General features: G+C 37.1%; 6 protein-coding genes and 3 pseudogenes across 6 annotated transcripts; 4 read left to right on the top strand and 5 right to left on the bottom strand.

Moving 5' to 3' along the window:
• Positions 1-10,689: 10,689 nt before the first annotated feature.
• Positions 10,690-13,180, top strand: LOC18011071 (4-substituted benzoates-glutamate ligase GH3.12). Its single transcript, XM_006393312.2, has 4 exons — positions 10,690-10,973; positions 11,075-11,176; positions 11,602-12,374; positions 12,455-13,180. Exons 1-4 carry the CDS (start codon positions 10,705-10,707, stop codon positions 13,012-13,014), a joined length of 1,704 nt encoding a protein of 567 aa, XP_006393374.1. The 5' UTR covers positions 10,690-10,704; the 3' UTR covers positions 13,015-13,180.
• Positions 13,181-18,666: 5,486 nt separating this feature from the next.
• On the bottom strand, positions 18,667-19,158 carry LOC112082957. The gene has a single exon (XM_024150679.1). It carries the CDS (start codon positions 19,156-19,158, stop codon positions 18,667-18,669), a length of 492 nt encoding a protein of 163 aa, XP_024006447.1.
• A 4,343-nt stretch (positions 19,159-23,501) lies between these two features.
• Positions 23,502-24,836, top strand: LOC112082956 (annotated as a pseudogene).
• An 8,658-nt stretch (positions 24,837-33,494) lies between these two features.
• Positions 33,495-34,257, bottom strand: LOC112083145 (DExH-box ATP-dependent RNA helicase DExH3-like). Its single transcript, XM_024150884.1, has 3 exons — positions 34,130-34,257; positions 33,933-34,032; positions 33,495-33,847 (listed from the first exon to the last, which is right to left on the bottom strand). Exons 2-3 carry the CDS (start codon positions 34,029-34,031, stop codon positions 33,527-33,529), a joined length of 420 nt encoding a protein of 139 aa, XP_024006652.1. The 5' UTR covers position 34,032; positions 34,130-34,257; the 3' UTR covers positions 33,495-33,526.
• Positions 34,258-35,042: 785 nt separating this feature from the next.
• Positions 35,043-37,428, top strand: LOC18011143 (jacalin-related lectin 13). Its single transcript, XM_024150552.1, has 4 exons — positions 35,043-35,282; positions 35,390-35,833; positions 36,555-37,019; positions 37,111-37,428. The coding sequence occupies exons 1-4, from the start codon at positions 35,046-35,048 to the stop codon at positions 37,426-37,428; spliced, it is 1,464 nt and encodes a 487-aa protein (XP_024006320.1). The 5' UTR covers positions 35,043-35,045.
• A 6,750-nt stretch (positions 37,429-44,178) lies between these two features.
• LOC112082955 lies at positions 44,179-46,612 on the bottom strand. The gene is made up of 2 exons (XM_024150678.1): positions 46,084-46,612; positions 44,179-45,953 (listed from the first exon to the last, which is right to left on the bottom strand). Exons 1-2 carry the CDS (start codon positions 46,610-46,612, stop codon positions 44,179-44,181), a joined length of 2,304 nt encoding a protein of 767 aa, XP_024006446.1.
• A 5,231-nt stretch (positions 46,613-51,843) lies between these two features.
• Positions 51,844-53,056, top strand: LOC112082954 (annotated as a pseudogene).
• A 319-nt stretch (positions 53,057-53,375) lies between these two features.
• On the bottom strand, positions 53,376-59,313 carry LOC18011146 (DExH-box ATP-dependent RNA helicase DExH3). The gene is made up of 19 exons (XM_006393310.2): positions 58,930-59,313; positions 58,688-58,842; positions 58,497-58,584; positions 58,092-58,322; positions 57,909-58,004; positions 57,625-57,813; positions 57,282-57,441; positions 57,066-57,196; positions 56,792-56,962; positions 56,434-56,706; positions 56,112-56,306; positions 55,808-56,011; positions 55,646-55,715; positions 55,417-55,565; positions 54,980-55,285; positions 54,830-54,889; positions 54,583-54,735; positions 54,375-54,485; positions 53,376-54,289 (listed from the first exon to the last, which is right to left on the bottom strand). The coding sequence occupies exons 1-19, from the start codon at positions 59,311-59,313 to the stop codon at positions 53,816-53,818; spliced, it is 3,600 nt and encodes a 1,199-aa protein (XP_006393372.1). The 3' UTR covers positions 53,376-53,815.
• Positions 59,314-60,010: 697 nt separating this feature from the next.
• On the bottom strand, positions 60,011-64,010 carry LOC18011181 (annotated as a pseudogene).
• Between the last annotated feature and the right edge of the window lie 7,764 nt (positions 64,011-71,774).

Genomic DNA, 71,774 nt, shown 5'->3' with positions numbered 1-71,774 from the left:
AAAAAATTACAAATAAAATTAAGCAAAAACGATTGGTGTTGACCGACACCATTAGTGTTGTCGCTCGACACTAATAAAACTTAGTCGAAACTCAAGAACTAAAGTCTAATGGTGAAAATCAAGTCCCCGGCAACGGCGCCAAAACTTGATCTGCTCAAAGTTTAATCCCTAGAGCTACTCTGCAAGAGCACATTGTAGTATGTAGGGGTCGAACCATAGAGACGAGAGATTCGCTCAATAAACTAAATAGACTTGAATTAAGCTAAGAAGAAATAATGAAATTGAAAGCAGCAACGAAATAAACAGTTGTAAACTCGATTGGAAAATGATAGGTTCAGGGTATTTCTCAAAAAATCAGAGAATACAGACAAACCGATTAGTCAGGATTCAGGTTTAAGCGTGGTTCTTGAATTCAAATCCCGAAATTATAATTAACCAACTTTCGTGCGAGAATTATCTAAGTCTATATCCCAGAATTCCAAATTTTTTTGCAAATCCTAAAGACTAAACAAGCATTAAGTGCAGGTTCGATATTTTCACAAAGTATCTAAACCAAATTTCTTTGCGGATAGCTACTTTGCTCATCCTAGGTTTTGTCAGATTATTCAATTAAACTTTCATGTCAATCAATTAACCTAATATCTAAGTTCTATGTGGCCAGTCCAGAATTAGCTTTAAGAACGTGACAAACTAATCAGATGATGAATCCTAACCAATCAATTTATCTAACATTCAAAGAAATCTTTTATGAGAGACTTCGTTTAGTCTTTAAATTTGTTTCTTTTAGTTTATCCTGTTAGAATCACCAAACTCTTTTTTTATCTAGTATATTTTGTTCTTCTCTTATTAGATCCAAATAATAAATTCAAGCATTGGCAAAAGAAAATACTGAATAAATACAAGTTGGATTCAATTACTTCAAAATGTCTATCTTTTGAATTTAAACTGAAATTACTATTCAACATAACCAAATTGGCGGAGATGACTTTTTTGGTTGTTTTACATAGGAAAGACTTCATTTAGTCCTTATGCAGAATGTAAAGACTTCATTTACATGTTTGTTTTACATATGACTTTTTTGTTTGTTTGTTTTCTTTTAGTTTATCCTATTAGAATCACCAAACTCTTTCTTTTATCAAGTCTATTTTTTTCTTCTTTTACTAAATCCAAAAAATAAATACAAGCATTGACCAAATAAATTACTAGATAAATGCATGTAGAATTTATTATTCAAAATGTGTACCGTACAAATTTTGAAATGAATTTACATTCTGCATAACAATTTGGCAGGGATGATTTTATTATGTTCGTTTTACATGGGGAAGACTTCATTTAGTCTTTAAATATGTTTTCTTTTAGTTTGTCCTGTTAGAATCACCAGACTCATTCTTTTCTCTCGTATATTTTTTTCTTTCTTTTATTAGATCTAAAAAATAAATACAAGCATTGACAAAAGACAGTAATGAATAAATGCAAGTAGGATTTAATTATTTCAAAATGTCTACCTTCAAAATTTTGAACGGAAATTACAATTCCGCATAACAAAGTTGGTGGGGATGACTTTTTTTTTCTACATGGGGAAGACTCCATTTAGTCTTTAAATATGTTTTCTTTGATTTTATCATGTTAGAATCACCAAACCCTTTCTTTTATGTAATATGTTATGTTCTTCTCTTATTAGATCAAAAAAATAAATTCAAGCATTGACAAAAGAAAATATTGAATAAATGCAAGTAGGATTCAATTATTTCAAAATATGTAACTTTTAAATTTTGAACTGAAATTACAATTCTGCATTACAAACATGGTGGGGATGACTTTTTTTTTTTACATTGGGAATACTTCATTTAGACTCTAAATTTGTTTTCTTTTAGTTTATCCTGTTAGAATCACCAAAATCTTTCTTTTATCTAGTATAGTTTGTTCTTCTCTTATTAGATCCAAAATAATAAATACAAGCATTGACAAAAGAAAATACTGAATAAATGCAAGTAGGATTTAAATATTTCAAAATGTTTAACTTTTAAGTTTTGAACTGAATTTCAATTCCGCATAACAAAATTGGCTGGGATGACTTTTTTTTGTTTGTTTTACATGGGGAAGACTTCAATAAGTTTTTAAATATGTTTCTTTTAATTTATCCTATTAGAATCACCAAACTTGTTCCTTTATCTAGCATATTAATTTCTTCTCTTATTAGATCCAAAAAATTAATACAAACATTGACAAAAGAAAATATTGAATGAATGCAAGTTGGATTTAATTATTTCAAAATGTCTACCTTTCAAATATTAAACTGAAATTACAATTCTGCATAACAAAATTGGCAGGGATGACCTTTTTTTTATTGTTTTACATGGGGATGGGGAAGACTCCATTTAGTCTTTAAATATGTTTTCTTTTAGTTTCTCTTTTTAGAATCACCAAACTCGTTCTTTTATCTAGTAAATTTTGTTCTTCTTTTCTTAGATCCAAAACATAAATACAAGCATTGATGAAAGAAAATACTGAATAAATGCAAGTAGGATTTAATTATTTCAAAATGTTTACATTTTAAGTTTTGAACTGAATTTACAATTCCACATAACAAATTAGTGGGGATGACTTTTTTTGTTTTTTTTACAGGGGGAAAACTTCATTTAGTCACTACGACGTCACCTTGAAACGGGTCTCCTTTAATCTTATTTCCTATTATTATAATAATATTTTACCTGATACATGATCACCTTTTTCTTCTTCCGACGAACATTCCATCAGGTTTTTAACTTTTACACGACATTCTCTGACCTTAAAGTACTACTTTCACTTTTCTTTTACACAACTTTTTCGCTCTTGCTTCTCCTCCCCAATTCACAATTATTTGTGTTCGACAACAAATGTCTGTACTAAACATTATAACTAGAGCGTAGTTATACCAAGTTTTCCTGACCAAAACTAAACATTTACATTGTTGATACACTTAAAAGCAACACATCATTTTATTTTATTTTTTAGCATTGTTTACAAATTGTCTAATAGAAAATAAATAGGTATAAGTAACAACAAACACTTCGATTTTCCATTGAACTTCTGAGAACAACGATTTGAGAGAGAGAACAATAGATATGCCACTCCTTCGCGAACCTCGTAATCATTTGACTGGATTTTGCCACCTGCATTGTCCAGTAGCAAGTATCGCACATATTGGGGGGTTCCTCCATGGATCCGTATATAACAAGATTGGATCCTTTGAGATTTCGTTAAAATCCCTAAGGGCCACTTTAGCAGAACAGTAATCTTGTACGCAATTACTGATTATCTTCTTTAGTATTTCAGTTTTCAGATACTTCTTGGGTCTATGTTAGATAAAAGAGGGCACAACTCCCTAAAAACTCTTGCAGTCGCCGTTGGAAAATAGTAAAACATCACATTTCCAAATACAATAGTCTACTGTAGTTGTACCAAGTAATCCCGAGTAAAACATCACATCTCCAATTAAAGGAGTTCAGAATAACTAAACCATGTTATAACCTGCAGTACTTTCAGAGGCACCTGCAGCATTTTCAGCTCCAGTATTTTTACCTGCAGTAAAATAGGAATAAATTCCATAAGATTCAGGGCGATGCTTATTACTCATCTTCACCTTCTTAGACTTCAGTCGATGCTCTCCAACGGATGGATGCTTTTTCTGCTGTTTTGCCCCCCTCTTTTTCTCGTGTTCCAGGGGTAAAGCACTCAATTGCTTTATATCATCGGGGACAACCCAGTGTGACTTGTGTGGGACTGATAAATCGTTCGGTTAAATAATACTTCGAACACAAGTCCTCTACGTATATACCCTCTTCTCTGTCTGGTCGCTTCATGTAATGCTCAAGTGCGGCTAAGGCATGCACACAAGGATACTTGTCTATATCAAACCACTTGCACGAGCAAGTTTTACTTTTCAAGTTCACCGTGTAATTCATCCCATCGTTTCCGATTATACTGTATTCAATCTGACTGATGTTTAGGTGACAGTTAGCCTCTTCCCTTCAGCACATCTACTGTGAAATATATTCTCAACAAAAGCCACCAGTTTACGTCCTGGTGGCGTAGAAGCAGTCTCGTTCCTGTGCTTGTTAAACTACTCACACAACTACGCAACAATCTTATCCACCATAGGTAATAAGCATAGCCTCCTTGCATCCTTAAATACACTATTCAAAGATACCACAACGTTACTAATCTCTAGGTTGTACCTATATCCTGGAAAATAGCACCTGGCCCGTTTCGGTACTTCTACACGCCTTTCTAGATACTCGGTCACTTTAGGATACTTTAATGCCATACTCGTATAATGATCAAGAAACTCGGCCTCTGTATACTGTCTTGCGCACTCCATGAATATCTCGGCAACTATTTCTCTATCCCTTGAAACTTGCAATTTCACATTCTGGCTCAGATGCCAGATGCAAATACCCATGTTTAGCTTCCGGGTAAACCTCAGCTACTGCATTGATGAGGCTTACATTTCTGTCAGAAACAATAACCAATTCAGGACTATCGGGTATAACAGTTTTCAACTCCCTGAAAAACCAGCCATTACTGTCATTTTTTTCTGCATCAATTACTCCAAAAGCAATCGGATAATTGTGACGATTACCATCCTGACAAGCAGCAAAGACTAGCTGACAACCCATTCTGGCTTTAAAAAAAGTTGCATCAACAGTTACCACTTTCTTCATTGCTACAAACCCGTCAATGCAAGTTCCCAAAGCGACAAATAAGAACTTGAATCTTTGTTGTCCGTCCAGTAACACATTGTGTTTTGTACCTGGATTCACCTGCTCTAGCATGTACAAATACGAGTACAGATCTCTGTAGCTGTCTTCAGGATAACCACGACTCAGAGATTTAGCTTTTTGTATTCCTCTCCATGCGGTAGAGTATGACACACTCACAGAAGCATTATTTTTAACTATAACCATGACATCGTGAGGAGTTGGTGTATCTAATCGACCTGGATAGGCTTCCTTAACAACAGATGCTACTAATCCTGGTGTTCATTTCCTTTGTTTGCTGTTTGTACTCGCACTGGCCCGAGAACAACTATGCATCTTCCAGTATATTGTAACAGAAAAACAGGGTGTATTCGCATCTTTCCAAGCTCGTAAATACAATTTACACCCCGTTTCACTGTATTTCACCACGTATTGCTTCTTATCTGAATTCTTTATATTCAGACCAAAACAATTCTGATGTGAAGCTCTATACAATAAATCTATCAAATCTTGTTTACATGCAAATGGTTGCCCTACTCTCAGATTCATACCATCATCTCATTCAAAATATTGTGTTTCTACTTCAGCACGGGGACCATCATCAAAATCAAACCGTCTGTATTCTTCCTCCTCGTTATCAAACTTCGCTTTATCATCATCTACTCCATTGCCATCATCTTCTCCATTGTCACATGATACATCATCACCACCTTCTCCATTGTCACGTGTTACATCATCACCATCTTTTCCCTCGTCAACATCATCATCATCAGCTTCCTCTATCACCGCGACATTCTGTTGATGTTGTTCTGCTGAACAGTTGCCTGTGTAAATAGGAAGTACACCATTATTTAATCCACCATTACCTAAACGCGACCCCCCCCCCCGTAATTGATATCAACTGAACTTACCCTCTCAACTCTTGAAAATTCCTCTCCAACTTCAACACCTTTGATGACCTCTACATGAATAATACTTATGCGTCCCTCTTTATCCAATGAGGGCAGGAACACAGCTAGGTCATCGTCATCCGAAATATAGAATTTTTTCTGAGTTTGCACTAGTACCGAAATGTAACTCAGTTTCAGCTTACTCGAAGATTCGACAATCCCAACCTTCGTGCATATCTTATCCACTAAATCAGAATAAGTAATCTCCTCCAAAGTTGATGACTTAAACATTACACCATACATGGAAGCTGGTGTTGAAATCCATTTATCCTTCGAAGTTGAATAATATTCCCCGTAATCAAAAAATAAGTTCATAATCATTATCACCTGGAAAAATAACACATACACCATACTCAATTGCATAAAAATTGGACTTTCCAGTTGTACGCAAGTGATACCATGTTTCCAGTTGTTTCCAGTTGTACGCAAGTTATACCAATTGTTACTCTCTCTCTCTCGTCCTCCTCTCACTCCAGGAAAATACTCTAATCTAACTCCCATTTACTGCAGTATAACATCTAAACCTGCAATCCACTAATTTCCATAGTCTACAATTCCCTATTCAATAATCGAATTTAATCCCCAATAGTGTTCTAGGGAAACGACTTCCTAAAATCAAAACGAGATAATATAATCCAACCACAGAAATGTCAATTACCTCGATTAGACTTCAATGTCGGATCAGTGCAGCAAAATGTCAAGAAGGACTCGATGATCTCTCGTTCTCTCTGTCGGGATCGCTGGGAGAGGAAGCTGGTCAAAGATGGTTTAAAGATGGTCCACAAAGCCTGTTTCCCCTGAGCTCTTCCTGATTGGATAAATTTTTAGCGCCTAATATTCGTCTACACCCTCCTGATTGGTCAATTTTCTAGACGCTCGTTTCTGATTGGCTAGTTGTGCTTATATCTCATTGGCTGAAATTTGGTAAACCGCTCTTCATTGGTTCATCAACGCTTAATTATCATTGGCCGAATTTCTATTTCTAATTTTCTTCTATAGAAAATTACAAGGACTACTTCGACATTTCCAAGCTCATTAAAAGGTGAGGGGCCCGCAAGGGGTACGAGAGAATAAAGAGGTATACGTCTGAATAAATAATTCCTCAAAGGAGTGTTTCAGGTTATTCCTCGATAAGAAGATTAAAAGATATGTAAGAGGAAGAAGAACAAGAAGTCAAAGAAGAAGAAGTAGAAGTAGAAGTCAAAGACGATAAAGAAGAAGAATGAAAAAACGAGGAAGAAGAAACCCCAAAAGATGAATAAGAGGAAGAAATGAACTTGATAGAAAAGAGAAAGAAGAAAAATGCATTGAAATAGGATAAGGAAGTAGAATACGAGTAAAAACCAGAAAAAAAAAAGACGGGAGAATAATGGATCAAACACAATTAAAAAGAATAAAGAAAATATGAAGAAGAAAAAGCTGAAAGATAAAGATTATGAAGAAGAATTAAACAAAGAAGGAGAAAACGAGGAAGAAGACAAATCAGAAGAGAAAGAAGAAGTAGAAATCGAATCAATGAAGAAGAGAAAGAAAATATGAGGAATAAGAAAACCAAAAGATTAATAAGAGTAAAAAGAAGAAAAGGCAAAGACGATCAAAAAGAAATTTTATTTTTATACATGATTCTGTAAGAAATAAATTCTTCCCTATAATATGGTCTTATATTCATCTATTTTCTATTGGAATATTATTAAATGTAATTGGTGTCTAAATATATTGGAAATAAAGGAGTAATTCCTAAATATCTTTACTTTGATGGATGGTTGAGATTAAATCTATGGAAACCCTAATGAGGAATTAGGTCTTCTCTCCACCTATAAATACTTGTCATTAGACCATCATATATGCAAGATTTAATTAAGAGAAACAACACCTAAAAGTTCTAGGCAAGGGGAGAGAAATTTAATCACCTAGCTTAACCATTTCATCTTCCATCCAAGACTTCATCCAAGGAGGATCCTTTTCTCTTTACAACTATGAATGCAGGTAATTCTATAAACCTTCTTATGAATCTATTATGTGATCATCTAGTTGTTTAAAGATCTTGGGGTTCATGTAAAGTTTTCACTTACAGATTCTTCTTATTGTTAATACGTAACGTAATTGTCTTAGCTTTTAGTTATAACTGTTGTTGGTTTTTGTTGTCTTACAGTGCATAGGTGTTTCCTGTCTTCCCTTGTATATTTTGAACGTGATTATCGTATCATCTCTACGTAGGTGTTAGAATATTGATACTTACGATCTATCTACACCGATATTAGATGGTTGGAAGACAATGAAAAAGAATAAAAAAAAGATGATAAAAAAAAAACAACCAAAAGATAAAAAAAAGGAAAAAAACGAATAGCTATTATGTGGAAATAAAGAATTTGTGTTTGTCTTAATTCAATTGATTTGTGTATTTCATACACTTATTTAATATTGCATTTTGGGTGTTTTATTTTATAGGTTTATTTTGTTTGATCATAATTGTTCTAATTCTTTTAATTCATATATAATATAATAATATAAAGTTTTGTTTTACAAGTTTAAACCTTTTGGGGATGCGCATAAGGCGCCTAGTTAGTGATACTACAAAATAAAAGAGACTAAAGCTTAAAAAACCCTCAACTATTTAATATTTGCCAGTTTTCTACTTTAACTTTTTGTGTTGCTAGAAACCTACATAAACTAATTTTTTGGATAAAAAAACTACCTGAAATATTTTATAGTTCCAGTTTTCATTCCACGATTTCACAGCCGTTAACGGTCAAACGGAATTAGTAAACTCCGTTATTTTTCAAAACAAGAAAAAGCTGAAAAAATCTTCAACTATTTAATCTTTGTCAAAAAAATACCTGAACTTTTTACGTTATCAGAAATCCACATTAGCTAATTTTGGTTTTTGTTTTTTAACATTAAATGACACTTAAAAGCCAACATATCAAAGAGTTTACAACAACTAAAAAAAAAAAGTTATCACCAATAGAATTCGAAATAAATTACGACATATTTTTTTTGAAATTACGATATATTTATGACTAAAGATTCTGTAGATGTGTGTTTCATTTTTGTTTTTGGGCTGATTTAATCTCCACTAAGATGATCTTCGTAGATGATTAAAAATATCTATCATACTTTATTTCAGTTGATCACCTACTAATTTATATTTATTACTCTATTATGAGCCACTGAGATCACTGTTCAAAGAGTCGATTAGTTAAGAGTTTATATTCAAATCGCCTTTCAGAATAAATGTGGTCTACGATGAGAAATAAACCAATACCAAATGAATAACCATCAGCGAATGAATCTGGGGAGAACTATTAATGGATGTGAAGTAGTGGGGTAGAAGCTGGAACCATATAATATTTCAGGTTTTTTGACATTGAAAAATTAGTTTGTGTGGGTTTTTGGCAACATTAAAAATTCAGGTATTTTTTGGCAAAGATTAAATAGTTGAAGATTGTTTTTAGTTTTTTCTTGTTTTGGAAAATAACGGAATTTACTAATTCCGTTTGATCGTTAACGACCGTGAAATCGTATTGTGAAAAATGAAACTATAAAATATTTCAGGTAATTTTTTATACCAAAAAATTAGTTTGAGTAAGTTTCTGACAACGCAAAAAGTTATTAACAAATATTAAATAATTGAGGCTTTTTTAAATTTTTTTCCCCAAAATAAAACGTACATCTAGAGAGAATGAGAGTAGATGACAAGTGAATAAACGTAAGACATGTGAGAAGAGGCCATGTTTTGCGGCAATTATCACGAGGGTCACTTTGTGACTTTCTAATCTCGATGTCTTTGTGTCGATCTTTACCAGGTCCTATTATTCTGTCATTATAGGTTATTATTATTATACTAAACAAATCAGATCATTTTCTACCTGCCTGGGATTCAGCTATCATTTTCTTTATATAATAAACCCTCTTGATTTGATTTAATTTAATGACAGCTTAGTCAAGATTAAGATATTTCCTAATCCATTCGGAACTACTTTTGAAGATTAGGTCTCTATATTATTATTTTTAAGATATTACATAATCATTTATTTAAATTAACATTTATTTATTAGATATTACATAAATAAATCATACAAATACAGAAAATTCAATTAAATATAGAATAGTTAGGAAAAAATATTTTCTCCGCAATATAATAGATAATTACATAGATTTTATTTGAATATATATGGATATAAATCAAAAGTGTATATAATTTCTTTACTTATTAAAATATTAGAATATATTCTATTATTTTAAATAATAATTAATCTATATATTAAAAAAATCTATTTAAACTTTTGCAATATTTTCCCTTTGTATTTTTATAATTACTTATTTTCATTTTTGAAAATTAATTCAATTATTTTATAAAAATTTGAAATATGTTTTTGAAATTTAAATTGTATTTTTTACGGATTGTTCGAAAAAATATTTTAGACCATTGCGAAATAGATTAAGTAAACGGGTTAGTACATTTTGACAATTTTATATATAATCTGTATTAGCATATATTATAGAGTTCATTAACTAAAAATGATAGTTTTGATCTTTAATAAAATATTCACAATCAAATTCTTATTTTATGGATGTATATATTTAGATTCTAATCCATGTTGGTATCTCTATAAGTATGTAATTAATATTACATCAATTCCATATTTAAAAACTACTAATAATTAAAATGCATAATAAAACTACCTCAAATTTCTATTCGATAGATATATATACACGTAAATATTAGTTACGTGATATTTATATATGTATAGTTATCTAATTGCCACCAAATTTTATTTATTTGCCACTAATTTTAACTTTACTAAAATTTTTAAAATTAAATTTTAAAGATAATTTTAAAAATAGTATTCTGCACTGTGCGGGTTAATTCCATGACTTTATATTTGATAACAAAAAGAAGGTATGACATCTAACTATTGATTAATAGATAAACAAATCAACTCGTCGTTCCGAAGCTTTCTTCATATAAAGAAACCCTTTACCTTCAGGTGACATCAAAGATCAAACCAAATATGAGTCTAAGTTTCGATCTCATGGATCTGGAGACGTTAACGTTGAATGCTAAGCAAATACAAGACGATGTTTTAAAGGAGATACTCACACTTAACGTCCACACTGAATATCTCCAACGTTTTCTTCATGGGAGCTCTGATAAAGAGCTCTTCAAAAAGAATGTACCGGTCGTCAGTTATGATGATGTTAAGCCTTATATCGAACGTGTTGCCAACGGAGAGCCATCAGATGTCATATCAGGAAATCCCATCACTGGATTTTTCCTAAGGTAAAAACTCTAGATATTAGTATTGATTCGCTTGGTGATCATGAATTTTTATAAACTAACATAATGCTCTAATGGTTGTGAACTTGTGGATCGTTATGTAGTTCCGGAACATCAGGAGGAAAACATAAGATACTCCCCATGAACAATAAGTTCTTTGAGAACATGATACAACTCAATGCTCTCTCGTTCCCTTTTATCTCCAGGTAATTAACTCTAGATAGTGTACATTTTTTTTTCTTTTTTTTGAAACCTAATACATCTTATTTCTTCCAAATATATCTTAAATTAACAGAAAATTTAGTTTTTGTTCCAAGCCTCACACACTAATATTAAAATTCCAAAAGAACCACAAATTATTGTGTTGTGTGAGAATGCTTTTTTACCCTAACTGAATTACAAATATAACTATATAGTTTAAGGATTAGATTTTTCATATGAAGAAACGGTTTCAAATATGAATTTTTGCTATTATTGAAAATTTTAAATTAATAAATGGTGCTAACTTTAGAATTTTTTTTTTTTAAAGTTAAAACTAAGTAGCATAAATCTAAAGTAATCTTGGGACCATTAGAAATATCACCATCACCAATATTAATCTCTATTTTTAAATTAATTATGGTCTGTATAGGTATATGGATGGTGCCAAGCAAGAAAAGGAGATGAAGATTAATTTCTGTAGACCGTTATCCAAAACTCCTTCTGGTTTGCCAGTTTCTGGGGCACTTTCAAGCTTTGTGACGAGCGATTATTGTAAGAACCGACCGAAAGAGATGTATACAAGCCCCAAAGATGTCACATTATGCCCAGCTAACAAGCAGAGTATGTATTGTCATCTTCTATGTGGGCTCGTCCAGAGAAACGAGGTTACAAGTATAAGTGCTTGCTTTGCCTCTACCTTGGCTCATGCAATCAATTTTCTTGAAACTCACTGGAAAGAACTGTCTAGTAATATACGATATGGTCATGTTAGTGACTGGATTACAGACCGTCGCTGTAGGGATTCGGTCTCCATCATCCTCGGAGAACCTAATCCAGAACTGGGAAATTTGGTTGATTACGAGTGCAGCCAGAAATCATGGGAAGGTATAATCACACGGCTTTGGCCCAAAGCCAAGTTTCTTTATTGCATTGCTACAGGACAGATGACTCAGTACATTCCAACATTGGATTTTTACTCGAACCAGCTTCCTATATTTTCCATGGTCTATGGATCATCAGAAACTATGTTGGGGATAAACGTGGATCTGTCATGCAAACCACATGATGTGTCATACACATGTCTACCCAACATATCCTATTTTGAATTCTTAGAGGTTGATGAGGAAAACAAGGATGAGATTGTTGACCTTGTGAACGTTAAGTTAGGTTGCTACTATGAGCTGTTGGTCACAAATTATTTTGGTGAGTTTACATAAACGACTTTCTTCTTATATCTACTTTCAATTCATCAAAACCAAATAATCACTTTTTTTTCTTGCTAGGTTTACATAGGTATAAGGTTGGAGATATTTTAAAGGTGACTGGATTCTATAATAGTGCACCTCAATTTCGATTCATACGTAGAAAAGAAATGGTCCTAAGCATTCAGACCGAGATAACTACTGAGGAACATCTTTTAAAGGCATTGGAACATGCGACACTTGTTCTTGAATCTTCAAACCTGATGTTGATTGGAAGCACATGTTATGCTGATCTCTCTACTATTCCAGGTCATTATGTTTTTTACTGGGAACTCAAATCCAAAAACATCAATGACGTTGAGCTTGATAACAATGTAATGGTGGAGTGTTGTTGTGTTATGGAGGAATCGCTTAGTGATCTTTATAGAGTATTTAGGAGTAAAGATGGATCAATTGGAGCTCTGGAGATAAGAGTTGTACAAGAAGGAACGTTCGATTCTCTCATCGAGTTTTTCATTTCACAGGGTTCTTCGATGTCTCAATACAAGACACCTATATGCATAAAATCTTCCGAGGCTTTAACAGTTCTTGAAGACAAGGTTCTATCTCGGTTCTTTAGCGACAAATGTCCGCATCTTTGATGATATCGAGAGCACTCTACATGACTGGCCTTGAATCATCCACTACCTCCATAAAAAGCACAGTGGCCAAACCATCAGCTCTCAACTGAATCTGTCCATCTATGGCTTTTACCATGTTTTTATTTCCGCTGTTAAGATCAATATTTAGAAAAATAATCGCCGGAAACAGACCTTCTATATAAAGAGGTTTTTTTAAAATTTATTATTTAATTATTTGCTTTTGATAAAGGATGTATATTTACAGTTCAAAATTTACTTGACGAATTTCAGGATTTTTTGTGTGTTTCATATTTTTCCTATTAATGAAGAACTTTTTTGTTTACCTATTTTACATCCAACTTTAGAGTGGCAGAAACCCTTAAAAGCATTCTCCATATTGGTCGATCAAATTCTTGATAACAAGATGATTGAGTTTAGTGACACAAGAAGAAAGAATCAATGACTTTGAGATTTGGGTATGAAAGTTATATGAAATTCGGACACATGGAAGGTAATAAAGTCGTATGTCCGAAATATATCCAAAAATGTTGAGATTCCTAAATCTAATAACATGTAAGTTGTAATATGAAATTTTTTTGCTTCCTATAACATTTCAATGATAAAGATTAAACCGTCCAAAATAATTTGGAATTTTGCTTTAAATGCCATGGGAGAGGGCGAATAAGTGCTCTAACAAAAGAGTAATAGTACTCTTAGACAATGGAGAGATTGAGTCAGAGGAAGAGCCAACGGAGGACCATGAAATATCTGAGGAGGAATATGAGACTATTCCGGCTAGAAGAGACTTACTTGTAGCTCGGAGATTATTAAACATGCAAAGCAAGGACAAAGAACAAGAGCAGAGGGAAAACTTAATTCACACTCGCTGTGTAGTCCAAGGAAAAGTTTTCAGCCTCATTGTTGATGGAGGAAGCTGCACTAACGTAGCTAGTGAGGAAATGGTCAAGAAGATTCGACTAAAGATGACCAAACACCCGAAACCCTACAAGTTGCGATGGCTTAACGAAACTGGGGGAATGAAGGTTCAAAATCAAGTATTGGTGCCCATTTCTATTGGAAAATATGAAGATGAAGTTCTGTGTGACGTGCTAACAATGGAGGCTGGACATATTCTTATCGGGAGGCCGTGGCAATCGAATAGAAAAGTTTTACATGATGGCTTTACTAATAAGCATTCTTTTGCTTTCCATGGCAGGAAAATCACACTGATCCCTTTAACACCGCAAGAACTATACCAGGATCAAGTCCAAATGAAGCAAAGGAAGAAGCTGCCCCAAAAATCTTCAAACTTCTTTCTAAGGGCTAGTGATGTCAAGAAAGCTCTCATTTCCAAGCAAACTTTTCTTTTATTTGTTTTTAAAGAAGCACTTGCAAGTATTACTAACCTAGCACCGGCTCTGCCGAGTAAAATGAATGATCTATTGAAAGTATATCAAGATGTGTTTCCTAAGGATAATCCGAAAGAGTTACCACCCATTAGAGGCATAGAACATCAAATCGACTTTGTGCCCGGTGCTTCATTACCAAATAGACCTGCGTATAGGATCAATCCAGTGGAGACCAAGGAACTACAAAGACAGGTGAATAAGCTAATGGAGAAGGGTCATATCAGAGAAAGTATGAGTCCATGTGCCGTGCCTGTGCTACTTGTGCCCAAAAAGGATGGGAGTTGGCGCATGTGTGTCGATTGTAGGACAATCAACAATATCACGGTGAAGTATCGACACCCCATTCCTAGGCTTGATGATATGCTAGATGAATTACATGGCTCTAGTATCTTCTCTAAGATAGATTTGAAAAGAGGCTATCATCAAATTAGAATGAAAGAATGGGATGAATGGAAAACTGCATTTAAAACCAAACATGGGCTATATGAGTGGCTTGTTATGCCATTTGGGTTAACTAACGCACCTATTACGTTCATGAGACTGATGAATCATGTGCTTAGGGCCTTCATAGGAGTTTTGTAGTCGTCTATTTTGATAATATCCTAGTTTATAGCAAAAAATTGGAAGAGTATATTGATCATTTGAAATCTGTGCTAGATGTGCTTAGGAAAGAAAAATTTTATGCGAATTTGAAGAAGTGCACATTTTGTACAGATAACCTTGTGTTTCTAGGATTTGTTGTGAGTGCAGATGGCATCAAAGTGGATGAGGAGAAGGTTACCCCTAAGAGCATTGGAGATGTGAGGATTTTTCATGGTCTCGCCGGTTTTTATAGGAGGTTTGTCAAAGATTTCAGTACTCTAGTTGCCCCTCTCACCGAGATCATCAAAAAAGAAGTAGGATTCAAGTGGGAGACAGCACAAGAAGAAGCTTTTACGGTTTTAAAGGATAAGCTCACCCATGCCCCTTTACTTGTTCTACCTGATTTTTTTAAAACATTTAAGATAGAATGTGACACATCTGGTATAGGCATTGGTGCAGTTTTGATGCAGGATAAGAAGCCTATAGCTTTCTTTAGTGAAAAACTCGGAGGATCCACTTTAAACTATCCAACTTATGACAAGGAACTATATGCTTTAGTTCGGGCCCTTCAGACATGGCAGCATTACTTGTGGGCCTAGGAATTTGTCATACACACAGATCACGAGTCCCTTAAACACTTAAAGGGACAGCAAAAGCTCAACAAACGACACGCCAGGTGGGTTGAGTTCATTGAGACATTTCCTTATGTCATCAAGTACAAGGTAAGGACAATGTTGTAGCCGATGCATTGTCTCGCAGGTATACTCTACTCTCAATTTTTGATGCTAAGCTGATTGGTTTTGAACAATTAAAACATATGTATGTCTCTGATGCTGATTTTAAAGAGATATACCAATCCTGTGAGAAATTTGCTAGTGGCCGATACTTTAGACAAGAAGGATTTCTTTTTTTTGATAATCGCCTGTGTATTCCTAACTGCTCTGTTCGAAACTTATTAGTCAGAGAAGCACATGGAGGTGGCCTCATGGGACACTTTGGAGTTGCTAAAACCATGAAGGTGATGCAAGATCATTTTTCATTGGCCACATATGTGGATAGGATTTGTGCAAGATGCTCAACATGTAAACAGGCTAAGTCCACACTTAAGCCTCATGGTTTGTATACCCCTTTTCCTATACCCTTGCATCCTTGGAATGACATATCTATGGAATTTTTGCTTGGATTGCCTAGGAGTAGGACCGGCAAGGACTCAATGTTTGTTGTAGTTGATAAGTTTTCTAAAATGGCACATTTCATAGCATTCAACAAAACTGATGATGCATCGCATCTAGCTCACTTGTTCTTTAAAGAAATCGTGAGATTGCATGGCATGCCTTCTTAAGCTTCTTTTGGAAGACTCTGTGGTCTAAGTTAGGCACTAAACTATTTTTCTCAACTACTTGTCATCCCCAAACTGATGGACAAACCAAAGTAGTTAATAGAACTCTATCTACATTGTTACGTGCCTTGATTAAAAAGAATATCAAAACTTGGGAGGATTGTTTGCCGCATGTAGAATTTGCATATAATCATTCTGTTCATTATGCTTCTAAGTTTTCTCCATTCCAAATTATCTATGGTTTTAACCCTTTATCTCCCTTGGATATAACTCCTTTGCCTCTAAGTGAACGAGAAAGTGTAGATGGCAAAAAGAAGGCTGAACTAGTAAAGCAGATCAATGAGAAGACTAGAACTAATATTGAGGAGAAGACAAAGCATTATGTTAAACACGCCAACAAAGGTCTCCACAAGCTAGCTTTTGAAGTGGGAGATCTAGTATGGGTACATTTGAGGAAGGAAAGATTTCCAGCTGAAAGGAAATCTAAGCTCATGCCAAGAGTCGATGGTCCTTTTAAGATCACAAAAAAAGATCAATGATAATGCGTATCATATTGATTTCAAAGGTAAGTACAAAGTGAGTCCGAGTTTTAATATTGCTGACTTAGCTCCTTTTTATGCAGATGATCCAGATTTGAGGTCAAATCCTTTTCTAGAAGGGGGGGGGGATGATATGATCATGGAGAGCACTGGAAATATAGAGCTAGAACCTGAGGAAGGAGAGCTTGTAGCTGAGGAACAAGAGCTTGAACAAAAAGAGGTTTTAGTAATTCTGAATGGTCCCATGACAAGATCAAGGACTAAGAAGCTTAAAGAGACCGTTGGAGGAGTTCTAAGACAAGCACAACCTTCGGCTCAAGAGGGAAAAGAGTTCATCACAAATACTTTGGTTGTGATCCAAGTCCTTGAAGCTTAGTGGACTTGTGATCCAATCTTCTACTCTTTTTCCCCACCACTAGTTTTGTCCCAATGGGTTTTCTAGTGATGGGTTTTTAATGAGGCAAGATTGGATCACCTTCTCAATAAGGTCCACTAAGTTCAGCCCAAATGAGACGGCCAAGAGAAGAGGAGCGTGTGAAGATATTTGAAATTCAACTTAGACAGCTCATACCGAGTCGGACATCTAATTGCTTAGATTTGAATTATCCGGAGGATGCCTTACTTAATCCATTTCTATTTACTACTTTTTGTAGTTATTTTATTTTATTGTATTTCCTAGACATGTTTATTGATGGCCGAGACTCTCTTCTTTTCCTTTATATTCTCTTGTAATCTCATTTGAGAAACTATCTTTCTTTTATCTAAAAACCTTTCTAAGTAAGATCATTTGTTCTTTGAACATCTTAGTTTGTGAGTGTCATATCTCTCAAACACCCGATTCTTAGGTGAGTAATATCCTCAGAATCGAATCGGTAAATCAAAGGTCTTCTGCAGCCTTTATGCGGCCCATCGATCCACTTCCTTGTCTTTTAAGTCATTTGTAATTCAGAGTAAAAGTTTGTCCGATCCAGTCTTTAGAGTGTCGAAGATCATATTATACCTGTAGAGAAGATGTGAGCAGACGAATTCAATATTTAATGCATGATCTTATTTCTAGCATGAGAGCGAGAGTTAATTGTCATATCTTATTGATTAGTTGATTAAGATGGTGAGAGTTGGTTAATCATACACATGTCTATTCTATTTCCATGCAGATCCCAGAAACAGATGAAGATAAATCGCCCGAAGGCTAATTGGAAATACTTTGACATCAATTAGAGTAAACCAGAGAAGTATAAATCGCCACCTATGAGTTTAGAGTCTATAGTTTGAGTCAATATGCTTAAGATATTCTTTTAACAATTAATTTGCATTGCATCTTATTTCTTGTGAATATTAGATTAGGTTTAGTTTAGGATTCTTAACCAAAAAACCACAAATACCAACCCCATGAGTTTACGACTTTGCTTACTTTCCAGTTTTTTGTTTCTTCCAGATTAGACATTCTCCCTGTGGATCAACACCCTAAGTCCTACAACGCACATCTGTGCACTTGCAGACACTAGAGTTTTATAAATTTAAAACTTTAAGAGAACCAATGAGCTTGTAAAAAAAACAAATCCTAGGCCCACAAGCCCATCACATCTGACTTCTCAGCAGTGAGAAGTTTCTCCTTAAGTTGTTGCACATCACCCTCAAGCGATCTGATCCTCTCATTTAGTTTAGTCTCCAGACTTGTGCACCGAGCAGCAATCTTCTCATTAATGATAATCAAAACAAGTGGTAATGATGGCATAATAGACTAAAGCAATTACCTCGCCATGTTTTCTTTCCTCAGCCGCTATGAAATCATGAAATTTCATTCTCATTCTCGATCCACCCCATGCAATAAGAGGAACCTCTTCCCTTCTTTTGTTTGACCAGCAATCTCGCCTATTCCAACTACTGCCTCGCAAGCCCAGATTTGTAACACGTGAACACATCCACGAATAATATAAGTCAACTTGCTTTCATAAGTAACACACTTAATAGAATATATCAGCTGCTTAAATCCAATCCGATCCCAAGGATATGCAGCAAACTTCTCCCTATCCAAAACCGTTTTTGCAGCCGCCAAAGGGATTTTCCTTGTAGGAGATATACCATACACTGGAATGGACAGAAGACATAGCAATCCAACCATTCGCCTCTTCTCAAAAGTCCAAGGGCAACATTTCTTCAGCACCGATAACAGATCTCTCAAACAAGGACCCTCAATTGTAGAAACTCCGAGCTCTCCCAAAAACTCCTTATGGTCAACATCCCAGGTGTCCTTAAGGTCAATGTTTAGGCCGGTGATATCTCCATATTCATACATTTAGAACCGGATAGGTTTATTTCCAACAAAACACCACATCTCGTTGGTCTCTTTGTAGCCAGTTGATTTGTTAGGAAGTAATGAACTTGCTTCGCACACCATATGTATTCGGCTTCTTGGAACTTAATAACAACCCCAATCGCCAATCCCTTCAGGTCGGCCCAAACATCATTGCCAACTGCATCTTTGACTTGCCCGAAGTTTGCTAAGTGGCAGTTGTAATTCATGCTCCTCTGCTGAATTGGTGCTTTTCCCATTTTGTATTGTCGTGGTGGATACATCTTAGTCGCTGCGGTAGAATCCATACCTGGAACGAAGAACAAATCTATCATAAATCCTAAACAAGTTTGGCATTACTAACACAACAACTCTGTTGGCTTACATAAACAATTTTGTCATATCTTCGAAACAACATTGCCAGTTTATTTCAACAAGTCTATGCCTTTGGACCTGATATGCCTGTGTCTCTTCTAACAAGTTTATTTCAATCTCTAAATAACTTTGTCACCACATATACAACATCTCTATTATAAACATAATTAAGCTCCCCAAACAGTCGACACAACTTTGTTATGAAGGTAAGTGTTATCAGACTAACTAATCTGGCATTATGATATTCTTCTTGAAACAAGTATTCAGTAAATCTAAATCGAACAGATCGCACAACTTTTTCTTCAATTTTGAACAACTTTGTCATCAACAACTTAATCATCTCTTTCGAATAGATCGAACAACTCTATCAGTGTATTGGATTTAATATCCTAAAAAATTAGATCATGGCACCAAGGCGAATCATAAGCCAAAAAAAAACAATTACATCGGACAAAATTTACCAAAACCCCGCCGAAAAACGAAGCACAAGTGAAGACCTCGAAACGCCGTCGGAAGAAAATTGCAATAGTGGAGATTTTCGAAACCCAGTCAGACTAAACCAGAACTCTTCATCTTTCACACCGTCGAAATCGAGAAAAAAAAATACAGTGAGAAATTCGGGTTAAATTTACTACCGGAATAGTAAAAACAAGTCGTCTACTTCACCGGAAACTTTATGCAAACAGAATTCCGGATGGAAGACTGCCAAAATCGCCACAGAAATCGCAACTATATGGCGGCTAGTGCAGAAGATGTTTCTCGGTCAGAATGATAGTTTTTTGGGTTTTTTAAGTTTAAAAATCGTGGGTGAGAGATTCTAGGAGAAATGATGATTTCTGGAAAAAAATTAGGAAACAAAAATCTTTCATATTTTTTTGAATTTTTTTTTTTTTTTGCCTGAATTGATGATTGTATAATTAACTCATTTTCTTTTAAAAAATTAAATCAAAATGGCATAACTGTGAATAACAACTCTAAACAACGGTTTTCTGGTATTTCTAATAAAGATTAGAGTCATTATAGTAAAACTAGAAATCGAGAGTCAATCTAGTAAATCAAGCTTCCTCTGGGATGATGGTTATTACCAGGGAGTAAGAAAGGTGTGCCCTTCTTATGATGCTTCTTACATGAGGTGTGTCAGGTTCGAGTACCATAACTGTGGCATCGTGGAATCCCGTGAGCACGGGTCAAAAGCTTCAGTCACGGTACAAGAAGGAGAGGTCATGATTCCTACAACTCAAAATTTTGTCTAACATATCTAAGTGTTCTTGAATAGTGGGTTATATATTAAACTATTTTCGTTGCAGTTTGTCGTGGACTATCCAAATGAATTTCTCACATCCGTGAAGGGCACTACCACAAATTCTTACCCATCAACGATGATTACATCGTTGACTTTCTAGACATCCAAAGGGAGGACCTCTCCAACATTTGGAAATCAGATTAGCAGCTCCTTAATTGAATTCGTGCTTGAAAGAGAAGGTTGTGCCATCGTTGGGTTCCATGGACGGTCTATGTGTTATGCTCTTCATGCTCTTAGAGTATATTTCTTTCCTTTGCCTCCTCCTCATGATGGAGAGAAACTCGAAGAACAAGATGGTGATGGTGGTTTGAGCAATGTTTGATCATTTTATTTAATGATCCTTACAGACCTTGTACTCTACTATGTATTCTCTCTTTAGTTGTTTGGTGTGCCTTTCTCAATTTCATATAATCAGACATTTATTTTTGGTCTAAATTATTATTTAATTCCATGCTTTTCAACAATCTTAAGTTAATTTTGCCTCTTTGGGAATATATGGCTTTTTGTAAATACTATACTACTTTTGATGATCAATTCTGAACCAATCTCTGTCGTTTTATGTGTTTTGTTTCTTTATGAAGTTTAGATGAACCGTACCAGTGTCTTGTTTGTTTGAATATTATGAAAAGTTGTATGATTTTGAAATCGTATGCATTTATCGATTGTGATCAATTTGTTACAGGTTTCTTGAAAGTATCTTGAAAATTTTGTATCAATCAATATACACTTAATTGTCTAGTTATTTAGAGGTGTCCGTTCCACGAGTATACACTTTAAAGCAACATCGTTTTTAATTCAACGTCAATTATTTGATGGTTATACAGTACATAATTTGTAAAGAAATTGTGAACAAAAATCTATGAAAATTATACTCAGCTTTCTGTTTTGGTTACTTAATCACGACCATTAACCATCATCACCATCACCATTATTACCTTAGAATCAGTCTTAATTAAGGATTATATATATATATATGTATACGGGAATTATATAGTTCGTAGAAGATATCGGAAGGGGAATGCTAGTGATCCCATTTTTAGAAGATACCTAATACATAATGAAATTTAGTTAATTTTCTTACATTGATACAGAAAAATAAGGGAAAAAACTCAAACTTAACTAAGACAAGAACATAGACATAATATAGATGATATATATTGATAGTGTTTTTATTTCTCAGTTTTTAAAATTTCAAATACATTAATATTATTTGCCAGCGTAATATGTGTTTGTTAACTTAAGATGCTTTCGATCAAATCGATTAACACGATCTCCCAATCATTGACTTGTATAATTATTCCATATAATAATAATATCAAGTCGTTTCTCTCGCATGAGTGAGACGTTTTTCTAAACAAGTTGATTTAATTTATTATATTGAACCTACATATAAAATCGTCACTTGACTTGAAGTAAATCAACAAAGCAAAACAAAAAAAAAAAATCTAAGCTCCTAGCTCAAGGATCTAGAAGCGTTGACGTAGAATGCAAAAGACAATATGCTAAACGACGAGAAAAAAAAAATTTGATAACTGGTACTAATTAATATCCAAACAATTTTGATATACTAATTGATTCGAATAATAAGATATTTGAATATCAAAATATGTACAATGTTTTCTGGCCAAACATACATTGACTCTTTTTTTTAGCCAATTCTGTTAAACCGAATTGGCACAGTAAATCTGAGCTGGTATTATAAATTAAAAACGGTGTCGTTTTGATGGGTTTTAAAAAAATAAAAAATAATAACACACACTATTAGGTAGTACTATATTATTATATAAAAATAAAACCATTTTTATAACAGTGTAGAGATAGAATTGTAATATAATGTTATATAATGTGCATTTCATTATTAGAATAACTAATTTAACTCTAACAGTGATGAAAAAAAAAATACATTTGAAAAAACAAAATTAGCATAAATAATAGAAATGATAAAACTAAATAAAACAAATAACTAACTTTTGAGTTGATTAGAATACTTGATTGTTAGACCAACAATAACTTGGTATTATTTTGCAAAATCTTATGATATTCACCTTTATTTTTCACATATTTTTCAAAAGTTTCAAATCAGAGATTGAACTAAAAAAAAAAGTGTTATGGAAAAAATATTAACGACGAATTATTAACGACGAATTTACGTCGAATATGAATTTATAAATCGACGTAAATTCGTCGTAAATTTACGTCGATCTAACGTCGAATTATTAACGAATTTACGTCGAATATGTTTACGTCGGATTTACGTCGAAACTTTACGACGAATTAACATCGACAATTAAAAAATTAGTTTCCTTTCGTCTCCTAATCGTTGTTAAATCGATGTAATTTTACATCGATTTTACGTCGTTCTTATGATGGAGTTCTTTCGTTGTACTTTCGTTGGAAACTTTACGTCGCGTTTAACGACGAATAGTTTCCGATGATATTACGACGATTTTTCCGGGTTGGTAATTTTACGACGATTTTACGACGATTTCGGTTTTACGACGATCGTTTTACGAAGATTTTTTTTTCGTCGTTAATTCGACATAAATGCTCTTTTACGTCGATTTTACGTCGATATCTGCCGACGTAAAACCCAATCTTTCTTGTAGTGAAGCTTGTTAATGAGTGATAATTTCAAGAACTGGTTGTTAATATACAAGCTTGGTAATATACAAGCCCTGATGAAACATATTATGTGCCGAGAACAAACAGACTGTATACTGTCATCTTCTTTGTGCTCCTGTCCAGGGAGAGGAGGTTGTGAGTATGTCTTCTCTTTTTGCTTCTATACTAGTCCAAGCGATCAAATTTCTTGAAACGCTCTGGAACGAATTATGTAATAATATCCGATCTGGTTATATTAGCGAGTGGATCACTGACCCTTAGCGGATCAGATTGAACGTGAATACAGTCCGAAATCATGGGAAGGTATCATTGCAAGGATATGGCCCAACATCAAATTTATTCAGATTATAATTACAGGACAAATGAGTTAATATACCCCAATACTGGAGTTCTACTCCAAGAAATTGCCTCTCATTTCCATGAGTTACTCGTCTTCTGAAATAATTTTTGGGATAAATATGAATCCTCTATGCAAACCACAAGATGTGTCTTATACATGTTTGCCCAACATCCCCTACACTGAGTTCCAAGATGAAGGAAACAATAATGAAATTGTTGATCTCGTGAACGTCAAGTTAGGTTGCTTTTATGAACCCTTGGTCACAAATCATTCTGGTGAGTTACATATATATATAAATGTTGTGAATCATACTAAAAAAAGCAATAATCTAAGAGAGAAAAATCGCAAATTGAGGCAAACACTCGTTTAATGTTTTTTATTAATTATGTGAAATGAATAATTACAAACCTAAGCTTTGTATTTATAGCCACAAAAACCCGACTCTCAAACCCACTAGACCGGAAACTTAAATCAAACCCAATAAAGAAACCATTTCATTCCTCAACTTGGCCCGTTATATTCCTCAGCTCCCTCTAACAGAGCCTTTTTATAATATTTTGTCACTTAAAAACAACAATAAATAATATCCATAAATATATATATATATATATATATATATCCAGAAAAAATATGGTTATAATCCTTCTCGAGTCTTATGTTGATGGGCTTCACATGCTATTCTGATATCTCTACTCTTCCAGCTCACTACGTTTTTTTATTTGGATCTTAAAGCCAAAACGTTTGATGGCATTGTTGTTAAGCTTGATAACAAGGTGATGGTGGAATATTGTTGTGTGATGGAGGAATCATTTAATGCTCTTTATAGAGGGTTAAGGTGTAAGGTTGGCTCCATTGGAGCTCGAGAGATAAGGGTGGTGCAATAAGGAACGTTCGATTTTCTCATGGAATATTTCATCTCACAGGGTGCTTCTGCATCTCAGTATAAGGTACCTATATGCATTAACTCTCCTGAAGCTTTAGCAGTTCTTGAAGAAACAGTTCTTGCTCGGTTTTACAGCGACAGGCCCCCTCCTATCTGATCAGGTAACCCACAAAAACAATCAGAGCACATAGTTCATGTTAAACGATATTCTGTGAGATAGTTTTATGTTTTGTGTTGAACTTTGTGCTTGTGTGTGTGTGTGATTTCTGTATTATTTTAATTTAAAATCGCTTGGCTGTTAAATAAGCATACTAAGACATGCTCTGTGTAGTCGATCTAATAAAAAAAAATAAACCAAATCAAATAGTTTTGTTCAACTTATGTACGGTATATATAGTGGAATCAAGAAAAGTGATTCGGAAAAATCACGTAAAATAAATATACTTACATAAATTTTCAAATCTTTAGACGATACCCAATAAATCTTGAAATCAATAGTTACGTATCTTACATATTAGTTATATGTATACACTAATAAAGAAGAATCATAACTTCATAAGTATTCCGAAAGACAAGAACAGAGACATAACAGGACCAGCACGACGAGCCACTCCGTTTGGATCTAATCACTCGGCAAGAATCTAAAGAGCAATTTCTTAAAGAGCTATAAAGTGACTACTTGTTGGGTTCTTGATTTTCCAACCAAACCAAGAACTCGAATAAATCACCAACAAATCTGAAATCTTCAACCAAAACGCACCAAACCCTCTCACTCAGTATATGGTCTAGAAGAATCTCCTGGTCACGACTCTTTCTGACATTAGACCTGAGGGATCATGAGGTTGGTAAGAATCCATACCATCACGAATTCATCTTTCACGCTTTGGTGCTCTCCTATAAACCCGAGCGACAGGCTAAAAAGCCATAATCTCGAAACAAAATCCCTCAAACGCCATAATTCTAATAATGAATTTCATTACGATTTTCTTTAACTAAGGAAAATCGTGGAAAATCCTTCATTCTCCTTATTTATCATTTTATTTAGAATAAAACCAGGGTCATATCCATCCAATTTCAGATCCACCCACTAACCTATTATATTTTTTATATATTAATTATCTAAATTTTCTTTCTTTTTTTCAACAATTTCTTTTAATTTTTTAATTCTTTTTCTTTAATTATCATTTTTTTCTCTCATCTTCATCATCGACGTTTCGACGATAGATTCCAAAAATCACCAAAATCATATCTTCATCATCCAAACTTTGTTTCTTCACCCTCTGCAATCAGTTTCTTATCTTTATCTCCTCTCTCCACCACCATTGTTGAAGCTTCAAAACCCAATTAGGTTTTTATTTAGAGATCTAGGGATTTCACAATTTAGAGATTGGATTTGCCAAAATTGCTTGTTCAGTATGTAAATCGGGTTGGTAACCCAGTTTTATGTGATGATTAGGTCTTTGCATAGATAATTTATCGTATATAGTTGTTGAATTAAAATCTGAGTTCATCACCAAATCTGCAGAAGAGGACAACTGGTACGAATGGTACAACTAAGAGATAAGAGGACAACTAGTACAGTTGGTACAACTATGAGATAGAGGACAACTGGTACAAATAGGTATAACTAAGACAACTTAAATAATTATTGATTTCTTTTATTATAATTGCAAATCGGGTTGGTAACCCAATTTTATGTGACGATTAGGTATTTGCATGGATAATTTCTTAAATATAATCGTTGAATCGTAGTGATTCTTAGGTAAATTATAATTATACCTGAGTTCATCACCAAATCTGCAGAGGAGGACAACTGGTATGAATGGTACAACTAAAAGATAAAATGACAACCAGTACAATATATTGGTACAACTATGAGATATAGGACAACTGGTACAAATAGGTATAACTAAAACAACTTAAATAATTGTTGACTGAAAATGCTTTTATTATAATTGCAAATCGGGTTGGTAACCCAATTTTATGTGACGATTGGGTATTTTCATGGATAATTTCTTAAATATAATCGTTGATTCGTAGTGATTCTTAGGTAAATTATAATTATACCTGATTTCATCACCAAATCTACAGAGGAGGACAACTGGTATGAATAGTACAACTAAGAGATAAGAGGACAACTAGTACAACTGATACAACTATGAGATAGAGGATAACTAGTACAAATGGATATAACTAATACGACACCTTGAATAATTGTTAATTAAGAATTGTTTTACTATATTTTCAAGAGATAATGAGCATCAGCCACACAAGCAATTCAATAGATTTTATATCATTTAATACCTCATATTTGGAGCAGATAACTTATTCGGTATTACTAGATAAGATATTGTATGTAAGAAGATTGCGATATATGAAACTAAACAGTTTTGGAGTAGATAATTTATGTGGAGAATGAATTGCACACATAAATGTAACTAAGTGAAGTATTTCGGATAATATACAAGAATTTTTTGTCATACTGCCAAATTACACCAAAAAAAAAAATAAAAAAGTGGTTTATATTCTCCAAAAAACGTCGCCGAAAGACAAAAATGGATAATAATTAGATAAATGGTTTCAGAGCAAAAATAGCATAGAAACTTAATTTGTGTAAGTTTTCGAGTTTATTTTATCCGAAAAGATTTTATTGTAGTGAATAAATTCATAATATTATTTACTTAAAAGCCAATATAACTCATACCCTAAAAACTGTATCTTTTCACGTCTATACTAGAAATAATAAAATAAAACTTTGTTTTGTTCAAAGAACCAAATATTTTTGGTTTCACTTGAAACAGCCCTTATGTTATAAGGAAGTCTTTGGCAATGTTATTCATCTTATGCAAGCGTCTATGCAAAAATATAGGAAATAGAAAAATAGTAACGCAAAATCTTTGGGGCTGCTATATAATGATCGAAATTCTTGTGGACAACTAGAACATAATAATTTATGTCGAAGGACAACTGAAAAAACTACAAAATCGATCAAAGGACAACTATTACAAATTTTGGACAACTGGACAACTAGGTACAACTATGTTGTCAGTTGTAGACGCACGTGCGCCGACAAAAAGAGACATGTGCGCAGTCAAAGTACCACGTGCGCCATCAATTTTGTACATAGTTGTATCCAGTTGTCCAGTTGTCCAAAATTCTTCATAGTTGTCCTTTGGCGATTTTAGCAATTTTTCCAGTTGTCCCTTGATATAAATTATTACTTTGTAGTTGTCCACATGATTTTCGACTATTGTAGTCCATTTACAACATTTTCATATTATAATTTATGCAAAATCATATTTTTGGCTCTTTTCCATCATAAGATTGTTAACATCATCAAAATCTTCTTTGTATCATAAAGGGTGTTTGATGTGAAACCAATAATATGTATTAGAAAAATGATAATTTCATGTTATCCATCTTTTTAATTTTATTCCTTATAGTTTACAACTTTTTTACATTTTTAGGTGAATGTTTGCTTTTTATATTTATACTTTTATCACTATTATTTTCTAATGAAAGAATTGCATATAGTTGTATATATGTGTTCAGTTGTACCTTGTTTATTTCCATCCGGAAAGCATCCTCAGCTAAAAATGAAATCATTTAGACTAGATTGACTTTTCTAAGTGTCCGGTTATCCGTCAAAGTAACATGTGCACCTATGTGCGATGTCAATTTTTGTATATAGTTGTACCTAATTGTACTTTTTTCTGCTCTGCAGATTTGGTGATGAATTCAGGTATAATTATAATTTACCTAAGAATCATTATGATTCAACAACTTTATATAAGAAATTATCCATGCAATTACCTAATCGTCAGATAAAACTGAGTTACCAATCCGATTTACAATTATAATAGAAGAATTTTCAATCAGTAATTATTTAAGTTGTCTTAGTTATACCTAATTGTACCAGTTGTCCTCTATCTCATAGTTGTACCAGTTGTACTAGTTGTCCTCTTATCTCTTAGTTGTATCATTCGTATCAGTTGTCCTTCTCTGCAGATTTGGTGATGAACTCGGGTTTCAATTCTAATCTACCTAAGAATCACTACGATTCAACAACTATATTCGACAAATTATCTATGCAAAGACCTAATCATCACATAAATTGGGTTACCAACCCAATTTGCATACTGAACAAGCAATTTTGACAAATTCAATCCCTAAATTGTGAAATCCTTAAATCTCCAAATAAAAACCTAACTGGGTTTTGAAACTTCAACAATGGTGGTGAAGAAAGGAGATAAAGACAAGAAACTGATTACAGAGAATAAAGAAGGAGAAGAGGAAGAAGAGGCAAAGGCAAAGGATGAGATTTAGAAAGTTTGGGGTTGAAGATGACGATATGAATTGGGAAGAAAAGAAAAACAAAAATCATATTTTTAACTAATTTTCGTTTTAGTTTTAATATAATAATTATGAAATTATTTAAATATTACTTTTTGAATAAAATCACATATGCCATAATCCAATTCATTAGAGTTAAATGAGATTTTTATGTGATTTATGGCACTCAGATTCTAATATGGCACAGCAGATTTTTTGTTTCTAAATTATGGCATCTGAGCCATTCTTTCTATAAACCCTTAACCCCATTTAGCTGGTCCCCTTTCGGTTTTCTTTCTTTTCTCCTTCGTAGACATGTTACAGGAAGTCCTCTCTATCGTTTGGTTTTCTTAGCTCAATAAGGTGGTTTAGTCAATTAAGGTTTAGTTTCGGTTTATCCATCTAATTATGCATTCCCGGTCTAAACAATAGACCGATGAAACCTTTCACGATATATGTAAGGCCTTGGCCATCTATGAACTAATCAATCAGAATATCAAAATCATCTTCTTCCTCTTAACTCTGTCATCATCTAAATCTTCAATCCACCATTGATCTTCTTCTAGGCTTAGGTTTACCATTCCTCGAGCTCTGGGTGAGTTTTGGATCGTATCGGTTACTAGGTTTTACTTTTTCATTGGTATCAGCGCCAACGAGTTTCGGACCCAACAAAAAAAAAAAAAAACAAACAAACAAACAAACAATGGCGGACATGATCACCACGAACAAGCCTCATTGGACGTATTCATGTGAGCAGGTGTATGCGAGAATGGAAAATGGGTTGTGTTTGTTTTGTGATGAGCTTGATACCCCTGGTCATTTTCAGTGGAAGCACAGGAGATCGAAGATTTTCATGGTAGGATGTGAAGATGATCAACTTTCTGCTGATAATGAGTTCGTCGAACCACCTGTTGAGACAGATTCATCAATAAAATCGTTGGAGTTTGCCCCAGTTTTGCAGGATTCTATTGAGTTGAATTGGGAAGACGATCATCCAAAAACTGTAGCTGAAGAAAAGATGAATCCACCTCTCGGGCAAAACGTCGAACACTTGGAGGGCAAGCACTCTCAAACGATTTCTGCAAAACTTAGATCTCACGTTGATCTCTCCTTATCAGAGAAATATCAGGAGGATTCAACAATGCTGATCAAATCAACACACAATGCTGGGCTCCCGTTCTCACAGGAGACTGATCGTATATGGGAGCCAGGTGATTTACCGGATCAACTGAATCTTCTGGATTGGCCAGAGAAAGAATCAGAGTCACACCAAGAATTGCATCAGGTTGAAACGTCTCTGTATAATCAGATGCAAGTGGAGAATTGGGATCTAGAGGAGTTCAAGGCATGTGACAGAAAGAGTAATAAGACTATTTATTTAGAAGACGAAAAGGAGGATGAACATGAGCAAAAGGAGGTAATGAAACTCAGTTCATCTTGGAATAACCGAATGTGGGAACCTGGTGGAGTCGCGACTGATATCTATAAGTGGAAAGGGTCAGAGAAATGTTACAGACGTGGTAGATTGATGAGGTTAATACACGGGTTGAGAGTGCATAGTCAGAGGCTGCCAACCAAATGTTCAGTCTTGGAAATTCAAGTTCAAAACAAGCTCAAAGAAAAGCAAATTTATGGATGACAAATTCTCTTCTGAGAAAGAATAAGTGAAGCGGCTGTCAAAATTGAGCTCAGAAGAACAGATTTTCAAGGCACCACAAAGATGTCAAAGAGTTTATCATTCTGTTTGGATGTGCATAACACGAAGTTTGAAGCAGAGTTAGAAATCTATAATTCAGGAAATCATAATTCGATAAACCAGAAGCATCAAGAGACGAGATGTTTTCTGCTAGAAGTGTGTATTGTTAAATTTTTTGGTCGCAAGGCATATGGAAAAGAGCTGGTAGATGCAGGCGAAAGGATGCAGTTAAGGCTGGTTTATGATAAAGGAAAGAGTGAGCTAAAAGGAGCAGAAGGAATGAAGCTAGCCAGAGGTTACACCTCTCCCTATTTTATCACACATCAGAACACTCAGAAGTGTGAGCTTAAGAATCTCATCATCCCTATTCATGAGAAGAAGCCATTCCGATTTTACGATATGGGCTCATGTCCAGAGAAAAATCTGATGACATCTTTGATCATCCATGAAAAAGAATTGCTGAGAACTAAAAAGAGGAAACTGAAGCGGTCAAAGTCTTGGCAATTCAAGTTCAAAGACAAGTCAGAGGCACATAAATCAACAGTTCGAACTATTCTTTTATTGAAACATGGAGTTGTGATTCTTGTGACTTCGTCAAAGGTCATAATGTTTTCTTGTGATAATCATGTGCTTCTAGATGGAATGGTTGAGGGTGAGCAAGTCTTATTAGAGAAGTTTGGCTCAATAAACTTATTAGAGAGTGAGGAGCTGTTAGTTACAGGACAGCAGGAGCAAACAAATCAAGATTCCTTTGTGAAATTTCACATAGAGGTTCATGTGAGGGACAGACTTTGTTCAAAGAAGCAGCGGAACTGTGTTGGCAAGTTCATATTTACAGAGAAATCAAGAACAGATTACATTGATGAAGAAGATTATGCACAAGTGCAAAGTCGTGAAGAGCTGAGGAAGTCCCACAAGACCTGGAAATTTAAGTATAAACCAGCGTTTATGTTGAAATTTTTGCCGCCGGATGATAGACATACACTCACGAGGAGAGGGAGTATCAAGTGTAAAATGAGGATGATGTTTATTTTTCAGCTGAGTAAACAAGAAATGGGAAAGCTGTTGTTCTTACAGAGACTTAGAATTCGTGGGGATGGAACTGTGAGAAATTTATAATTTGGTACAAAGTCGTTCTTGCTGCGGACTGAAGTAATGAGAGATGCTCATATGCTTTTGTTGGAAAATGTGGTTAAATGGAAGCAAAGAGGGAGAACGACTGTTACTGTTGCAGGAGATAAGAGACTCACTGAAGATGGTATCAACAAGACTATTGTCATGTGGGAGGTTACCCATTTTCAAGGCACTGACTGTGACATCATTAGACACAAGCTGCTCTTGACTGGAGAGACATCCAAAAAGAGGAGCGAGAAGAGTTCATGGTTATTTATGTGGATCATTCTCAAAGTACTATGTCCAACTGCGTTTGAAATGGAATCAGAGACAGCAAAGCAGAGTTTTGAAGGGCTGAACGAGTTCGCTACTGCTATAGATGTTTCACAACGGTACGTGGATCTTGTTTATAAACTTCAGGGCACGCCGCATGACATCTTTAGTGACAGAGATCCCATGTTTCTAAAAGAGCTGTTTCTCGTAGATGGGGATGGAAATGTCATGACGTTAAGAGCTACGGGTTTCCACTGCACATCCCTTTGGTTGTTCTATGGATCACTGCCACGACCTCCAGATTTCAGAGAAAGGTCATATGGTATTATAGACAGAAACACAAAGAGGAGATAAGGTTTGTTTGTCTCCGCTTTGCCATGATTCTTACTTGATGTAAGCAGTGTTACGGAACATGAAAACAATGACAAGAAGAAGGTTCACCACCACAACAAAGCTTTCCTCCTGGTCTTTGTCCATTGGAAAATGCATCCTCCAGACCAAGTTTCAATGGAGTTTCATCAAGATCATCAAGAAGCTCCCAACTTTTGTCATCCTTGAGGACAAGGATGTTGTCGATGAGGGAGTATTGTTACAGGAAGTCCTCTCTATCGTTTGGTTTTCTTAGCTCAATAAAGTGGTTTAGTCAATTAAGGTTTAGTTTCGGTTTATCCATCTAATTATGCATTTCCGGTCCACTTGTTTAGACCAATGAAACCTTTCACGATATATGTAAGGCATTGACCATCTATGAACTAATCAATCAGAATATCAAAATCATCTTCTTCCTCTTAACTCTGTCATCATCTAAATCTTCAATCCACCATTGATTTTTGTCCTCCGAGAAGACCCTTCTTCCTCCGTGGTCTTCTTCTTTTAGGCTTAGGTTTACCGTTCCTCGAGCTCTCGGTGAGTTCTGGATCAGATCTATCGGTTATTCAGGTTTTACTGTTTCAAAACATGTGGTTAAGATCATTCAGGCCCGACTTGAACTTGTTAATTGTGGATCTCAACTTTTCGGGGTCAATTTGGTAATTTGAATTCAGAGAAAATTTTTTATTCGATTAATTGAGTTCAGGTAAGTATTTGAGTTCGGAGGTCTCTCGACGAACTGAATACAATATTAATGAGCTCTCAATTCAAAATAGTCCAGCCTCCTCTACAGTAATCAAGCTCCTTATTTATAGTGCATTAATGATGAGGAAACTTAGGGTTCTCTCTCTTTAATCTCCACCACCTTTTGTTGTTGGGCCTGATTGCAAATGAGCCACGTCATCAGGCCGAGCCCATTTCAGTTTAGACCATCCTAAACCGAGTTTAATTGGACCGATCTTGGTCTAAGCCGGTTCAAACCGGGTTGCAGAGCATACCAGTAACAGGACTCGCCTTGTAACCACAACAAAAGCCTCATGAGCTGCATCCTTCTCTGCATTTTTCTTACGACCACATGGCTTTCCCATGAATCAATCCATTGAAAGTAACCATAGCGCGAAACTGGTTGTTCTTAAGATGTCTTGTTCTGTAAACAGGTGTTCCATGTCCTGCTCGGGCAAGCAATGTCTGAAGTTGGTTCTTCTCGTTTTCCCCGCCACTGTTCTGCAGCTGAGCTCCAACTACTTCTAATTTCTTTGTCGTTGTAGGTCTTAGAGCTTTCCGTGCAAAGACGAATCTGCCTTCACACTGGTCCTCAGACACAAGTAATCTAATGTTAGTCATCAGTTTGTCGAATAGTTGAATATCAAGTTTTGGATTCACAAGCTGTAGAAAAGACCAGAAACAAACTTTGTCAAAGACAGTAAGGAAGACAAAAGATGTATCCTCGGGACGAGGCTTGGAACTTTACCTTATTCTGAATAAGCTCGTCGAGCTCTCTTTTTAACGAAAGGTATGTATATGCTAAAGTGGGTTTCATGAAAAACTCAAGATATCCTCCCATGACCATCCTATGGGGAACACAGAGACAACACGATGTAAAATCAAATGTGAAAATAAGATCAACATGGAAGGAAATTGACAAAATAAGATGGGACTATAACTTACAGATCCCCCGGATGTTACTTTATCCCCAAACAGAAGAAGCACTGAGTCAGATACAGCAGTGGAATCTCGAAGAAACACAGAATTGAAATGGATTTACAATTCCGTATAACACAATTGGCTAGGATGAGTTTTTCTTGTTTTTGTTTTATGTGGGGAAGACTTCTTTAAATATGTTTTTTTTTTAGTTTATCCTATTAAAATCACCAAATTCGTTCTTTTATCTAGTATATTTTGTTCTTCTCTTATTAGATCCAAAAAATAAATACAATCATTTAACAAAAAAAAATACTGAATAAATGTAAGTAGGATTCAATTATTTCAAAATATCTACCTTATAAATTTTGAACTGAATTTCCACATAACAAAATTGGTGGGATGACTTTTATGTTTTATGTGATAAAGACTACATGTAGTCTCTAATATGTTTTCTTTTAGTTTATTACAATTAAAGGTGACGCATTAATATTACAATATCATATATATTGTTGAAAGTAGGAGTCTATATATATACCATCATCTTTTACCTTACATATCATCTCTTTGTCTCTTAACTCTAACATCAGAGGTTCTCTCTCTCTCTCTCTCTCTCTCTCTCTCTCTCTCTCTTCACATTTTCTTATGCTTTTATTTACACGCCAATGTTTGTTTTCTAGATGATAAAAATTAATTCGTAATGAGCATACAGATAATCTTGAAAATTCTACTGGATGAATATCTTCGAAATGTAATTGCTACATAATAGTTGGAACTTCTCCCAAGAGACTTGATCTTCTTCTACTTTATTTCTTTCTTTAATCTATATCATGTTTGATGCTTGGGTTGAAATGCCTCTATAGTTTAGAAATCCCTAACCCAAAGAAACACATGTTGGTGATGATGCAGATTATTGACTAATTAAGCAACACAACACCCCTCCATGTCTCAAGATTCAAAATTATCCGAGATGATCCAAAGGTTGGACGCGGAAGGCAAGGAAGGGTATATAGATAGCAAATATATTTGGGATGATGGATCTGACCATGAGGGTGTAACGAAGATACATGTAAGAGGTGATCCTGAAGGCATACAATTCATCAAATTTGATTATGTCAAGACTGGACAACCGAAAGAAGAATCATTTCATGGTTTCTCAAATCAAGGTTTCACACAGACGGTAAGAATTTGAATTATGCTAATTAAATTCCGTTTTTCGTGTTCATATGAATAGTATTGAATATATATAATATACAATATATATATTTTTACAAATATTTATTGCAGTTTGAGATTGACCATCAAAAAGGTGAACATCTTGTATCTGTTGAGGGTTATCACGGACACGGGACCAGTATTATTAAATCACTTCAATTCAAAACCAATTTGAAGATCTCTGAAATGATGGGATATGAATACTATGATTATAAGTTTAAACTAGCAGCTGAGGGAAAGAAAATCATTGGGTTTCACGGATCTGCTTATTCGAACCTCACCTCTCTTGGGGCATACGTTACTTGGATTACTCCAACTAGAATGGAAGCTAAAGGGGGCAAGGGAGGCAAGGAGTGGGACGATGGAGCCGACTATGCGGCTTTAACAAAGATTCACATACGAAGTGGTTTGAAAGGCATACAAAACATCAAATTCGATTATGTCGACAAGGATGGACATTTGAAAGAGGGGCAAGTCCATGGTTCTGACTCGGGTAGAGGTTTCACACTTGAGCCGGTATGTATCTGCAAACTAACACTAAAACTCCATTTAAATTTGTTGACTAGGCTGTAATTATTACTAGTGCTGTTTGGGTTTAATACATTATTATTGTTGCGTGGGATCTGAGTTGTGAAAAATATATTTTTTTTATATTTAACAAGATAAATATATTTATATATATATATATGCGGGTTTATAATTTAATAATTTATATTTTGTAAGAAAAAATTAAATGAGATTATCTATAAAAATATATAATATTTAAGTTTAAAAATAAAATTATAAACTATTATAATATTATTTAAATATAAAACAATAGAATTACAATAATTAAAGAAAGCCTATTGTACATGCCTACAGTAATGTGACAATAAATTAATCTTTATTTGTGACATATAAATTATAAACTAAAAAAATTAGCAATATATTTATTGGTTGTGAATTTGTCATTTATTTGTTTAATTTTTCCTTATACTAAACTGAAATATTATATTTTTTTCTTTATAACTTATAGATTTTATTTTTTTTATTTATTATTTTTCTTAATCTAAACATAATTGTTTTATTTATTTTTTATAATTAGAAACCAATTATAAAGTTTATTTTTTAAATAAAATTTATTAAAAATTAACTAAACATGTCAAAATTTAATTGTTTAACTTGACATTGACAAATGTCACGATCATGCAAATTACTAACTTCGAATCATTTTTCTTATCATTTTTCTTTCACGTAGTTTGAGATTAACCATGTCGACAAGGAACATTTGCTGTCTGTTGATGGTTACTACAACGAGACTATGGGTATTCAAGCACTCCAATTCAGAACCAACCTGAAGACTTCGGAGCTGATGGGGGACTACGATGATGAATCGTGTACTAAGTTTTCACTTGGATGTAACGGCGACAAGATCATTGGATTTCATGGATATGCCGAAAAGAACCTAAACTCTCTTGGAGCATATTTCACAACACTTCCTCTAACTAAATTGGAATACATAGATAGCACTAAAGGCCGACTCCGCGACAATGGTAAATCAGGCTTCCTCTGGGATGATGGTACTTACCAGGGAGTAAGAAAGGTGTACCTTTCTTATGATGCTTCTTATATGAGGTGTGTCAGGTTCGAGTATGATAACTGCGGCATCGTGGAATCCCGTGAGCACGGGTCAAAAGCTTCAGTCTCGGTACAAGAAGGAGAGGTCATAATTCCTACAACTCAAAATTTTGTCAAACATATCTATCTAAGTGTTCTTGAATAGTGGATTATATATTAAACTATTTTCGTTGCAGTTTGTTTTGGACTATCCAAATGAATTTCTCACATCCGTGAAGGGGACTACCACAGATGCTTACCCATCAACGATGATTACATCGTTGACTTTCAAGACATCCAAAGGGAGGACCTCTCCGACATTTGGAAATCAGTTTTGCAGCTCCCTAATTGAATTCGTGCTTGAAAGAGAAGGTTCTGCTATTGTTGGGTTCCATGGACGGTCTAATTGTTATGCTCTTCATGCTCTTGGAGCATATTTCTTTCCTTTGCCTCCTCCTCATGATGGAGAGAAACTCAAAGAACAAGATGGTGATGGTGGTTTGAGCGGTGTTTGATCATTTTATTTAATGATCCTTACATACTTTGTACTCTACTATGTATTCTCTCTTTAGTTGTTTGGTGTGCCTTTCTCAATTTCATATAATCAGACATTTATTTTTGGTCTAAATTATTATTTAATTCCATGCTTTTCAACAATCTTAAGTTAATTTTGCCTCTTTGGGAATATATGGCTTTTTGTAAATACTATACTACTTTTGATGATCAATTCTGAACCAATCTCTGTCGTTTTATGTGTTTTGTTTCTTTATGAAGTTTAGGTGTATGTCTAGATGAACCGTACCAGTGTCTTGTTTGTTTGAATATTATGAAAAGTTGTATGATTTTGAAATCGTATGCATTTATTGATTGTGATCAATTTGTTACAGGTTTTCTTGAAAGTATCTTGAAAATTGTGTATCAATCAATATACTTAATTGTCTAGTTATTTAGAGGTGTTCGTTCCACGAGTAAATTTGATGTCTACCAACTGTAGTTTTATAAATAAATGATTTTAAAGACACTAGTTTTTTTTTTATCTCTGTTCTATAAGGTAGACTAATCCAAAATTTACAAGTAAACTTTGATTTTAACAAAAGGGTAAAAAAATCTTTCTGAACTATATAGATAAGAAATCGAAAATCCTAATCTAGATATCATAATTAACAACATTTCATTAGAGATATAGATTTCATTTATTGTTTTGTTTTTACTTTTTTCTTCGATTTTTACTAATTTTTGATTTTATAAAATTATAGAAATCGAAAACCCTATAAACATAAGAAATCGTAAACACTATAATAATTAGTGATATTCTAGCATAAATTTTGTTTTTTTTAAACGACATTCTAAATTTTATTCCAATTTTTGTTTCTTTTAACATTTTAGTTAGATTTTTTTCTAAATTTCAGAAACATAAGAAATGGTAAATTTTTATTTTTTATGTTTTTTTTAAAAAACGTTTTTATCTAATTTTTTCTAAATTTCGGTTTAATATAAATTTAAAAACGGTTTGATTGACTACAGAATTAAACATTAAACCATAATAATTTAGACCGATTTGTTTAAGTTTTTTTTTACATATTATCTGATAAGAATCAATAAAAAAATGACACATAATTGTAAAATGAGGCTAAACGGTCTTTTTGCGAAACTCATTCTAGAGCTGACACGTAAGCGAAAAAATGTGAAACTTGCTGTGTATGTAGATTTTCTAAATTTCGGTTGATATAATTTTAAAAACGGTATGAATGACTACAGAATTAAGCATTAAACCATAATAATTTAGACCGGTTTGTTTTAAGTTTTTTTTACAATCATCAGATAAAAACCCAAAAAAAAATGACACATATAAAATAAGGCTAAACAGTCTTTTTTCAGCCGAAACTCATCTAGAACTGACATGTAAACAAAAAAACTATGAAATTCACTGTAAACGCGACACATCAGGAAATCACTACACAAATAAGTCTATAGATCTTATTTAATTCAACGTCAGTTATTTGATGGTTATACAGTACATAATTTGTAAAGATAGTGTGAACAAAAATCTATGAAAATTATACTCAGCTTTCTTTTTTGTTTACTTAATCACTACCATTAACCATCATCACAATCACCATTATTATCTTAGAATCAGTCTTAACTAAGTATTCTATGATTAAAATAAATCAGAGGAAAACTTATAAAAAATCATATGGATTTGTTTGCCTTCAAAAATGTTAATGGGATTACATGGATATGGTGGAAGATTGTGTTAATAAATATATCACTTAGTCTTGTATCATATACTACATATATAATTTATAGTCAGATCTTATTTATTAAAAAGATATAGCCTGCTCATGGCGCTTTTGGGAACTGAAAGCTCTATATTTACATAATTGCAAAAATGTAAATTTAACATTGTTATTTTTTATGGTGTTTTATATATTAAGTTTTCAAAGTTTAAACTATTTTTCAAAAGTTAATAAGAACAACTACCAACAAATTAATAAAAATACAAAAATGGAACCATATAGCCTGTGCACCAGACTTGTACTAGGCCAGTTAACTTATTTATATATGTATAGCGGAATCATATATTTCGTAGGAGACATCGGAAGGGGAATGCTAGTGATCCCATTTTTAGAAGATACCTATACATATTGAAATTTAGTTAACTTTTTTACATTGATACAGAAAAATAAGGGAAAAAGCTCAGACGTAACTAAGGACAAGAACATAGACAGAATATAGATGATATATATTGATAGTGTTTTTATTTCCCAGTTTTTAAAATTTCAAATACATTAATATTATTTGCCAGCGTAAGATGTATTTGTTAACTTAAGATGCTTTCGATCAAATCAATTAACACGATCTCCCAAGCATTTGACTTGTATAATTATTCCATACAACAACATCAAGTCGTTTCTCTCGCATGAGTGAGACGTTTTTCTAAACAAGTTGATTTAATTTATTCTTTTTTTTTTGGTGCTAAAATATGATATTTATTAAGTAAAAAAGCAAGCTATGTACAAAAAGTTTGCCAAACAAAAGAGTAGGCTAAGAAATTAGATCAAACCAGGGGATCTAGAAAAGATTAAAAAGAATCCTCAAAGCCTTAGTGAAATCAGCGAAGGGGAGGACGTGGAAGGCTGTTCCAGCGAGCCAGAAGAGCAGAGGAGTCATCATCAAGCAGATGTCTTTGTCTATAGTATGCGTGAGAGTAAGAGCAGAACGGGGAGGCCGTTGATGACGACGACTATTCCGCTCTCTCCAGATACTATAAACCGTAGCTTGAAACAGGAGTTGAGCTAAAATCCAGTCGTCTCTATTCCTCAGAGGTTTCGAAATGGAGCGCAGCATTATCGTCCAGTCCGGGTTTGCCCGACCTTGGAGGAGAGGTATAAGCCAATTCCAGATGGTAAAATAGTACGGGCACGCAAAGAACAAATGGTCTCTTGTCTCAATGAGTTCGCCACATAAGAGACAAGGCTGAGGATGTCCCCACTCTGCACTACGATTTCTGTGGCCAGACGATCACGAATTGCAAGCCATAAGATGAAAGCTTGCCGAGGAATAGCTTGGGGAAACCAGATCACCCTGCTCCACCTCACAGTTGGTCCCGATTCTCGCAGTGGCTCCCATGTGACTCGTGTCAAGAAATGTCTCCTGTAGTCATCATTTCCATGGTGCCAAAGCACCATATCTTCTCCCGCCATGATTGCCGGGGCTGGAGAAGAGCGAATGCGATCAAGAAGAGACCTGATATGATTCCCTCGGCATCGTCGAATAGACCAGTGTCCATGTCTTGCTGCATCAGCAACAGAGGCCTGGCGAGCAATTCCCAAGATACGAGTGCCCGAATCACCAGTAATATCAATAATTCTCCCCATTCCTAGCCAATCATCAAACCAGAAGAAAGTGGAGACTCCATTACCAATTTGATGACGAAAAAAGGAGCAGCGATAGGGCGAAGCTTGAGAAGTTTCCTCCACATCCAAGATCCCCTGATACCCACCGATACATCCCAAAAGGATGAGTAACGAAGAAGATAATGCCGTGTCCATGCCACCCACAGTGAGGAAGTGTCAGCAAAGAGCTTCCATATTAGCTTCAAAGAGAAAACTTGAGATGTGTCCTTTAATCTGCGAATACCCAAACCTTCCTCAGACTTAGGTTTACAGACATCGTCCCACCTGACCTTAGCTCTAGTAGTGATATGAGGAGACCCAGACCATAAAAACGCGGTGCACATGCTTTCTATGGTGTCTAGGCATCTCTGCAGGAGCCTAAAAGCTGAACACAAGAAGTTCATGATGCTAGTGATGATAGATTGAATCAATTGGAGACGACCTGTAAAGGACAGAGTGGCATGATGCGGTGTGTCGTGAGGGTGTCAAGTTTTATCATAAATGAAATCAATAGCCGCAAGTGCACAGCTGATCGATTGTAGTACTTAGGGATCGAATCCACAGGGAAGGAGGATCTTTCCTGCAAAAGCCTTTGAAAGAAATATAAATACGGAAGTCTAGAACCAGGCGAGTTTTGTGAGGGTTTTGGTGGTGTGTTTAAAACGTAAAACGAATCCTAAATAGAAAATACGGGAATTAAAATGACCTAATAACTAAACTTAACGAAAATTAGTAAAAACGAGAAAAACGGCTAACCTAATTGCTTAAATGAAAATCGATTGAAAGAGTAAAGAAACTAGACTAAAGCCTTAATGAAAATCGGTGTAAATCTATACGAAAAGAAAGCGCTGGGGTTCAGGGAAGTTTTCTCAGGGGTACGAACGATTCAAACATTGCTAGAGAGTAAATTTGATAAGATCTTAGCTTAAACTTTTCGAACTGGAGTCACGGACGTATGAATACGCCACTGTCGTGATCATAGTCATGGACGTATGAATACGTCACTATCTCTCTCAACCCTGATCAGTAGGTTTCCACTCAGGCCCTGGAAAAGAATAGATGCATTATGTTTAAGACTCGTCAGCATTCACAAATTGCCCATAGGTAGGTTTACACTCCTATGTTTGTTTTGCTCTCCCAAACTAGATCTGACACCAGATGAACACTTTCGTGTCACCAAGCATCTGGATCAGATTGTAGTTCATGACGCTACTCTCATGCAGAAAAATGAATTCAGAAGAAAAAGTTCTAAGATTCGGCTCAAAAGCTCATGGAATCCTCACCGAACATATATATCCCCATCGAAAATCCCTTAGACCCAACAATAAAACTAATCAGACATGATAAACGAAATCAAAAACATAGTATTAAAAAGTAGAATAGAAACCAAAATTGAAAAAGAAAGAACAAGGGTTCAAGAGACAGATCTCTCTCTCCCTAAAACCTAAAAACAAAGCTTAAAGTAAAATTTCTGTAAAGTATTTTGTCTCTCTTCTTTTTCTTCTTAAAAATGACCTAAATGACATGTATTTATAGTCTCCAATACTCTCTAGTGTCTAGGGTTCCGGAATTGAGGCTGGGAAAATGATACGGGCTTCAGAAATGGGCCTTAAAAGTCGGAGTTAGCTGGCCGCGGTCGAGATGTGCGTGACCGCGGGGAATGGGTGGCTAACCGCGGTCGCGGTGGTTGTGACCACGGAGAATGGCTTGTTGGCCGCGGGTGGAAACACTTGCCGGCTGGTTTACGGGACATCTTACTCTTCGCGTATCTTTTGATTGAACCGTTGGATTGCCAAGCTGTAAAGTGTGCTGGAAAGCTGATACTTCCATCTTTAAGATCTCCAAATTTGAGTGGATCAGACGGTGAGAAGGCCTTCAATCGGGGGTGAACTTCTGACGGTTTGACTCTGAGCTGAAATCTGGTTTTCTATCCATTTTGTTAAGCTTTTCACAAATTTACCTGAAAAGAGTCTTGAAACTACAAATACTAGAAAAACGTAATAAAAGTACTTAAAGCAATTAAAAACATAGAAAAAGTATTTCAAAACGATCCATAAAAGTTGTCAAAATACGGTGTTATCATGGCACTAGACCAGGTGATCATGCGCTTTCTTATCTTATCTATCAGAGGTTCATAGTCCAATTTCGTCAAGCTTTTCGTAGTCAATGGAAGACCTAAATATCGGATTGGGAGCTGTTGCAGGGGAAATCCCAAATCTTAAGCTGTTTGAGTCAATGCAGAGGTAGTTCGCCCTACCACGAACAGAGAAGACTTTGTAACGTTGATCGCAAGCCCAGATTCCCTTGCAAATCGATTTAAAACCTCCATCGTACCCCTGAGAGAATTTACAGTACCATCCATAAATACCAACATATCATCAGCGAAACTCAAGTGGGTAACCTGGAGCTCTTTGCAATGAGGATGATAACCTATTTTCCCTTCCCGAGCCGCCTCATTGAGCATCAGAGAGAGAACGTTGATTGCAATGATGAAAAGGTATGGCAAGATGGAACATCCTTGCCTTAGCCCCCGCAAATTAGTAAAGAACCCGTCCAAATCTCCATTAACAAGAACAGAAAAAGCAGCCGATGAGATACAGTTTTCAATCCACATAAGAAATATATCTGGGATCCCCATGGCCCTGAGGACATGAATAATAAACTCCCACTTCACCGTATCAAATGCCTTGGCAATATCGAGCTTCAGCACGCATTGAGCCAAAATAGAGTCTTTATGATAGTCCTTGGTTGATTCAGTTGCCAGGAGGACATTTTCAAGCAGCAATCGACCTTTAATGAAAGCACTCTGATTCGGAACCATACCTTCCGGCAAGATCTGCTTGAGTCTATTAGCAATAATCTTTGAAATGACCTTATATATCAAATTGCAGCAAGTGATAGGCACGCATGGTTTGAGCATGTCGTTTTTGGGGCTAAGCAGAGCATGGTAGCATTGACACCATGCGACATGAATCCGTACAGAAAATATGACTGAACCGCTACCACAGAGTCAGCAGAAATAATCGGCCAGGCAGCTATGTAGAACTCTGAAGTGAAACCATCAGGACACGATGTCTTGTTAGAAGGCATTGAGTGGAGAGCTGACCTGATTTCCTGCTCAAGAACCGGGAGAGTTAATAGATGTGCTTGCTTAGGGGGACATCGATACGGAATAAGAGCTTCGTAATCAGAGGATCCAAATGCAGGAAGACTCGCAGTTGGGGATAGAAGAAAAGTCTGGAAATACTGCACTGCTTCCTCTTTAATGTCCTTCATATCAGTAAGGGTGTCTCCATTTGCATTTAAGAGCTTGTTTATAGAGTTTTTTGATCGACGCCCTTGAGCCACACGGTGAAAAAACTTAGTGTTTTAATCTCCATTTTTCAGCCAAGTGATTCTAGATTTCTGCTGAAAGAACCGCTCTTCAATTTCAGAGTAGTGGTGCCAAAGCGAAGAAGCTGCATCAGCTGCAGCAATATTCTCTGAAGAAGGGTTCTGGAGAGCCTGCTGCTGTTTCTCGCAAAGATTGTCAAAAGCTTCGCTAGTCCTTCTCGTAATGTCCCCATATCTGCTACGATTAAGTGCGCGGAGATGAACTTTCAAAGACTTCAATTTTCTGTGAAAACGGTGAAGGGCAGATCGATAGTGAAACAAGGGAGGAGTTTCTCTCCAGACCTGATTCACGGTCTCCAAAAACTTAAAGAACTGGAAGTGGTGATGCTTGTCGGTAACATTGTTGTCCAGCCAGATCACACAACGCGCATGATCAGAGATGCCATTTGTCTCAAAAGCAGCAAAAGACTGAGGAAATATAGAGCAAGCGTTGTTAACTAGAGCTCTATCAAGTTTCTTTCCAATGGGGTTCTCCTCTTGCTGATTCAGCCAAGTAAACTGAGAGCCCACATATCCCAAATCCATAACTTCACAATCAGTAACAAATTGTTGGAAGTCTCGCATAGCCGACTGATCTCCCAAATAGTCAGCTGCTCTAGAATGCTCATCAGAAGATAAAGTTTGGTTAAAATCCCCCATAATGATCCAAGGGGTATTTATCCCTTGTAAATACTCATTAGTACCGCGAAGCTCCTGCCAAAGAACCCTTCGATCATTACTGAAATTCGAGGCATAGACACAAGAGCAAACAAATGAAAGACCCGATGCATAAGTGACCTCAATTGTGATGACTTGTGGGCTCTTATGTAGCGGAGAGATAGAAACAGCATCAGACCAGATAACCCAGATGCGACCAATACGGTGGAAATCATAGTTTGTGGTGGAACTCCACCTCGTAAAAACAGTGTCAAGAATGTTAGGACAGGTGGCTTCTTGAACTAGCGTTTCTAGAAGACAACCAAAAGCCGGACGAACAGTCTGAACCCAAGACCGAACAACATTGTGTTTGCGCATTTTGTTTAAACCACGGGTATTCCACGCAAAGAAAGACGACATGATCATTAGTGCTTCCTTTCGGAAGCTTTTTTGTTTTGTTTTTGCTGGAAAAGAAGTCGGTATTTTGTTGTGACAATCGTTTTTTATTAGACTTTTGTTTTTATGATTGCGTCCACCCGCAGGAGCCAGTTCTCTCTGTTCCAACTGCTCCATCTCCACCTTCTCCGAGGACTTTGCAACTACAGGGGGTTCTCCCTTCTGTCCCAGAATCTCACCCTCTTCCACTTCATCCTCTTCCTCGGATAAATTCGCCAGGACATTAAATTTTGATGGGGAAGTTGTAGGGCTCTTTGAAGATTCTCTCTGTTTGGCAGGAGAACGTCGAGATGTTTTAGACACTTCTGTCCAAGGAATCTCTGTCTCTCTTGTAATTGTTCCACTGTTTTCCTGATCTTTGACTGATACCACAAAGGTTTCGGTTTCCGGAAGAGCGAGATCCTCTTGAATTTTCACTCTCTCAGTTGTTCCCGGCGCAGTAACAATGTGATCATCTCCCCGTAGGTCCGACTGCACATTCTGCGCGCATTGGGAATGTCTAAGAGGGCTTTCACGGATATGAGAGTCACGGGCTTCAGCTGAAATCGATGCTCCTTTCTGAAGCTGCGAGCATTCCTTCTCCAAGTGACCCCAACTCAGGCATCGAGAGCAGCGAGGAGGAAGCCAAGGATAGCTAATGGGGATGATGATTTCTGATTCTGATTCCAAGCAGATTTTTTCAGGGGAGTGGTATTTCCAAATTAACTACCACCAGGAGATGAGCCACATCTAATCGAACACATCGCTCCGTATTAGGATGAAGCTTCTTTGCATCCCCAATCAGATTACCAAGAAACATTAAAGCTTTCTCCGAATATAAGGAATCTGGCACCTTGAGAAGATCGACCCAAATAGGCATAGCAGAGAGATCCGGTTTGTGAGAGGACGTTCTGGGATTCCACTCTTGCACCACCAGGGGAATGTCCGAGATGTGCCAGAAATGGCGTTTGAGAACTCTCTCCCTGATCTGGGCATTGTTGATCCGAAAGAGAACCGTTTTCGAGTTGATGAATTGAGCATCAATCTTCGATGGTTTTTCCTGATTTGACCAGTGACGATTCACCGTGGCATGAACCTTTCTGATGTGAGGGGCGTCCCCAATAAAGTAACCAACGATGTAGTTAGTCCAGAGAGGCTGAGCATTGCTAAGAATATACGCTGGGATGGTAAATTTTGCGATGCCATTAACGACTTCGCATGACACAGAGTTTCGGGCAGGGCTGTTCGTTGAAGGTGCAAACCATGGAGATTTCTGGGAGGGATTGGATTTAAGGCAAGGAGGAAGAGCCGAACCAGACGCCGGCGGGTCAGATCCCATGGTCGAGGCGGCCAGGATCGAAGTTTCTTGAGGAGGACGAAATAAGAAAAGTTTTGAGAGCAAAATTGCCGCCTAGGGTTTTCTTCCGTTTGAATAAGCTTTACTTTCTTCGTTCGATTTTATTTATTCTATTGTACCTACATATAAACTCCTCCCTTGACTTGAAGTAAATCAAGAAAGCAAAACAAAAAATGAATCTAAGCTCCTAGCTCAAGGATCTAGAAGTGTTGACGTTGAATGCAAAGCGAGTACAAGACAATATACTAAATAATGAGAAAAAGCCAATTCGTGTTTGATAATTGGTACTAATTAATATCCAAACAATTTTGGTATGTTAAATGACTCGAACAATAAAATATTTGAATATCAAAACATATACAATATTTTTTTGGCTAAATATACATTGACTTACTTTTTGTTAGTCAATTCTGTTAAACCGAATTGACTCAGTAAATCTAAGCTGGTATTGTAAATTAAAAACGATGTCGTTTTGAAAGGTTTTTAAAAAAAAATAACAGACACTATTAGGTAGTATCCCGCACTTTACGTAGAGTGAGATAAATTTTTTATAATATCTAAATTTGAAATGAAAATATAGACAATAAAAACTTAAAATTCTGAAACAAATATATTATATTAATGTAAACTATATTATTATAGAAAATAAAACCAACAGTATAAAGATAGAATTGTAAAATAATGTTATATAAAGTGCATTTTACGATTAAAATAACTAAATCAACTCTAATAGTGATGAAAAAATACATTTGAAGAAAATTTAGCATAAATAATAGGAATGATAAAACTAAATGAAACAAATAACTAATTTTTGAGTTGATCAGAACACTCGATTGTCAGACCAACAATAACCTGGTATTGTTTTGCAAAGTCTTATGATATTAACCTTTATTTTTCACATATTCTTCAAAAGTTATAAATCAAAGATTGAGTTAAAAAAAGAGATGGAAAAAAGATTATAATTAGGTCAAAAATGCTGATTTTTAAAAATGATGAGTAAAATGTTATGGAAGACATAGAGAGTAATCGTAGGGATTCTAATTATGTTATATAGATTTTCAAAATTTTGAAAAATATTTAAATAATCACTAATAAACAGAAATAAATGCAAAATATGTTTAATAAATATATTAAGTAACAATTCATCTGCATTATATTTGCAAAATCTTTTAACTGATAATTTTGTCTTACCATTTTCTAAAATAAGTTTTATCCAATTTGAATAAAATTTAATGATGATTTGATGATACTTTGAATGACAAAAATTAAAATAAACTCCAATTCAAACGCACATAAACATGTTTTATTTTTTTATTGCAGTATTTCTTTGGAGTAATGATATGAAATTATTTTTGCGGAATTTTATATTCATCAGTAAATGAATAAATTGAGATACAATTTTGCATCATAAAATAGGTACGTGTTTTAAACTATATTGTTATAGATTTTTGTTTTTGTCTTCAATATTCTTTTTAATGGTGAAACTACAATGATTTTTCCAAAAGTATAAAAATCAGAAAATAATTGATAAAAATAATGAATGTATAGTTTTAGTTAAATATTCAATTATAAATAAATAGTTTTGGTAAATTTTTAAAAGTAATATCTTTCAAAAAAAAAAGAAAGATTTAATTTAGAAAAAATAAGGGTGATTTGCATGGATAATATATTTTGCTGAGCAAATTAACTAACTACCATAAAAAAGCAGTCAGTTAACTAAATAGCAGTAGTCAACAGCAAAAAGTATGTGAAAAAGACTGAATACCCATTGTTCTCTTATTTTGGACAAAACTTTATCTGACATGCTTTAGGACCACAAAAACTCAGAAAGATAGAAACGTTACCTGCTTATTTAAACAATAACAGCGAGAACTTTAACCAACATCAATATTTATTGTCGTTTTCTAATATGTGTGTAGGACTAGGTTAATTCTTCTCTTTCTTCTCCTTCATTCTTATTTTCTTCTCTGCCATTCTTCTTCTTCTTCTTCTTCTCTACTTCTTTTGTTGAACACAATGTTCGGAGCCAAATTTTAGGAATTGCAGCACCGATTTGATTAAACTAGTTTTGCGATTTAGCTTTATGGTTCGTAATTTCAAAAGAAATTATACACAGTGCTCATTTCTCTCAAATCATTTGAATCTGGGTTAACTCTATGCCAACTATTTTCATTAAAAAAAAATCATTTGCTTAGAGTATGCGGTTATGTAGTAGACGGCTATTTTCAAAAAAGGTGCATCCACCTCATATTCTTACTCTGAAAGTGTGAGACATTATGAAAGATACTTTCTAGGGTTACACCAAGTTGAAGGTAAATAGACATATACCAACTAGTCACATATCACTTCAGTATAAATGACTATTTCCATAGAAAATTATTTGCTCAAAGTATGCGGTTATATAGTAAACGACTATTTCCATAAAAAAAAACTACATCCACCTCAGATGAACATCCTCTCACTTTGAAAGTGCAAGACATTATGGACGATACTTTCTATGGTTGCACCGAGTTGAAGGTAAATAGACATATACCAACTAGTCACCTATCACTTCACTATAGACGTCCTTTTCATGAAAAAATCATTTTCTCAGAATATCCAGTTATGTAGTGGATGACTATTTTCATAAAAAAAACTGCATTCACCTCAGATGAACATCCTCTCACTCTAAAATTATGAGGCATTATGGACGATATTATCTATGTTTTCACCAAGTTGAAGGTAAATAGATATATACCAAGTAGTCACCTATCATTTCAGTATAGACGTTCTTTTCAATTCTAATTCTTTTACTTGTTGTGTTCATATATTTATAGTAGATGACTACTAATATTTAACTACATTGTGATATAGTTCTTGTACATGTATGTGATTCTAGTAGTTAACTACTTTGTGAGATAGCTATTGTAGATGTGTGTGAATGTAGTAATTCACTACTTTATGAAATAGTTATTGTAGATATGTGTGAATATACTAGTTAACTGCTTTGTGAGATAGTTATTATCCATATGTGTGTGAATGTAGTAGTTAACTAATTTGTGAGAAAAAAAAATTATTTTGTGAGATAGTTATTGTACATGTGTGTGATTGTAGTAGTTCTGTAGTTAACTACTTTGTTAGTTATTTTTTTGTATATGTGTATGAATATAGATGACTATTAGATCTAAAAGTTTTTTTTTTTAAATTCTAAATTATTAGTTAATTATTTTATGAGATATTTCTTATGCATGTGTATGAATGTAGTACTCAACTATTTTTCTTATACATATGTATGAATTTAGTAGTCAGCTAATTTTGTCTATTTCTGTGAATAAAACTATTTTACCTTTTAATGAAATACAAGTGCAGAGAATGAGATAGAGGATAAAAAAGAATTTATAAAACTAGAGAGATAACTCTATTTGGTCATATAAGTTTTTCGAATTGGGACAAGGACAGCTTCTCCATATGATCTTCTTCTAATGCAAAACTTATTGTGTCAAGATAATTCAGCTGAAAGTATGTGTTGAACACCTTCTTGTTCTCTGGTTCATTGCCTAAGGTGAAGACTCTCTCCGGTAACCTACTCATCGCATAATCACTGAATACATAAAATATGACCAATTTATAATGTTGACTACTGAAGTACATAGAAAGATAATGATTAATGACTATTAGTAGTTGACTATCATAAAATCTCCAACGAAAAAAATCCAATGGCTAACAAAAGATGGTAATTGGTTAATGATAAACGGCTACTAAAAATAGTTGATTACTAATAAAAAAGTAAACAAGTAATAAACCCTAAATGGCTAAAAAATTGAATACCTAACCAAATAAAACATAGATTTAAAATTCAAAAACGACTACCAGGTAAGTGATTATGTACTAGTAGTCCCTATTCTAAGATTTTCAGAAATTATAAATTTTACATGAACAAGCATTTCTGCATATTCTCTAGCAACTCTTACAAAGACGTCAACGAGTGCATCGCGAATCTGGAGAAAAACATTATTTGCGAATGGTGTGGGTTCACATTGTCGAAGAGAACACATATCCCTACAACGGAAAAATGGCAAAATGTTAGCTACTGTAAACTGATTACTGTTATAACGTAGTTTACTATCGATAGTTATATTAGTAGTTGGTTATATGTGCATGGTAGTTATGTAGACTGAATACAGAATAGCTATTTATTGTATATGTTATAGACGAAGAGAGTAGACGATTACAAATGACGATATTCAATGTAGTTACTACTTACTTGGTATGCATATAAATACAGTTAACTATTCTAGATCTACAAAATCAAGAGAACCAGATATCGACAACAACAAAGAAGACAACGGACTTGGGTGAATACAGTGAACAAAAATCGAAAATACTACAAGTAAAGTTGATTATAGAGAACCACAAATCGAATAAGTGGAAAAAAATAACTTTTCAATACTCGCCGATGAAGAATACGGATGACTGAAAGTTGACGGAGATGATATCATGAGAAGTGGCGAAGTGTCGGGAGTGTCTTGGACAAGAAGCAATTCAAAATGAAAGAAACGTCTTTCGTTGGGGTTGGAGTTAAATGGGAGTTTTTTAGAAAATGAATGGTTTTAGAATATGAATTTGGGTGTTGAAAGAAATCTCCACCTTTCTGAAAGGAACGAGAATGAATTTTAAAATTTGAAATGTTGAATATGAAAGACATAAATTAAAAGTGTTGAGAATAAGAAAAAGTTGGAGTGTTATTGAGAAATGAAAGTGTATCAGATAAAAAAAAGTTATCCTGCTATGATTTAAAATGAATGGTAGTCGATTAGATAGATGGGAATGTGTATTGTCTTTGCACATGAATAAAAAACTACTTTTTATTTATGCAAATTGCTTACAAGAAACTATAATTTATTACAATTTCCCAAAAAATAACTTATAAAATAATATTGATTTAACAGTGTATATAAAATCTTATAGTAAAACTTCTACTATTATTTCTATTAATCATGTGAAACAAAAGTTTAATGTGAATGATATGAATGTAATTATTCTCCTAAAAGAAAATTTTTTAAAAATTATTTTAAGAGGCTATATGATTATGTATATTAATCAAATGAAGGATGGAAAGGTGATAACGTTTCTTAGCGCTAGACCTTTATCCAGAACTCTTTCTGGTTTACCTCTTGGTCCTGCGATTACAAGCTTGTTAATGAGCGATAATTTCAAGAACTGGTTGTTAATATACAAGCCCTGACGAAGTCATATTATGTGCCGACAACAAACAGACTGTGTACTGTCATCTTCTTTGTGCTCTTGTCCAGAGAGAGGAGGTTGTGAGTATGTCTTCTCATTTTGCGTCTATATTAGTCCAAGCGATCAAATTTCTTGAAACACTCTGGAACGAATTGTGTAATAACATCCGATCTGGTTATATTAGCGAGTGGATCACTGACCCTAAGTGCAGAGACTCTGTCTCCGTCATACTTGGAGGACCTAATCTTGAATTAGCGGATCAGATTGATCTTTGATACAGTCCGAAATCATGGGAAGGTATCATTGCAAGGCTATGGCCCAACATCAAATTTATTCAGAATATAACTACAGGACAAATGAGTCAATATATCCCAATACTGGAGTTCTACTCCAAGAAATTGCCTCTCATTTCCCTGAGTTACTCGTCTTCTGAAACAATTATTGGGATAAATATGAATCCTCTATGCAAACCACAAGATGTGTTTTATACATGTTTGCCCAACATCCCCTACTTTGAGTTCCAAGATGAAGAAAACAATAGTAAAATTATTGATCTCGTGAACGTCAAGTTAGGTTGCTTTTATGAACCCTTGGTCATAAATCATTTTGGTGAGTTACATATATATATAAATAATATCCATAAATATCATCTCTCCGCTATATTAACAAAGCTAATCTTTTTTTTTCAAGGCTTATACAGATATAGAATGGGAGATATTCTACAAGTGACTGGATTCTACAATAGAGCACCTCAATTTAGATTTGTACGCAGAAAAAGTATGGTTATAAGCGTCCGAGTGGAGGCAACAACTGAAGAAGATATTTTAAGGCGTTGGATCGTGTGACAATCCTTCTCGAGTCTTCAGGTTTAATGTTGATGGGCTTCACATGCTATTCTGACATTTCTACTCTTCCAGCTTACTACGTTTTTTATTTGGAAAATAAAGCCAAAACGTTTGATGGCATTGTGATAACAAGGTGATGGTGGAATGTTGTGTGATGGAGGAATCATTTAATGCCCTTTATAGAGGGCTAAGGAGTAAGGTTGGCTCCATCGGAGCTCTAGAGATAAGGGTGGTGCAACAAGGGTGCGTCTGCATCTCAGTATAAGGTACCTATATGCATTAACTCACTGAAGCTTTAGCAGTTCTTGAAGACAAAGTTCTTGCTCGGTTTTTCAGCGACAAGCCCCCTCCTATCTGATCAGGTAACCCACGAAAACAATCAGAGCATATAGTTCAATGAAAGTCAAACGATATTCGGTGAGATAGTTTTATGTTTACTTGTTGAATTTTGTGCTTGTGTATGTGTGTCAGTGTGTGTGATTTCTGTATTTTTAATTTTAAATCGCTTGGCTGTTAAATAAGCATACTAATACATGCTCTGTGTAGTCGATCCATTAGAAAAAAACAAACCAAATCAATAGTTTTGTTCTAGTTATATACAGTATATAGTGAAATCAAGAAAAGTGATTCGGAAAAATCACGTAAAAAAAAATTACATACACCAAAAATTTCAAAACTTTAGAAGATACCCAATAAATCTTGAAATCTATAGTTAAATATCTTACATAATAGTTATATGTATACACTGATAAAGAAGAATCATAAGCTCTAACATGAGCTAAAGACAAGAACAGAGACATAAAAGGACCAGCACGAGGAGCCACTCCGTTTGGATCTAATCACTAAGCAAGAATCTACAGAGCAATTTGTTAGAGAGCTATAACATGACTTCTTGTTGGGTTCTTGATTTTCCAACCAAACCAAGAACTCGAATAAATCACCAACAAATCTGAAACCTTCAACCAAAACGCACCAAGCCCTCTCACTCAGTATTTCGTCTAGAAGAATCTCTTGGTCACGACTCTTTCTGACATTAGACCTGAGGGATCATGAGGTTGGTAAGAATCCATACCATCACGAATTCATCTTTCGCGCTTTGGTGCTCTCCTATAAACCCTTAACCCCATCGAGCTGGTGCCCTTTCGGTTTTCTTTCTTTTCTCCTTCTTTAAGAGCGTAGACATGTGGTTAAGATCATTCAGGCTCGACTTGGACTCACCTTGTAACCACAACAAAGCCTCATGAGCTGCATCCTTCTCTGCATTTTTCTTACTACCACATGGCTTTCCCATGAAATCCAATCCATTGAAAGTAACCATAGCGCGGAACTGGTTGTTCTTAAGCTGTCTTGTCTTGTAAACAGGTGTTCCGTGTCCTGCTCGGGCAAGCAATGTCTGAAGTTGGTTCTTCTCGTTTTCCCCGCCACTGTTCTGCAGCTGAGCTCCTACTACTTTTAACTTCTTTGTCGTTGTAGGGCTTAGAGCTTTCCGGCCAAAGACGAATCTGCCCTCACACTGGTCCTCAGACACAAGTAATCTAATGGCAGTCATCAGTTTGTCGTATAGTTGAATATCAAGTTTTGGATTCACAAGCTGTAGAGAAGACCAGAAACAAGCTTTGTCAAAGACAATAAAGACGACAAAAGATGTATCCTCGGGACTAGGCTTGGAACTTTACCTTATTCTGAATAAGTTCGTCGAGCTCTCTTTTTAACGAAAGGTATGTATATGCTATAGTGGGTTTCATGAAAAACTCTAGATATCCTCCCAGCATTTTGAGATGACCATCCTATGGGGAACACAGAGACAACACGATGTAAAATCAAATGTGAAAATAAGATCAACATGGAAGGAAATTGACAATATAAGATGGGACTATGACTTACAAATCCACCGGAGGATACTTTATCCCCAAACAGAAGAAGCACAGAGTCAGATACAGCAGTGGAATCTCGAAGAAACACAGAATTGACTTTGATTTTTTCGTTGAAGACTAGCCAAGGGAAAGGAATCCTTGGTACATTTCCATTCACAGAACTCTGCAAAATACAAAAAAAAAACAAATAATAACAATGAAATAAAACACCAAGTTGGTAAGCTGCTAAAGACAGAAAGCTAAAAAGAGAGACTTACCGAGTACAGAAGTACTTGCCCATCCTCCATTGTCTTTAGCGTAATTGACTTTTCCTTATTCTGTGGAGCGGAATAGTTTCATTATTGAGTAGAACAACAGAATTTTGGAAAAAGAAGAGCTGACAAGCGAATGGAAAGATGATGACTCACAACGACAGAGCAAATTCCAGGGAACAGACCAGCACAGATGATTGCGCGGATAAGATGATCATCATAACTCAGCTTACTACAACCTTCAATGTTATCAATCAGAGAAGCCTCCTTGAGGAGGAAGAAGAATTGTTTTCGCATAGAGTCCATGGCCTTAAGAGTTTGCGCAGAGAGAAAGTTCTTCCAGCAATACTCGTAACCAGACTGTGTTCTTTCAGCTTCTTTCCAACCATTGTACGCTCGAATCAATGTCAAATGATCACTGCAATCACGGCCAGAGAACTTGGACTTTGCTGATTCTGCTAGCTGCAATAAAAGGAACTATGTGAATAATTAGAGGCACTTCTTGGCTTTAGCTGGGCTCTAGTCATTTGAGAGCAGTGGTTTCGCCAAAAGCAATATGAATGAATCACATGAATAATCCACTATAAACTTACATCCTTTTTGTCAAATGGCATAAGGAATGGGTCTCTGACACTAAGACCAGCAACAACTGTCATTACTGGATCTAGACAGTTGAAGATAGCCCCTAAAATAAGCATTTTTCCAAGTTTAGGCTCCACAGGAAGCATAGACAAGTTTTTCCCTGCAGAGAGCATTAAATGAATTCCCACCAGAACTTGAATATATTAAGGATACTAGTAAAGTGTTCCAGTAAAAACATACCTAAAGCTGTTAAATTTTCGTTGTCATCAAGAGCCCCAATGATCTTCAGATACTCAACAGCATTTTGGACCTGAAAATTAACATGGCCATCAAGATTAGATGTTAATCCCCGAAGGATAACGCAATGAGGAGAGATAAAAAAAAGTGTAGTAGAAAAATTACTGATAAAGCTTCAGGAGGTTGCAACGCTCGGGAAAGGAACTCTGAAATGCTTCCAAGTCTTAAGCTTTTGATTTGTAGACATAGAGACTGCAACGGAGTCCTTAGGAGTTCTGGCTGCTGGTAGTCAGCAAAAGCATCATAGACACATCTAGGATAAAGGTGATAACATTCTCCAGGCATAACACGGCCAGCTCTTCCTCTTCTCTGTAATAGAGGAAAAGAAAAGACACAATTAATTACAACTACATAGAGAATGCAAATCAAAAGAAATTTTGAGCAGCAAACATCGATGTCTATCTCTTACTTGGCGAGCAGCTGCCTTCGAAATCCACGATGGAAGCAGACAAGGGGTATTGTTAAGCGCATCGTATGACGTTTCTTTTGCTTTACCACAATCAACCACAAATACAACATCATTGATGGTAATACTTGTCTCAGCCATATTGGTGGCCAGCACTATTTTTCTAACTCCTTCTGGAGGTCTATCAAAAATCAGCCTCTGTAGAAATGAAAAGAAAATCATCATCACAAAAATGATAGCAAGAGCGTAATAAGATTAATTTCAACATTTTAACATCTGTTGTCCTCGTATGCATAGATAGGAAAACAATGGATACTAAAACTACCTGCTCAGAGCTGGCCATGGATCCATGACAGGCAAGCAACAAAACTTTGTTGAGGTCTCCTAGAAGAGGATGAGCTTCGAGCTGATTCTTCAAGGAGTTTATATCATCCCAACCGGTCATGAATACCAAAACAGCACCAGGTCTTTCTCCTTTGACGATGTGACAAAGCACATTCTCAATGAGGTTAAAGCCTATTGAATCAGGACTCCAGCATGACATGGAATCTCTGGTACGAAAGTTGTATCCTTTGAAGTCTGCAGCTTCAAGAGCATCCTGCTCACAAATTTAGAACATACTTTAAGCAAATAATCTGGGAAGATACAAATATTGTAATGTAGTATAACAAACTTTTTCATACCTCAACAGCAGAGGATATCTGGGATTTTCTTTTCTTGAATTGAGCTTGTTTTTGCATCTTCCATGTCTTTTCTTCACCATAATCGTCAATTTGATTATATGCTGTGAGCCTGTACCCAGTAGTCTCGAGAAGATCCTCCAAGAAATGGGCTCGGACAGGGTATGTAAAACCCTGTAAATAAATAATCACTTTAGTTCAAACCTCTTCGACAACATGAGAAACATTTCACAAGTATAGAACATGTTTAAGCAAAGAAATATGTGCATAAACTTACTGGGATATGCATGGCTGGAGCACCACCAAAATAAGAAGAAAAGAGCTCAGCGTTCAAAGTAGCACTCATTAGAATCAACTTTAGGTCAGGTCGACGAGGAAGGAGTTCTTTCAAGACAATAAGCAGAAAATCTGACAGCAAAAGAGAAGATTGTGTGTGAAATATGAGACTTCCAGTACTAAATAGAGCACCTTTTACGAAATAACAAATTTCTACCTTCATTCATCCCACGTTCATGAATTTCATCAACTACGACATGCGTCACACCTTTCAGGCTACGATCCACAAGTAACCGTCTAAGTAAAACACCAGTTGTACAGAAAAGAAGACGTGTGTCTCTCCCCCTCATTCCTTCAAGCCGAACTTTGTAGCCAACCTTCCAAGAGGAGAGAGCGCATATAAATCTCAAAAATAGTGTACTATCAAGATATATAATTTCCTCTCAGGTCATAGTGTCGAAATCAGATTTGTTCATCCCAATAATTCAGTTAAAATAGATTAAATAACTAATAAAACCCAACTGCTCAATACAAGACTCAAGAGCGTAAAAAGAACGTACGGATTCTCCTATTTGCTCTCCACGTTCTGCAGCAACTCGTTCAGAAACAGAAATAGCAGATATTCTTCTAGGCTGTGTACATATGATACTGCACGTAGCTCCACGGGCAGCCTCGATCTCGGATTCTAAGATGTACTGTGGAAGCTGCGTTGTCTTACCACAACCTGTTTCTCCAGAAACCACAATGACCTGCAAGATGCACATAATAAGTTAGAAAAATACCATTCTTGATTAGTTGATAATAATATGACTACATGAGATCAAATGGAAGAATCGCGGCTCACCTGATTTTCCGAAATGGCTTTCAATAACGCATCTTTCTCTTTGTATGCAGGAAGTGTTTTGCGAAACTCAACCATTTTCTGGCCTTCTGGAGAATCCTGCCAAGAAACTTACACATATTAAACTAAATATGAGAGAGGTATATGATTCAAAGAATAAAAGGCTGCAACATCAAAGAAACCTACCACCCATTGCTGTTGCTTGCTCCTCAGTTGCAAACTTCTGGGACGGAGTACTCTTTCCCTGGCAAGACTATTCTGCATGACGGTCTCTGGTTTCTCATAGTTTCCATAATCAGTTGCTAAACTTTCACTACTATTTGGCCTAGGCATCTCTGGAATCATCATTTTCTTCTGGTCGAGGAAAGCATGTAGATGGGCATCCACTTCGCTTTGTAGGCCAAAAGGCAAAACCACCTTTTATATCAAAGACGCCATGAAAAATGAACAACTTACTATTAAAGAAACTCCAATACGAAACACGTAAGACAAACAAGCAACCAGCGTTGCACTATTAGATATAAGCTCTCTATCTCAGTAAACAAAAGGTTTTAGAAAACACAACAAGTTTAAAGGATCAATTTTTATTACCTCTCTTTGTGGGCGCTTATCATCAAGATCGGGTCTATAATTCGGCAAAGGAGATTTGCTAATGACAATGATCTTCGAATACTGACGACTGCAAACAAACATAACACATCTCTAATCTCTTGCAGAGGAAAATCAACCTCAAAGAAAAAAAAGGAAGTATTTTTGACCTGGTAACATAACAAAAACTTCACCTGTGTAATCCCATTCTTGTTGCCATCGTTGAAATATGCTCAAAATCACGCCGATCTTTTCTCTCCCTTGACACAACTTCTTGGTCTTCTCTGTTCCGTAGAAGCATAGTAAGCTTGAACCTCCATTGATCAATGTTATCAAGAGTCGAACCCGCCTAAAAACAATTAACAAATTCAACACAAATAAAAACACACAAAAACCCTTTTAAGAGATTCTGAAATGTGAAAAATTTCGAAGTTACCATTTGCTGAGACTGAGAAGAACCTATATCACGGTCCGAGTCATCGCTTGATTCGTAGTCGTTGTAAGCAATTCGTCCATAGCCAGAGCTTTGCTTCTGAAAGTAAGGCAAATTCGACGTTCTCCACTCTAACCCAAGAGTCGAAGAAGAAGAGGAAGAAGAAGAGGAAGAAGAAGAAGCATCGCGACGACCTGCTCTCACGGACAAGACCCTTAATCCTCCTGACCTCCGACAATGAAGAGACCTAACTAAAGAAGATGTTTTTAACACTAATTTAGTGCTGCGATGAAGCTGGACGGAATTATGTTGGATAAACATGGAGGCAGCACCGACGACGGCGTTAGGTCTGATATGTCCTCGGAAAATTGCTGAGTAATAAGGCATTTTTTCGACGCGTTAGAACATCTGAAGATGCTAAACGAGTTTACTCTTTTGTCTCTGTTCGATGTAAAACAGAGACAATGGAGTTATGAGTTTGATGAAAAGGTGAGGTTTTTCTGAGGCTGCGCAGGTGCCACAACCCTTTCAAATGACGGCCACGACGGAGAAGAAGACGCTGAGCTATTTCTTGGGCTTTTTGTTTTGGGCCGAGCATTATTGGGCTTATACTGAACGTATAATTTAGCCCATGTAATCAATAGAGGCTCAAAATCTAAATTTGTTTTCATCTCATACTTTCCACACTTTTTTTTTTCCGGAAATGTCTTGCATATTGCTCAGTGTAGGGTTTCCTCTGCAACAAGTCTCTCCTTTGAATTTGCTTTAGTACAGAATTTCATCTGAGAGTTTTTCTTTAGTTTTGTATCCACTAGTCTATTTATAGTTTCAGTCCACAGCAGTAGAAGAAATATTCGAAACGTAAAGTTAATTAATCATTTGGAAGGTACTAAGAATTGATATACAATCAAAGTGCTTGTTCTTAACAATTATCTCACGAAACAAAGCGAAAGCAAAGTTATCTTAAGATCCTTTGAAAATTGTAAAGACCTGTGGCTTGGCCAAGTTCTTATATGATTTTCTTTGTCATGTGTGTATGTACTGAGAGGATTGTCTTGTGTTCTATTTGCTGGTATATGATGATTTACACTAGAGATTCAGAATCCTTTTTTTGTTGAGCTTCTTTATTTACATCCCCAAGGAGGTGTCTGGTCAGTGACTCATGATCTTCTTCTTCTTGGTTCGACTCTTCATTCACCTGTCTTCTCTCCTCGGTTTTACTCCAAAGAACTAAGTACAGCCCTAGCATTATGAACATCGCTGCAACAATGCTGTACACAAGTAAAACACCGATATCAAGACCACCTTATAATATATCTGCGGCACCGGTTTCAATTCGGGTCGAACAAGTTTTTCTTTTGTGAACTTACCTTCCAGAGTATAATTGATCACCAAGGAGGACAAATGTCATGCCAGCGACGAGAAGTGTCTGGAGCGGCAGAAAGGCAGCTACAAAGACAGGACCGCCTTTGTACATACACCATGTCTGAAGATAAACAACCAGACCGGACGCCACTATTCCCTATAAAATTCTGTGTATGTTAGCTCGTTTGTTGGAACCACAAATCTTGAATATTCACTGGCCACTTGAGAGCTTACCGCATAAAGGATGGTGAAGAGCTCTTCCCATGAGACAATAATCCAGTTTCTTGGGATCAGTTTCGACAAACAGAGCAATGACTAGAAACTGAAGCACACCAAAGAAACATGTGAATGATGTTAAGGTGAGCTTTGCTAGTGTTGATTTTTGGTGATGAAATCAAATCTGTTTCAGGTTTAAACCAAGACTGGTAATATCTAATTTGAGGGTCTGGTTAAATGTGATTTAAACCAGGTAGATTCTCATTGGTTTACGGTTAATGATATAACCGACTTCTATACATACAACGAATACTATACATATAGTTAGTAGACAGGGTACCAAAGAATATAAAAGTAATCAGCTGCAAATGGGTGTATAGATTGAAGCCTGGAATTCCTGGAGTGGAAAAGCTAAGGTACAAAGCAAAAGTAGTAGCTAAAGGTTACAGTCAGAAAGAAGAAATTGATTACCAAGAAGTGTTCTCACCAGTAGTACTGAAACATGTTTCAATTCAGATGATAATGTCTATAACAGTGAATTTGGACCTTGAGCTGGAGCAGCTTTACGTGAAAACAGCATTTTTCATGGTATAATTGAAGTGGAGATTTACATGGAGCAACCTGAAGGATACAAAATAAAGGGAAAAGAAAGTTATGTATGTAGGCTTAAGAAGGCTTTGTACGGGTTAAAGCAGGCTCTTAGACAATAGAATAAATGTTTTGATCAATTTGTGGTATCTCACGGGTTTAAGAGAGTGAATATGATCAGTGTGTATATGTTAAGGAAGCAGAAACAGGTACATTCATCTACTTGTTACTCTATGTAGATGATATGTTAGTTACTTCGAAGGACATGGCTGAAATCAAGAAGATGAAAGAGCTGTTGAGTAGTAGGTTCGAGATGAAAGACCTGGGTGCAGCAAGCAGAATCTTGGGTATGGATATAGAGAAAGATCATCAAGGTGGAGTTTTGACTTTGTCTAAAGCGAGTTATGTGAAGAAGATTCTGTAGGTATTCAGCATGAGTGAAGCAAAGTCAGTCTCGACACCGGTTGGTGCTCATTTCAGGCTCTCAGCTTTGAAAGATGGAGAACAGGAAACTTCTATGGAAAATGTGCCTTATGCAAATGCAATTGGAAGCATAATGTATGACATGATTGGAACCAGATGTGATTTGGCTTATGCAGTTGGGTTGGTAAGCAGGTTCATAAGTAAACATGGGTTGGTTCGTTGGTCTGCATCAAGTGGGTGTTGAAGTATCTGAAAGAAACTCAAGATTTCAAGCTCATCTTCAGGAAGAATGAAGAGTTTAAAGTTGAGGGTCACTGTGATTCGGACTTTGCATCGGACTCGGATAGAAGGAGATCATTATCGGGTTATGTCTTCACAGCTGGAGGAAACAAAATCAGTTGAAAGTCTGAGTTACAACATGTGGTTACTTTATCAACAACAGAGGCAGAGTATATAGCTTTAGTAGAGGTTGTTGAGGAAAGTATTTGGTTGAAAGGTTTGGCATAGGAGTTGGATTTCTCACAGGAGTCGGTTGATGTGTGGTGTGACTCGCTAAGTGCTTTGTGCTTAGCCAAGAAAAACGTGCATCACGAAAGGACTAAGAAGATAGACAGGAAGCTGCATTTCATCAGAGACATCATAGCACAAGGTGAAGTTAAAATGCAGAAGATCTCTACATTGAAGAACCCAGCTGATATGTTAACTAAAGTACTACCGGTGAACAAGTTCGAGAATGCTCTGAACTTCTTGGGAGTGGCTCGGCACTAAGGTGCTGTGAAAGTCATGGTTCTGCGTGTGGTGGTTGTATAGAGGTAACAGATCAGATTGATTGTCATCAAGGTGGAGTTTGTTGAGTTTTGGTGATGAAAATCAAATCTGTTTCAGGTTTAACCGAGACTGGTAATGTCTAATTTGAGGGTCTGGTTAAATGTGATCTAAACCAGGTAGATTCTCATTTGGTTTATGGTTAATGATATAACCGACTTCTATACATACAACAGATATTATACTTATAGTTAGTACCCACATGTTTATAACGGCTAGATTCAGAGTCGTCTTCTTCCAAGAGATTGTATTGTTGAATCTTGGAGTCTGTATTGTGTAAGTGATCAGCTGGAGATAGTGGATTACTGGAAGAATCAGGCTGAGACGTAGGACTATTACTCATATCGAGGGCCTGAACTCGTAAAACTTGTGTGTTCTTTACTTTCTAGCTCAAATTCTCTAAATCGCAATATTTCTTCTTCAAATTCGTTTCTGTTCTTGAGAATTTTTGAGAGTGTTCGAATCGCAGAGATCTATGGAGATTAATCCACAACAGCTGGGTAATTCTTCAGGACAGGAGCTTGAAGAACCATCCAACCAGCCCATGATAAGCAGTGTCCCATAAGGTATAAGCATCCGAGTGTCCAGTTATGTGCTTTGTTAATGAATTCAATCCCGTCAAGAGAGTTGGTTTCTTGCGCGGTAAGGCTTTTTCTGAAAGGGTGGGCTCTGTACAAGGTGATGGTTGTGGCTCCGCCTACGCTCACTATAGTCCCTAACACCTTGGATTAACATGTCTTCGAACAAGATTTATGTGCTTGATCCTTGAACATTGATGAATATCAAGGTTAAGACGGCCGGGGATATAAAGATGATCATTCTTTCTAAAGAAATTTCCTTAAAATAAGGTACCTTAGGGCACAAGCCATGATAATAGTGATTGCAGTAACAGTGTTTTGCATTGCTGAAGCAAAAGTTGGAGATGCATAAGTCAGTCCCAAGAGGTAGAATCCTTGATTCGCTGTGATTCTGATATGATGTTCATAAAATCAGGGGGCAAAAAAATACAAATAAATTATCATCCTAAATAAAGCTTATAATTAGATTGATGAAAACTGATTAGTGATACAGAGGGGTTTCTTACCCTATGAGTGCTAAGAGAAAGAACTGAACTAGTAATGAGATTGTGAGAGGAGCCCTTTCCTTTCTGAGAACACACAAAAAAATATAACATGAGATCAAAATGATAATTTTTCTGGTGTTACCCAACAAATCTATATGAGATCAAATAACAAAACATTTTGGTGTTACCATATTTCTAGTTAAAAAAATATTCTGGTCTTCATTTTAAAAGAAATCCCACATTTGATTAAAAAGATTAATAGTTCTTCTTACCCAAGAAACCCATTGAAATCCAAAGAGACAGAAACCTGGAAACCCCATATGAAATAAACCAAAACCCTTTGTTTATTTTTGTTTTTGAAAGATTATGTGCACGACGAGAGAAATCAAACTCTAGAACCAAATGCTCGTTGAACACACAGTCTCGACTTAGGGAAAGATTGTGAACTTACTTCTCCAAGAAGTAAGCGAAAGGACCAATGAGGAGAAGAGCTAGCCCTGTAAACAGGATACACAACTTTACTGACACCAATGTTAAGTGCAACTCTTGAGACATTGTGGAAACCTGCAAAACAGAATTGCAAAGTTATTACAAGAAGCTTCATCTTTGTTGGGGTCGGTTTCCACCCCAAACGGATAAAACCATCTCAAAACGACTAAGTATGGAGACAGATCAGTGGGGAGAGCCGTAAGAAAGACGAAGAGTGGGCCGAGCCGCACTTCAACGTAGTTAGGCCGAGCCGCGCCTCGGTAATATAGACCAAGACGGATTTCAACATACTCGGGCCGAGCCGCGCATGGGCGAGGTGGACCAAGCCACATCTTAATTCGAATGGCGGATGGGCCGAGCCGTGGAGAAGGTTAGATAGGCCGAGCTGCGAGAGGAATGGTGAGCGGGCCTAGCAGCGCAAGAGGAGGCATGCGCCAAATCGTTTCCCTATGTGTTGGGCCAAGCCGGTCTTCCAAAATGGGCCGAACGAAGGCTTTGGAAGTCGAAAGCCCACAGAAGCCCTCGGCGAAGTATTATGACGGTGGCCGCACGAAGCGATAAGGAAATATGCCTAAAATCTCTTCCGAGATTCTCGGAGAGGCGGTTTAAGAAGTTAGTATACATAAAAGATTTCTACGATTCGTTATGTAACATTTGCAAACCTAAGCAATAAGAGCTAAACACTTTTACAGCAAGAAAAACTTTCTTTCGATCTTACTGTTCTTGACGATAAACCCTAGAAGTTTCCGATCCCTTAGTTTTCCTTAAACAAATTTCTGGTTGTGCGAGTTTAGGCTCACACAATTTGGCGCTGTCTGTGGGGACTCGAAACTTTCTTACTCTAAATCGACAAGACTTTAAGATCCGAAAAACATGGCAAGCAACATCCACGATGATAACAACAACAATGGTAACGGCGCAGAGAAGGACGCTCCGGCATCGGGCACAACGACGGCAACGACCGAAACCCAAGAGGAGATGCGAAACATGATGGCTGCGTTGATGAAGAAAATCGACGAACAGGATAAACGAAACGAGGCGATTACGGAGAGGCTCGACGCGATGGCGGCTGAGCGACTACACCCAACTTGGAGAGCCGAAATTCCCGACCCGATGGATGGAATCCGGAGACGCTTCGATTTCTCAACACCTGCAGAAGCCTCAGGGAGCGGCGCAAGAAACCCCTCGGCTCCTCCAATGTTTCGTCCCCTCGACGAACAGACTCCCGCGGCGACCCGAGTCAACATGACCGAGCCGCCCCCTCTCCGCCGGAACTCAAGGCGACGAGCCGGCGAAGAAGAGAACGATGCAATCGACGTGGACGCCCAGCAGAATGATGGAACCACGAATCCGCAACGAACCGGCTCAGCTCGGCGAATAAGTCAAGAAGAGCTCGCCTCAGCACTAAACGGCGTTCAAACTGACAAAGTCTCCGATCCGACTCGCGGTGACAATCCAACCGAGGAGGAAGAAAACCTCCAGTGGATCGAGCAGGCAGAGCGCAAAGACGAGCCGAGGAGAGAGGAGCGAGAGCGACCCCCCCAATCAAAGGGAATGACTCACGCACAAACTCTCGAACTCAAAGAGTTGCGAGCCTCGATGGCTCGGACAGTAGCTGAAATACGCGCCATGAAGTCCCAAGTGCACAACGCAACAAGCGCCGCGCCCGAAATCGAGCGAATGCTTGAAGAAACTCAGAGAACTCCATTCACGGCAAGAATCACGGAGGCAAGGATTCCCGAGCCTGGGAAAGTGAGAATCCCATTCTACGAAGGAACAACCGATCCGAAAGCACACATCACAGCGTTTTGGATAGCAATGGGACGGGCCTTCACAAAGAACGCCGCTAAACTGACCGAACGGGAAGTAGATGTCGGATACTGCCTGCTCTTCGTGGAGCATCGTAAGGGGGCCGCGCTCGAGTGGTTTTCAAGACAGGAACGCAATTCAATCGGCAGTTTTCAACAGCTCTCCGCCTTATTCCTTAAACAATACTCGATGTTTATGGACAGAGGAACATCCGATGCCGACCTGTGGACACTATCCCAAGGACCGAACGAACCGCTTCGGGATTACATGGCAAGATTCAAGGCAGTCGTATCCAAAATAGAAGAGATAAGCGACAAGGCTGCACTCGAGGCTCTGAAACGATCTTTGTGGTACAAATCCGAGTTCCGACGGGAGATGGCTCTCAACACGCCGCAAACAATTCAATTTGCTTTGCACCGGTCATCAGACTTTTTCGTAAACGAGGAGGAAATGAAAAACTTGGACGAGCAGTACGAAGCGACGAAAGCAGCAATCCGAAGCTCAATTTTGCCGCGCCCCGCGAAGAAGAGCAACCCATCGAACAACACAACAACGCAGAGCTCGGATGAACCTAGAAGCGGAGGTGCCCATAACTATCAGGTAGGTACCGGACGCGGAAGAGGAGAGCCGTGCAACAACATTTGGGTGAGAAAGTCCGCCAACTACGACGAGAAGGCTTTCTGTGAGTATCACCAGACCTACGGGCACTCAACGGCACAATGCCGAACTCTAGGAGCGAAACTCGCGGCTAAGATGGCAGCGGGAGAGCTCCAAAACGCGGTCAACCTCAAAGACCTCGTCCCTAATGAACCACAAAAAAGAGCCGAGCCGAGCGGCGCGGCGGAACCCGCGAATCCTCCCCGACGAGGCGATAACTCCAAGCGCGATAGGAGAGGCGAACCCGAAGAGCGACCCGAGCCGAGGCAAAGGATCAATATGATCATAGGTGGATCTCAATACTACCAAGATACCGTGTCCTCCATCAAAGCCTATCAGCAACGAGCCGAAGCAAATGAGAATTGGACATAACCAACCGACATCCCAAACTCAGTGATCTCCTTCGCCGAGGAGGAAACGGCACGAATCTATCGACCTCACAACGATCCATTGGTGATTGAGTTAAAGATTAGGGATCATGACGTAGCAAGGGTGCTCATCGATACTGGAAGCTCAGTGAGTGTCATCTTCAGGGAAACACTCAGAAGAATGGGAATCGACTTCTCCGAGGTGGAAACAATCCCCAAACCTCTGATCGGATTTTCAGGAGAAACAATGATAACTATGGGAACGATCAGGCTTCCTGTGGTAGCTGGCGGAGTCACTAAGATCGTCGAATTCTGCGTCACTGATCACCTAGCAATCTACAATGTGATCATGGGAACTCCATGGATCAACGGGATGAGGGCGGTACCCTCCACCTATCATCTCTTCCTCAAATTCCCAACTCCAGAGGGTGTCAAAACGATCTGGGGGAATCAGAAGGAGTCACGAATGTGCTGCCTGGCCGAACACAAGCTGAGGAACCCCGTCACCGACGCACGAGCAGACATAGACCGCAAAAAGATGAAGACAGACCAAGAGCCCGCGAACAAGCTCTCGAAACTCTTATAACAATTACAGATCGCGGAGAGCCGCAAAACACGCGCCGAGCCGGTATGTGATGCAGTCGACTCCGTGTGCATAGACGAGGCGCGCCCGGAGCGATGCGTCGAAATTGGAACAAAACTAGAAGAGCCTCTAAGAAGCGAACTCCTTTCCCTCCTCAAGGAGAACTTTTGCCTGGACAGCGGAAGATATGCCAGGCATAGGCATCGACGTAACCTGTCACGAGCTGAATGTGGGTCGGACCTTTAAGCCAGTCAAGCAGAAAAGAAGGAAGCTCGGCCCCGAACGAGCTAAAGCAGTTAACAACAAAGTCGAGAGGTTACTCAAAGTAGGATCAATCGCCGAAGCCAAATATTCGGACTGGTTCCCAAATCCGGTGGTCGTGAAGAAGAAGAACGGCAAGTGGCGGGTCTGTGTGGATTTCACTGACCTCAACAAGGCGTGCTCAAAAGACAGCTTTCCCTTGCCGCACATCGACCGGCTCGTCGAAGCCACTGCAGGAAATAAAATGTTAACATTTATGGACGCGTTCTCTGGCTACAATCAGATTATGATGCACCCCGATGATCGGGAAAAAATGGCATTCATAACTGATCGCGGGATATACTGCTACAAAGTCATGCTGTTCGGGCTCAAGAACGCAGGAGCAACGTATCAACGGCTTGTCAATAAAATGTTCACGGCTCAGCTCGGAAAAACCATGGAATTGTACATCGACGACATGTTAGTCAAATCACTTAAGGAGGAAGACCACGTCGCGCATCTACGGGAGTGCTTCGAGCAATTGAACAAGCACAACATGAAACTAAACCCGGCGAAGTGCAGATTTGCGATCACCTCGGGAGAATTCCTCGGCTATCTGGTAACTCACCGAGGCATAGAAGCAAACCCCAAGCAGATCAAGGCATTAATTGAGATGCCTTCTCCAAGGACGAAGCGCGAAGTGCAAAGGCTCACAGGAAGAATCGCTGCGTTAAACAGGTTTATTTCCCGCTCCACAGACAAGTGCCTGCCCTTCTACGACACCCTCCGAGGAAACAAGAAATTTGAGTGGGACGAGCGATGCGAAGCAGCTTTCCAGGAATTGAAGAATTATCTGGCGAGCTCACCGATCTTAGCAAAACCAGTCGAAGGAGAGCCGCTCTTACTCTACATCGCAGTGTCTGCTATAGCTGTAAGCGGAGTGCTTATCAGAGAAGAACGATCCGAGCAAAAACCCATTTTCTACATCAGCCAGACACTGACCGACGCCGAGACCCGCTACCCCCAGATCGAGAAGGTCGCCCTAGCCGTCGTAGTCTCGGCTCGCAAACTGCGCCCGTATTTTCAATCACATTCGATTGTTGTGCTCGCTACACTTCCGCTGCGCTCGATCCTACACAGCCCAAGCCAATCCGGTCGGCTCGCCAAGTGGGCCATAGAGCTGAGCGAATACGACATCGATTATCGGAACAAGTCGTCTGCAAAGTCCCAGGTGCTCGCAGATTTTCTCATTGAGCTTCCAGCCGAAGCAACAAACGAGCCGACTCTAGACGAAGTATGGACGCTGCACGTCGACGGCTCGTCGTCTAAACACGGCTCGAGAATAGGAATCCGTCTCACCTCTCCCACCGGAGAAATATTGGAGCAGTCTTTTCGTCTGAACTTCCACTCCTTGAACAACGAAGCAGAATACGAAGCACTGATCGCCGGCATACGACTCGCGGAGGGAATCTGAGTTCGAAAGATAAGAACCTTTTGCGATTCACAGCTCGTAGCATGTTAATTCAACGGAGAATACGAGGCGAAGGATGGACGAATGGGAGCTTACCTCAAGGTGGTCCGAGAGTTGGTGCAAAAGTTCGACGAGTTCAAACTCACGCGAATTCCCTGAGGAGAAAACACCTCGGCCGACGCCTTGGCAGCACTCACTTCGACCTCAGACCCGGACCTCCGACGGATGATCCCAGTCGAATTCATCAAACGTCCTAGTATCGAAGAGGTAGAAGGAGTTCAGCTGATAAATCTTCCTCAACAAGAACCAGAGGACGACGAAGCCATTCCTATGGATGAAGACGCCTCACCAGCCGAGCCGGAGTACGGCTGCGAAAAAGAATGGCTCAGAGCTATCCGAGTGTATATCGCCGACGGAGAGGTGCCAATCGACAAATGGGAAGCCTGCAAACTAAAAGCTCTGGCCGCGCAGTATGTCCTCGTCGATGGCGAGGTGTTTAAATGGAGATTTTCAGGGCCTCTCATGACATGCATCGATGGACTGGAGGCAAGAAAGATCATGCGCGAAGTGCACAGCGGCGCGTGCGAGAACCATTCTAGCGGAAGGTCGCTTGCTATCAAGATAAAACGGCACGGTTACTTCTGGCCTACGATGGTCAAAGACTGCGAAAAATTTACAGCGAAGTGCGAGAAGTGTCAGCGGCACGCTCCAACAATTCATCAACCTACCGAGTTGCTCTCGTCAATTTCGTCACCTTATCCGTTCATGAGATTGTCGATGGACATCGTCGGACCTCTACATCGCTCGAAGCAGAAGCGTTTTCTGCTCGTCCTCACGGATTACTTTTCCAAGTGGGTCGAAGCCGATTCCTACGCAAGCATAAAGGATGTTCAAGTCGAACACTTCATCTGGAAAAATATCATCTGCAGACACGGGGTCCCCTACGAGATAGTCACCGACAACGGATCCCAGTTCATCTCAACACGCTTTGAAGCCTTCTGCAAGAAGTGGAAAATCCGTCTAAGCAAATCTACGCCAAGATACCCTCAAGGGAACGGGCAAGCCGAAGCAGCCAACAAGACGATCCTCGACGGTCTGAAAAAGAGGCTCGACGCCAAGAAAGGACGGTGGGCAGACGAACACGAAGGAGTCCTTTGGTCTCATCGGACAACTCCGCGCCGAGCCACCGGGGAAACTCCATTCGCCTTGGTCTACGGAACAGAGTGCGTAATCCCCTCCGAGGTGGATTTCCCAGGTATTCGACGAAGACTTCTACCACAACAGGAGGGCTTGAACCACTTAATGATGCTAGATGAGCTCGATCTAATTAACGAAAAGCGTGACCAAGCCTTAATCCGAATCCAGAACTATCAACAAGCAACGGCGAGATACTACAACAAAAACGTTCGTAGTCGAAGATTCAAAGAAGGGGAGCTCGTCCTCCGAAAGGTCTTCCAAAACACTGCCGAGATGAATGCAGGAAAGCTCGGGGCAAACTGGGAAGGCCCTTACAAGATTACAAAAGTAACTCGCCCAGGAGTCTACGAACTCGCGATGCTAGTTGACGAAGCGATTCCAAGATCATGGAACGCAATGCATCTAAAGAAGTTTTATCACTAAAGCCACAACACGGTCAACATGAACTACGGGACGGCTTGATCCCTGCAAAAGGTACGTAGACAGCCCGTCCTCGGACGGGTTCAGCTGTCCCCCCTCCTAAAAAGGGGGGGGGGGAGTGGGTACGTATACACATACCTCCTTTAACTCTACAATTTCAGCTTGCTCACTTAGGAACATCGCCACTTCGGCCCGTTTTCAGTTCATTTTAAATCATCTACTTATTTCATGTTTACCTCGGATTTCTAGTTCGTTCATTATCGCTTCGGCTAGTTTCTCATTCTTTCTAAATCAGCAACTTATTTTAACGAGCTCGGAGTTTTAAATTCTTCACTCACCTCGGCAAGTAATCATACCACTTTGACATGGTATCATGACCTGATTGCCTCGGACCTTTAGTGGTCTTCAGTTTCAGTTCGGCAACTAAGCCTCCGAATGCCTAGTCTCGTTGCTGGCCACAACGGGGCAACAAATAAAAAGTTCTCTAAACGGACTTTTACCACCTTTCCTAGGACGAGGGTGCAAGTTACATCCTCTATGGATAAAAGTTAAAGCGCGCTATACAAATATCAGACCAAAAACGTATCGGTCGCCACAGTTCACTATCGCACACGAGATTATAACTCGAGACTACATCGCTTTCTCTAAAACCGAAGTGAACTCTTAGAACCCGGCAAGACACACTCATCCTCGCGGAAACGCCTGTCTATAGTCAAATTCAACAAGACCACCAGATCATCCTCAGTTAACAAAAACGAAACGCCTCGTCGTTTACACGGCTCGGCACCATGCAAGGAGAAAACGCCTCGTCGTTTACACGGCTCAGCACCATGCAAAGCAAAGACGCCCCGTCGTTAAACACGGCTCGGCATTGCCAACAAAAGTTGCCTTGATGTTGTCATTTAAAAACTTTCCAGAATCACCTAAAACAAAAGACACTCCACAAAACTAACTCCCGGCTCGGGATTAAGAACCCAAAAGAGATCCTTAAACAATTCACCTCTTAGCCCGTATTTCTATCAATTTCGAAAAGTTCGGCTAAGGAAACAAACAAAATCATTCTCGACACAACAGTTTTCATCCTTGACAATTTTTTCTAAGCCAACAGTTTTCGTAAACATTTTCATGGATCGT

This window comes from Eutrema salsugineum, unplaced genomic scaffold, assembly GCF_000478725.1.
Source record: "Eutrema salsugineum unplaced genomic scaffold, Eutsalg1_0 scaffold_7, whole genome shotgun sequence".
NCBI classification, from domain to species: domain Eukaryota; kingdom Viridiplantae; phylum Streptophyta; class Magnoliopsida; order Brassicales; family Brassicaceae; genus Eutrema; species Eutrema salsugineum.
This window is presented reverse-complemented; position numbering and strand designations above follow the sequence as displayed.

Coding starts and splice junctions, on each gene's coding strand:
- LOC18011071 (XM_006393312.2), top strand. CDS start 10,705: ATGAGTCTAAGTTTCGATCTCATGGATCTGGAGACGTTAACGTTGAAT. Junction 10,974..11,074: donor ATCACTGGATTTTTCCTAAG/GTAAAAACTCTA, acceptor ATCGTTATGTAG/TTCCGGAACATCAGGAGGAA. Junction 11,177..11,601: donor TCGTTCCCTTTTATCTCCAG/GTAATTAACTCT, acceptor TGGTCTGTATAG/GTATATGGATGGTGCCAAGC.
- LOC112082957 (XM_024150679.1), bottom strand. CDS start 19,158: ATGTATGAATATGGAGATATCACCGGCCTAAACATTGACCTTAAGGAC.
- LOC112083145 (XM_024150884.1), bottom strand. CDS start 34,031: ATGGTCATGGGAGGATATCTTGAGTTTTTCATGAAACCCACTTTAGCA. Junction 33,848..33,932: donor ACGAGCTTATTCAGAATAAG/GTAAAGTTCCAA, acceptor TCTTTTCTACAG/CTTGTGAATCCAAAACTTGA.
- LOC18011143 (XM_024150552.1), top strand. CDS start 35,046: ATGTCTCAAGATTCAAAATTATCCGAGATGATCCAAAGGTTGGACGCG. Junction 35,834..36,554: donor GAGGTTTCACACTTGAGCCG/GTATGTATCTGC, acceptor TCTTTCACGTAG/TTTGAGATTAACCATGTCGA. Junction 37,020..37,110: donor TCTCGGTACAAGAAGGAGAG/GTCATAATTCCT, acceptor TTTTCGTTGCAG/TTTGTTTTGGACTATCCAAA.
- LOC112082955 (XM_024150678.1), bottom strand. CDS start 46,612: ATGGGATCTGACCCGCCGGCGTCTGGTTCGGCTCTTCCTCCTTGCCTT. Junction 45,954..46,083: donor GAAAGCTTTAATGTTTCTTG/GTAATCTGATTG, acceptor GCTTGGAATCAG/AATCAGAAATCATCATCCCC.
- LOC18011146 (XM_006393310.2), bottom strand. CDS start 59,313: ATGCCTTATTACTCAGCAATTTTCCGAGGACATATCAGACCTAACGCC. Junction 58,585..58,687: donor ACAAGAATGGGATTACACAG/GTGAAGTTTTTG, acceptor GTTTGTTTGCAG/TCGTCAGTATTCGAAGATCA. Junction 55,716..55,807: donor AACCTCCTGAAGCTTTATCA/GTAATTTTTCTA, acceptor GTTAATTTTCAG/GTCCAAAATGCTGTTGAGTA.